Source organism: Aquarana catesbeiana, linkage group LG03, assembly GCF_042186555.1.
Source record: "Aquarana catesbeiana isolate 2022-GZ linkage group LG03, ASM4218655v1, whole genome shotgun sequence".
Classification (NCBI taxonomy): Eukaryota; Metazoa; Chordata; class Amphibia; order Anura; family Ranidae; genus Aquarana; species Aquarana catesbeiana.
This window is the reverse complement of record NC_133326.1, coordinates 700,255,058-700,327,146: the sequence shown is the minus strand read 5'-3', so window position 1 is coordinate 700,327,146 and position 72,089 is coordinate 700,255,058. Positions and strand designations below refer to the sequence as shown.

General features: G+C 42.9%; 4 protein-coding genes across 4 annotated transcripts; all 4 read left to right on the top strand.

Annotated features, from left to right (window-relative positions):
• Positions 1–14,034: 14,034 nt before the first annotated feature.
• Positions 14,035–14,976, top strand: LOC141134872 (olfactory receptor 5AR1-like). The gene has a single exon (XM_073624305.1). The coding sequence runs from the start codon at positions 14,035–14,037 to the stop codon at positions 14,974–14,976; it is 942 nt and encodes a 313-aa protein (XP_073480406.1).
• Positions 14,977–33,530: 18,554 nt separating this feature from the next.
• On the top strand, positions 33,531–34,472 carry LOC141134871 (olfactory receptor 5AR1-like). Its single transcript, XM_073624303.1, has one exon. It carries the CDS (start codon positions 33,531–33,533, stop codon positions 34,470–34,472), a length of 942 nt encoding a protein of 313 aa, XP_073480404.1.
• Positions 34,473–52,505: 18,033 nt separating this feature from the next.
• LOC141134336 (olfactory receptor 8D1-like) lies at positions 52,506–53,435 on the top strand. The gene has a single exon (XM_073623909.1). The coding sequence runs from the start codon at positions 52,506–52,508 to the stop codon at positions 53,433–53,435; it is 930 nt and encodes a 309-aa protein (XP_073480010.1).
• A 15,822-nt stretch (positions 53,436–69,257) lies between these two features.
• Positions 69,258–70,187, top strand: LOC141134335 (olfactory receptor 5A1-like). The gene has a single exon (XM_073623908.1). It carries the CDS (start codon positions 69,258–69,260, stop codon positions 70,185–70,187), a length of 930 nt encoding a protein of 309 aa, XP_073480009.1.
• Positions 70,188–72,089: the final 1,902 nt, after the last annotated feature.

Genomic DNA, 72,089 nt, shown 5'->3' with positions numbered 1-72,089 from the left:
GCCCCAACTGCATTCAATAATGTTTGACGTACGTGGTCTCTTTAACACCTCTTGTAAACCCTTCGTCTAAATATACATCTCACAGTCCTCAAAAGAGTGTCCCTTTTCCTTAAGGTGTAGAAAAACTGCTGTTTCCAATGATGAGATTATGCAACTTGAAAAGTGTGGCTAAATTACTAATAACAAAGTAACCTGCTTGAGATGTGATGGAGCAGCATATATGAATAAACCCACTAAGGGCCAGTTCACACCACATGCAATCCAGTGTGTTTTTTTTTTATGCATCAAAAATGCATGGAAAGTAGGTTATATGGTTTCCAATGGCATAGTTCACACCAGTGCTTGCAGTTCCAGTGCGTTCCAGTTCCAGAAAAAAAAGTAGAACATGCTGCATTTTTCCTGCACTGGACTGTACTGGAACGCTCTAAAAGGATTACACTATAATCTTGCTTCAATATTCTCTACACTCTTTTCCCCTCTTAGCAGCACAACCACTGTGATATCAAGTTAGGTAGGGACAGGGCTGGATTAACGTAGGGGCTATTGGAGCTGCAGCTCCAGACCCCTACCTTAATATAGGCCCAGCCACCCATAAAGAACACACTGCTCATGAAAAGCAATGGGCCAACAGAGTTCTCCCCTGATGGGCCCTGCATTCCGGATGCACCGCCTGGGCAGGGTGGTGGGATTGATAATGGGCGCTGCATGAGCAGTCCTAGTGGAAGCCTGGGGCATGCCAATGCAGGGCTCTTGCAGAAATCTGGGGCTTCCATAGTGTTAGGCCTGCTCGGCTGCACTCTTTCAGCTCAGAGTACACTGCAGTGCACGGCCCTTACGGCAACCTGGCAAATCAAATGCCAGGCTTCCCTAGTTGGCATGCGCCCTTTGGAGTTTGGGTGCATGCCAACACAGGCTCTTAGAAACACAGAAGGGTGCCCAGTAAACAGTCATCCAAAATCCTCAGCACCAAGCACATGATGCTCTTAATCTGGCCCTGGGTAGGGAGAGAATTCAAGTTTCAGCTTCCATTTTCTCTATCCAGCCACTGGTTTCCAATGACATACAGTACATACAGTACATACAGTACGTCATCACAAAATGTCTCTAAAGGTTGTAAAAATCCCTTCAAATAAACAGAAATAAGTCTTATTCCTCTGATCATGTAGTATCAAATTGCTGATAGAAAAGTATCCAACAATAAACCTTGTCCAAAACTAGTAAGTTCAACTTTTCATAAAAACTTACCCAAAATAGCCTGGCCACCCCTCCGGACCCTGCTGCACCAATACACTGTACACCACAATCCACATCCCAGGAGTGGCCCACCACAATGTTCCATCGTAATGCATACAAGGGTAAGTGCTCATTGGTCAGTGCAGCTATGCGACCATGCTGACCAATGAGAAGTGCATCTGAAAATGTCCGATGGAGCCCACACATGCCACACACGGTCGGAATTTCCGACAACAAGCTCCCATCGAACATTTTCTGTTGGAAAATCCGACCGTGTGTACGGGGCATTAGATGTGCTAATTGTCTAGGATAATGTGATCAAGCTCTTAGCTGATCTTGCATGGTATACTGTATATGTTCTGGGTGAATTTACAATAAAGTCAGTTCCAGTTTGCACCTAAGCTAATGTTGTCTAGATCTTGGGTGCAATATTCCGCTATAATACCTGTTTCCTGGTTCTAGAGTGGAGGAATCTATATCTTGACTGAAGCACCCAAAAGGGGTGCCAAGCGGTCCGTCACAGTAGCCAATCAGATTCTAACTTCAGCTTGTTCAATTAAGCTTTGACAAAAAAAAAAAAAAAAAAAAATGGAAGCCGATTGGTTTCTATGAAGAGCTGCGCCAGATTTTGCACTCTCCAGTTTTGGTAAATCAACCCCCATAGTGTCACACTTCGATCCACATTAGCTATTAGTGGGGATCACAGAATTAAGGGAAGATTTTAAATATATTATCACCAGCCAGTTTCTTAGGACTAAAAGTTATAATAGCATATTATTTTTTTAAACATAAAACACACATTACAAAACATGGCTGAAATCACATATCCAGGAATGTTCCCTTTTTTGTACAAACGTTATATAAAATGCAGTTCAGTGAACCTTTATAAGTAGTGGAACCACACCAATAGCTGCCTCAATGTTTGTACTCCACGTACTTGGTTATAATACAGTGCCTTGAAAAAGTATTCACACCCCTTGAAGATTTTCACATTTTGTCATGTTACAGTCAAAAATGTAAATGTATTTTATTGGGATTTTATGTGATCGACTAACGCAAAGTGACAAATAATTGTGACGTAAATGGTTTTCAATTTTTTTTTACAAATAAATATGTGAAAAGTGTGGTGTGCATTTTTATTCAGCCCCCTTTACTCTGATACCCCTAACTAAAATCTAGTGAAACCAATTGCCTTCAGAAGTCACCTAATTAGTAAATAGAGTCCACCTGTGTGTAATTTAATCTCAGTATAAATAAAGCTGATCTATGAAGCCCTCAGAGTTTTTTTTAGAGAACCTTAGTGAACAAACAGCATCATGAAGGCCAAGGAACACACCAGACAGGTCAGGGGTAAAGTTGGAGAAGTTTAAAGCAGGGTTAGGTTTAAAAAAATATCCCAAGCTTTGAACATCTCACGGAGCTCTGTTCAATCCATCATCTGAAAATGGAAAGAGTATGGCACAACTGCAAACCTACCAAGACATGGCTGTCCACCTAAACTGACAGGACGGGCAAGGAGAGCATTAATCAGAGAAGAGCCAAGAGGTTCATGGTAACTCTGGAGGAGCTGCAGAGATCCACAGCTCAGGTGGGAGAATCTGTCCACAGGACAACTATTAGTCGTGTTCTCCACAAATCTGGTCTTTATGGAAGAGTGACAAGAAGAAAGACATTGTTGAAAGAAAGCCATAAGAAGTTTTGTTTGCAGTTTGGGGGACACACCAAACATGTGGAAGAAGGTGCTCTGGTCATATGAAACCAAAATTTAACTTTTTGGCCTAAAAGCAAAACACTATGGGGGTTATTTACGAAAGGCAAATCCACTTTGCACTGCAAGTGCACTTGGAAGTGCAGTCGCTCTAAATCTAAGAGGTAGATCTGAAATCAGTGGAAGTTCTGCTGATTTTATCATCCAATCATGTGCAAGCTAAAATGCTGTTTTTTATTTTCCTTGCATGTCCCCCTCGGATCTACAGCGACTTTACTTCCAAGTGCACTCGCAGTGCAAAGTAGATTTTCCTTTAGTAAATAACCCCCTATGTGTGGCAGAAAACTAACACTGCACATCACTCTGAACACACCATCCCCACCGTGAAACATGGTGGTGGCAGCATAATGTTGTGGGGGATTCTTTTCTTTAACAGGGACAGAGAAGCTTGTCAGAGTTGATGGGAAGATGGATGGTGCCAAATACAGGGCCATCTTAGAAGAAAACCTGTTATGCCGCGTACACATGGTCGGACTTTTCGGCTACAAAAGTCCGACAGCCCGTCCAACGGACTTTCGACTGACGTTTGGTGGACTTTTGGCGGACTTGCGGCGGACTTTCTAACGAACAGACTTGCCTACATACGATCACACAAAAGTCCGATGGATTCGTACGTGATGACGTACATCGGACTAAAATAAGGAAGTTGATAGCCAGTAGCCAATAGCTGCCCTAGCGTGGGTTTTTGTCCGTCGGACTAGCATACAGACGAGAGGATTTCTGGGTCCGGCGTAGTTACGAGGTAAAGATTTGAAGCATGTTCCAAATCTAAAGTCCGTCAGATTTGTGGCTAGAAAAGTCAGCTGAAAGTCCGGGGAAGCCCACGCACCATCGGATTGTCCGCCGTATTTGGTCCGTCGGCGTCCGTCGGACTTTTGTAGACGAAAAGTCCGACCGTGTGTATGCAGCATTAGAGTCTGCAAAAGACTTGAGACTGGGGCGGAGGTTCACCTTCCAGCAGGACAACGACCCTAAACATACAGCCAGAGCTACAATGGAATGGTTTAGATCAAAGCATATTCATGTGTTAGAATAGCATACCTCCCAACTGTCCTGCATTCCTGCGGGACCATCCTGGGATATTAAGTAAGTCCCGGTGTCCCACAGATCTGGCCTGGAGTCCTGGAGGCCACTGCTGGTTCACTCAGAGGAAGTGAGCATCAATGGATGCAAGGCATGCTCTCACACTGCCCCCATTGAGCATTCCTGCATGCCTGCGCTCTCTGCCTCTCCTGCTCGCCCTCTACTTCAATCCTTACTTGCAGTCATTTGTTGCTAGGACCGCCGGCGTCCTAGTAACTGATCACGTGCTTTGCAGGCACACACTAGGAAGAAACTACTTTCCTCCAAACTGTTTGCTCCACCCCCTGACTCCAGCTCCCGCTTCGTGCCCTTCTAGAGGGGCAACACTCGGCCGGCTCTTCGCTTCCCAGTCACCCTTTCAGACGTTTAAGAACTGTAGGTCAACCTTATTGATCTACATGTAACTCCATCAGTAACTTTTAATGGCAGTGTATGGCAGTACTGTAGCCTGCGGGGCGGTGGTGACAGTCTGTGAGGCATCAGCGAGGTGGAGGGACTGGCACAGGGATCCAGGCAGCGGGTAAGGGGTACAGGCAGGCAGTACAGGCTGGTAAGGGGGTACAGGTTATACAGTAAGCCACTACACTGCAGCCATGCACATGATGAACAGCCAGGAGCCAGCCCACAACACCTGTACTTTGTGATCATCATTGTGATAATGATGATGACCACTGTTTGTCATCATTATCATGATGAGGATCATACAGTACAGGTGCCATGGCTGTATCATTCATGGACATGGGTGCAGTATTTGTACTTGTTGTGTCTTATGCCCTGTACACACGACCTGTTTTGCCATCGGGATAAACTCCGAAGGTTTCTCCGACGGAATTCCATTCAAGCCGTCTTGCATACACAATGTTCAAACCAAAGTGCGACCGTCCAGAACGCGGTGATGTACAACACGTACGACGGGACTAGAAAAAGGAAGTTCAGTAACCAGTAGCCAATAGCTTCCGTCTCGTACTTGCTTCAGAGCATGCGTCGTTTTTGGTCCGTCGGAACAGCATACAGACGAGCGGTTTTCCCGATAGGAATTGGTTCCGTCGGAAATATTTAGAACATGTTCCATTTCTAGGTCCGTCAGAATTTTCTAAAAAAAAAGTCAGATGAGGCCTACACACGATCGGAATAGACGATGAAAAGCTTCCGTCTGACTTTTTCTGTCGGACATTCCGCTCGCGTGTACGCGGCATAACTGTGCTGATCATTTTTAGGCCTCCTTTACACTTGTGGTTTTTTTTGGTGGTGGGGGGGGGGGTGTGTGTGATAAAAATGCTGTGTGTTTTTACCACCTCCCGACCTCTCTACCTTATGCCACAAGCACAATGCTTTTTATCTTTTTACGCATCAACAATTATCCACACTGTTGTGTTTAATGCTGCCTGCTGAACACAACCCATGATTTTGTGGGGGAAGAGGATTTGTACTAAAAGGGGAGTAGTTGGAAGGATTTGGTGAGGAGGGGTAGTTGTAATGGAAGGGGGAGAGGATTTGTGCTGGGAATGTGAATTTGGAGGGGGGGGGGGGATATGTGCTGGGAGGAAAAATTGGAGGGCAGGGTAGATTTGGGGGAAGGGGGCTGGGGGGAGGGAGAATTAGAGAGGAAGGGTATTTGTACTAGAAGGGGAATTTGAAGGGGTGTTCGCCACAGTTCCTGGTTGCTATGCAGTCCTTGACTATTTTAGTGAAGTTCTTTTTTAAGGTCGGCTCAGACAAAGTGTTAGCCCATTTTAGTCTATTTTCAGTGTGAGCAAAACCACATGTAGTGGAGGCTTTTTAAAATGATTTTGCTGAGGTTTATGTGTCTGTGAGGTTCTTGCTTATGGTACAGCAACCAAAGTATATTTTGTAGGTACAAGGAAGTCTGGGTTTTGTTTTACCGTCCCCTTAAGCCCCTCCCACTGTTAACAGTGTGGCCACACCCACTTTCTGGCACGGGAGCTCGCCGCAGGTTAACTTCACCATCAAGTGTCCCTCATTCTCAAGTTCTAAAGTTGGGAGGTATGTCGTTAATGACAGGAATGGTACCACTGGATTGGCATAGGGCTAATGTGGTGCCTATATTTAACCACTTCAATACAGGGCACTTATACACCTTCCTGTCCAGAGCAATTTTCAGCTTTCAGCGCTGTCGCACTTTGAATGACAATTGCGTGGTCATACAACACTGTACCCAAACAAATTTTTATCATTTGTGCCCACAAATAGAGATTTCTTTTGGTGGAAATTGATCACCTCTGGGATTTTATTTTCTGCTAAACAAATAAAAAAATGACCGAAATTTTTTTTTGTTTCAGTTACAAAACCTTGTAAATAAGTTTTCTCCTTCATTGATGGGCACTGATAAGGCGGCACTGATGGGCACCGATAAGGTGGCACCAATGAGGTGGCACTGATGAGGTGGCATTGATGGGCACTTATGATGGGCACTAATATGCGACACTGATGGGACACTGATAGGCGGCACTGATAGGCGGCACTGATATGCGGCATGGATGGGCACTGATAGGCAGCACAGATGGGCACGGATAGGTGGCACAGATGGGCACTGATAGGTGGCACAGATGGGCATGGATGGGCACTGATAGGTGGCACTGATGTACTGTAACGTATGGTACTGATGGATTGCAATCAGTGCCAAACAATAATGCCTGCCAATCAGTGATGCCCATTGTGGGCACTTATTGGCATCCATTGTGGGCACTGATTGGCATCCATTGTGGGCACTGATTGGCATCCCTGGTGGTCTAGGGTGGTGAAGTCTGGTCAGTATATTGAAACCACTTTGCTGCCGTCATTTTGCTATAACTGGCCGGCGGCAAGTGGTTAAAAAGGGATCAAAGTCTTTACCAAGTAACTATAGACCTGTTAATTTAACTTCTATAGTCGGGAAGATACTGGTGGAGAGTTTAATAAAAGACCACATAGACGAGTTCTTGTTTAAAAAAAATATTTTAAGCAACAGACAGCATGGATTCTTGAAAGAGAGAAGTTGTCAAAAAAACCTGATTTCTTTTTATGAGAAGGTAAGTAAAACCTTGGACAGAGGGGTTGCTGTGGACATGGTATACTTGGGTTTTGCAAAAGCGTTTCACACAGTTCCCCACACACGGCTCATGTGTAAGGTAAAGTCTACAGGCTTGGAAAAATCAGTTTGTAAATGGATAGAAAAACTGGCTAAAAGACAGAATTCAGAGAGTAGTGGTTAATGATTCTTACTCTGAATGGTCTAAGGTTATCAGTGGTGTACCCCAAGGTTCAGTGCTGGAACCCTTACTTTTTAATAGCTTTATAAATGATATTGGGTCTGGGATTAAAAGTAACATTTCTGTCTTTGCAGATGACACCAAGCTATGCAGGGGAATAACGTCCTTACAGGATGTCTCCAATTTACAAACCGACCTCAATGCTCTGTCTAATTCTGTGACTATGTGGCAAATGAGGTTTAATGTTGATAAATGTAAAGTTATGCACTTGGGGGCATCATACATACTAGGAGGAGTACAACTGGGGGAATCAATGGTGGAGAAGGATCTGGGGGTTTTGGTAGATCATGAGCTCAATAATAGCATGCAATGCCAAGCTGCGGTTTCCAAAGCGAGCAAAGTCCTTACTTGTATTAGGAGAGGTATGGACTCCAGAGAGAGATATCATTTTCCCCCTGTACATATCATTAGTGAGACCTCATCTGGAATATGCAGTTCAGTTTTGGGAACCAGTTCTCAAAAAGGATATCGGGGAACTGGAGAAAGTGCAGAGAAGGGCAACCAAACTGATAAGAGGCATGGAGGAGCTCAGCTATGAGGAAAGATTAGAGGAACTGAATTTATTCTCTCTTGAGAAGAGGAGATTAAGGGGGAATATGATCACCATGTATAAATATATAAGGGGTCTATATAGTGAACTTGGTGTTGAGTTATTCACTTTAAGGTCAACACATTGGACAAGGGGGCCCTCTTCCCTCTAGAGGAAAATAGATTTCATCTCCAAATACGGAAAGGTTTCTTCACAGTAAGAGCTGTGAAAATGTAGAATAGACTCCCTCCAGAGGTGGTTCTGGCCAGCTCAGTAGATTGCTTTAAAAAAGGTCTGGATTCTTTCCTAAATGTACATAATATAACTGGGTACTAACATCTATAGGTAAAAGTTGATTCAGGGAAAATCCATTTGCCTCTCCGGGGATCAGGAAGGAATTTTTTTCCCCTGCTGTAGCAAATTGGATCATGCTTTGCTGGGGTTTTTTGCCTTCCTTTGGATCAACTGTGGGTGTAGGTTTGTGTATATGGGATTGTTTTTAATTTTTAATTTTTTGGGTTAAACTGGATGGACTTGTGTCTTTTTTTCAACCTGACTATGTAAGAACAGGAGTGAACCCTAAGATCACTGTGCCCATATAGATCCGGCTTCCCCCTTAGATTGCCCAGAGCAGCAGTGACTCCTTCAGTGTCCAGAACAGGCAATACCAACCTTATAATGTTCAAAGCAAGAGTGCCCCCTCAAAGTGCCCAGGGCAGGAGAATACCCCCTCTGAGTGACCCAGAGCAGGAGTGTCCCCTTAGAGTGCCCCCTCAGAGTGTCCAGAACAGGAGAGTGCCACCTTAGAATGCCCAGAGCCGGAGTGCCCCCCCCTTTATACTGCCCAGAGCAGCAGTGACCCCTTACAGTGCCCTGATTAGGAGAGCCTCTTTAGAGTGTGCAGAGCAGCAGTGACCCATACGATTATAGTGTCCATATCATTCAGGCTTTCTTCTTAGAGTGCCTAGATCACAGGATTCCCCTTATCCAGATCAGGCACACCCCTAGATCAGTGCCTCAGTGCCTGCCACCACCATAGAGGAGGACTGGAGTTTCAAAATTGTCTGCCTTTTTTTGTTTATAACGCAAAAAATAAAAACCGCAGAGGTGATCCAATACCACCAAAAGAAAGCTCTATTTGTGGGGAAAAAAGGAACATCCATTTTATTTGGGTAAAGCGTTGCACGACCGCGCAATTGTCAGTTAAAGTAACGCAGTGCCGTATCGCCAAAAAATGGCCTGGTCATGAAGGGGGTAAAACCTTCCATAGCTGAAGTGGTTAAAATATAAATGAAAGTCAAACCATTTAAAAAAAACATTATAAACACCTTTTTTTCCCCACTTTTTTTAAAGGTGATCACATTCCCCTTGTTCTCAGCCGCATGAGAGCTGGGGGAGGAGAAGCAGCAGCACACTGATCTTCCCAGTGAGTGTCTGTGTGTGTGTGGGGGGGCAGGTTAGGTTAAGTCTGATGTTTGGAGAAGATCACACTGAGTTCCCAGCATATCAAGAATATGAAATGTTGGGTATACATATACTTTACCTGGATCCAGTGGTTTACCAATAGCCATCAAAGCCCACACAGCTGCTACGGGTCATGGAGGTGGAGAGGGCTCCATTAGGGGTCATTTAACAACTTGAGTCCTAGGGCTTTTACCCTCTAAATCCTCTTCAGTCGCAGAGTCTTTCCCATTCAGGAGATGTTGTGGCACCGAACATTTTACCTTATAGCATTTGCGTAACATATTATACATGCCAAAGGTATTGGGACGCCTGCCTTTACACACACATGAACTTTAATGGCGTCCCAGTCTTAGTCCGTAGGGTTCGATATTGAGTTGTCAAACAAATACAAAATGATTTCCAAGCTCAAACTTACCAACTAGTTAGTGACCAACTGAATTGACCAGTCTAACAGCATGCATTAAGAACAGGGGCTAGTCTGCACACATTTGCAGATACATGCGTAAGCTACAGGCCCCGTCAAGGCACCCTGTTTTCTGTAGTCCCTAACCCTGACTTCTGGGTCTCCACGATGAGAGCCCATGCATTTTAATGGATAGGCCGAGGACAGGTGGACCTGTAGACTTGTGCACAATGGAAAATTTTGTTTAGTTTCGGTTCATCGTCATTTGTAAAATACATCATTTCGTTCTGTTATATTCGTTATATTACGTTAATACGTTTTCAGATAATTCGTTATTTCTGTAGAGTGTCAATATTCGTTATACGGAATCTCGAATCATGTCGGATTCATTCATTATATGCACTATAATTTCATTCATATTCGTTGAAATTCGATATTTATGTATGTATATTGATTCCTGATAATCATTCATAGTTTGGAAAGTCGTTTGTTTATTGAATTTATTAAGACAATGACAATATCTCTTCTCCTCTGCTCAAATACAATACAACACCCTTCTCACTCAGTTCTCAGGAATGCACTTTGCCAGTAATCCAACCTCCAGCACAAAATTAATCAGCTGTTCGGACTGTAAGATTTACTTTGATTTGACCTTTTGTTTCATTAGATGTTTAACGAATTATCGAATCATGTTGAGTTAACGTTATATCCGCTATAATTTCTTTCGTATTAGTTGAAATTCGTTATTTTTTTATTCGGACATTCGGATGCATCCGAATGTCCAAAAGATGCAAAATTCGGCCGAACAAATTGCACAAGCCTATGGACCTGTTATAGCTGCAAAGGGTGGGCCAACTCAATCTAGAACCCTACGGACTAATGCCCCGTACACACGGTCGGATTTTCCGACGGAAAATGTGTGATAGGACCTTGTTGTCGGAAATTCCGACCGTGTGTAGGCTCCATCACACATTTTCCGACACACAAAGTTTGAGAGCTTGCTATAAAATTTTCCGACAACAAAATCCGTTGTCAGAAATTCCGACCGTGTGTACACAAATCCGACGGACAAAGTGCCACGCATGCTCAGAATAAATAAAGAGATGAAAGCTATTGGCCACTACCCCGTTTATAGTCCCGACGTACGTGTTTTATGTCATCGCGTTTAGAATGATCGGATTTTCCGACAACTTTGTGTGACCGTGTGTACGCAAGACAAGTTTGACCCAACATCCGTCGGAAAAAATCCTAGGATTTTGTTGTCGGAATGTCCGAACAAAGTCTGACCGTGTGTACGGGGCATTAGACTGGGATGCCATTAAAGTTCATGTGCGTGTAAAGGCAGGCGTCCCAATACTTATGGTAATATAGGGTCGTTTTTTTCAGGACAGATAGGGATTTAATTTGGTAGCAAATGATTTCCTTGGTTTTTAATTAGAATAAATAGTAAAAAATGGAAGAAAAAGCATTTTCCTACAATTTTTCTTAACACAGTGCTTACATAAGTCATGCACCCCTATATGTTTACCACAAAAGATAATTCAATTCTTTATTAAGATTTTTGAAAGGTTCGGGGTTACAAGGAATATATTGCACATCTTTTGGCAACGAAGATTAACATACTGTAGGTAGGCAAACAGTCCATTATTACAGATAGAAAAAAGTGAAATTGTTTACAAGCTTAGATATTACATCTTGGATTACATAACCATGTAAACCACATAGACCAAGAACAGGGGTCTCCAAACTTTCTAAACAAAGGGCCAGGTTACTGTCCTTCAAACTTTAGGGTGGGGGGGCCGGACTGTGGGAGTAGATAATGATCCAGCATCAGTGGGAGTAAAAAATGCCTCATCTTTAGTGTCAGTGTGAGGAATTGTGAAAAAAGGAAAATGGCCCCTTTTTTTGGAGATCCTGGCGTGCTGGTGACATTTCCTTTTTTCATGATTGCATTTGGTTCCAGCCGATGGTCATTTCAAGCACCCAATTCAAAATACAGCCGTTTGTGCAGGAACGTGTGCGTTGGGAATATTGCATTGGAGTGTGAGGAATAGAGCCCCATTGTTTGTGTCATTGGAAGAATTGTGCCTTATCATTGGTATCATTGGTAGGAATTGTGCCCCATCATTGGTGTCATTAGGCTCCATTGTTGGTGCCGTTTATAGAGATTGTGCCCCACCAGTGGTGTCATTGGCGGGGATTGTGCCCCATCAATGGTGTAATTGGGAGGAATTAAGTCTCATCATTTGTGTCATTGGTAGGAATTGTGCCCCTTCATTGGTGTCAGTGAATGATATAGTGCTGCATGGCCTGGATAAAAGCAAGCAGGAGGCCACATTTGACCCCTGGGCTGCAGTTTGAGACCCAAGAGGAATGACATTTCTTGTAAGATGTAATCGCTTCCCCAGTTTACTTTTAGACTTGTGATAATGTAATGTCTGCCCCCCAGAATTAGAAACCATAGATTATAACTGGTAGTATAGCTTCACGTAGAGCAGCCTCTATTCCCTAGCAGGCAGTTGCCCTCAGGACTTAATACACAATGCTATATTTGCTGGCCAAGTGGCGTAAGAGGCTGGAAAAAGTTATAACAAAAGAAGTACCCAGTAGTCCTCAGGGGTTGTCAAGCATGGACCAAGACAGGCTAGTGGGATCAGAAATGAAGAACAGAGCTATAGAATGCAGCGCTCATGTAGTAGGACCTATTACAGCCCTGGGCTTTTAATGTTTGAATAGAGTGCAACAGCACCACTAAACAATCAGGGCAGAGCAGGCAAGGCAGCATTTCTGAATCTTCTGGAGTCCAAACTGTGCTCTTGACCATTAAAACCAATGGCCATTGAGAAGAAACATTGGGGTCTCGGTGAGTAGCCAACTGGATTGATCTGTTTGTAAGAGGGGGGTTCGGTAGTACCTTTTTATCAGTGTAGATGGGTCTAGCCTACTATATTGTTATTCATTTGAGTCATGTCATTAATATTCATCGCCTTTTCAATTATGTTTCAGGTTGTAGGCCCCCCCAGTAAATCTAGTTTGGTGAATGCCCACAACCTGTGATTGGGATGAAGAATTTGGTAATAAGGGGACAGTTGACTTTTATTAGGAATGGCGATTCAGGCCACAATAGTCAATGCAAGGCCATAAGGTTTTATCATATTTTCCACAAACCCCCCCCCCCCGCCCTTGCAGGGAAGGAGGAGGAGTAGATGAAGCCATTCTCATGGTTCTCTTGCATATATGATTTAATTGCTAGGATCTCAGGTTTAAAAAAAAAAAGAACATTAAGTGCGTTGCATAAACATAATGTGCTTCAAAAAAAGTCCCAAAGTGTCTTGTGCTATGCTTTCAGGAATAAAACCAAGTGCTCACTGTCCTTAATCCTTAATTCCATGCGTTATGAAGAAATCTCTAATGTGTGATCACCTCCATATAAGAAACTCACCAGACGATCCTGAACTTTTTTTCTATTTATGGGTCATAGAGTGCTTCTCCCCTTTTAAGGGAGGGGATCCCCCCCAGACCGCTGCTGCTGTCTCTCCTCTCAATATACTCCACACATAGGGATGGATACCACCATATAAAAAGAGAAAGGCCTTATAGTGTAAACCCTTCTTTTTTATTAAAATCAATCCACTAAAAACAATAAATTTGCCACTCATATTATATTGTGCATGACCTTCCACCAGGATTGTACCAGCTCTGCCGTTACAGGTCTCCTAACAACCCAAGCTCTGCTTACTCCCTCAGACTTCCAGGTGTACGTAGCAGGATGACGTCACTTTCTGCATGCCCTCCCCAACACAGCGTTTCGTCATGCTGACGTCTTCAGGGGGCGTGCCCTGAAGCAATACAATCCTGGTGCAAGGACATGCATAATATAAATGTGAGAACCAAATTTGTTGTTCAAGTTGGTAAGAATTTTTTAGGGCTCTGCTGTGGTGTCTCATACCTTTTAGCTTGTAATAGTTCCCATCTGTCAGTGTTTCACATAATAACAGTCCTGTTCAGAGTCCCACCAATGGGGGACCCTCTTCAGTGTAACGCTACATATCTCTGTGGTCTCTCTCCTTCGCATGACTAATCTCCCAAGAAGAGCTCTAAGAACGAACCCTTTACACTTAAATACCCCAACTATGGAACCCACAACAGGCCAAATGGCAGACACACCACAGCAAGCTAACCCGTTACATTGCCACACAGTAACTTTGAATGAAAAGCATATATGACAGTATTTTCACCTGCCTACAATTATGTTTGTTTCAATCATCACAGAGGCAAAAAGCCCATGAACAACGCCAACAAGACGCAAGTAATTGTCTTTGAACTTTCTGGTCTAACTGATGACAGAGAATTTGCACCTTTCCTCTTCATCTTCTTTTTGCTTGTTTACATAATAACCATATGCGGAAATATTGGAATAATTGCTGTTGTTCAAATCTCGCCCAGCCTTCACACCCCGATGTACTACTTCTTGAGCTACCTCTCTGTGGTGGACCTACTCTATTCCTCAGTTGTTACCCCCAAAATGTTGTCCGATCTTCTGTCTGACAAGAAAATCATCACATTCATTGGTTGCGCCCTTCAGTTCTACTTCTATGTTGCTCTAGCCACTGTGGAGGTCTTTGTCCTTTCAATCATGGCGTATGACCGATATGTTGCCATTTGCCACCCTCTACACTATGTCCTAATAATAACCATGAAGAAATGTCTTGGTCTTGTCCTTCCCACCTTTTTTGTTGGGTTTTTGCAGTCATCGGCACAGACCAGTTGCATCTTCAGTCTCAAATACTGTCAATCAAACATTGTAGACCATTTTTTCTGCGATCTCTCTCCAGTGGTTAACTTGTCCTGTTCGGAAACCCATACCTGCACCATCATCAGCCTTTTCTTTGTGTGTTTTTGTACCTTAACTTCAATGACAACCATCCTGGTCTCCTACACCCTCATCATTTCTTCTATCATACGGATAAAATCTACAGCTGGCAGGAGGAAAGCGTTCAGCACCTGCTCCTCCCATCTCATGTGTGTTACCATCTTCTATGTTACAGTTTTCTTCACCTATCTTCATCCATCCTCCGCTGCCCTCAAGAAACAAGACTTGGTGGCTTCTGTCTTCTACGCGGTGGTGACCCCAATGTTGAATCCTCTTATCTACAGCCTGAGGAACCAAGAGGTGAAAAAGGTCATCAAAAGACTGGTGAAGGAAAGTCCTAAAGAACCTATATGATAGTGTGATTCCTATCCATCTTAAGTGTACCTAGTTTAAGATGTGGACAATGGAAACCTGTGTTGAGAGACTTCTGACTTCACTGGCTGTATGCTTGTGGGTCAATGACTGAAGCCAGAGAAAGATGGTCTAGAATTAGACCGTCAATGTATTTAGCCAGTGTATTTTTATACAGGATAGGTTTCCTGGAAAATAAAATATAAAGTTGTATAGATATTTAAAGAAATAGGATCAGCTTATATTAGGTAATTTTGTGAGTGCACATTAAAGCTAATTTCCAAGCAATGTTTAAAAATGTAATCCCCTCTAATTAACCCCCCCCAATCCCATCCCTCCATCGCCCGTCCAGTTTTTTTTTAAAAAGAAATACCTTTTGAAACTCTTTTATAGTCATCGACATGCACTAGCAATATCAGTTACCACCGCCACTTCTGGAAGTCATGACCAGTGGAATTAGTGCTGCAGTACATAAATCCTTCTTTATGATGTTATCAGCTGCTGTGGTCTTCAGAGGACCTCATGGATTGACAGCCAACACTAAGGCCCAGTTCACACTGGTGTGACAAGCGCTCCGACTTTGAGAGCACAAGTTGCATGACATGTAAAATAAATGTTTCCCTATGAGAGCCGTCTTAACTGGTCCGACTTTTGAAAAGGTTGCTGCACTACTTTGGTCCAACTTGGGTGCGATTTCAGCTCATAGAATATAATGGAAGTCGCACCCAAGTCGGATCAGCATCTTAACTGATCCGACTTGTGACATGCGACATGTGCTCAGAGGCAATGTTAGCAAAGCAAAATTGATTGAAAAAAAAAAATCGGTGTGAGGTCCCACCAATATCCATACCAGGCCCCTTGGGTCTGGTATGGATCTTGAGGGGAACCCCATGCCAAAAAAAAAAAACTGCTTGGGACCCCCCCCCCAAATCCATACTAGACCCTTTATCCAAAAATGCAGTCTGACAGGCCAGGAAAGTGGGGCACGAGTGAGAGCCCCCACCCCCCCTCCTGAACCATACCAGGCCACATGCCTTCAACATGGGGGGCGGGTGCTTTGGGGCAGTGGGGACCCCTACCCATTCACCCAAAAAAAACAGTGGAAAAAAAAGTGGAAGTGGAAAAAAAAACAGGAGGCAGTTTTTGACAAGTCTTTTATTAAAAATGAATAATGTCCACGTGGTAGCTCCAACGTCAATCACGATGGCCATCGCTGCTGCCGCCAACCTGATAAAAGGCTCCCGCCGGTGTCTGACAGTTCTTATGACTATGGGGCGTGGCAGCACAGTGACATCACCCGAAGAACGCATCCCTTTTTTACGTCACCGCCCTGGGCATTATGGGTCCGTATTTTGGCGTGGGGTTTCCCCTCAAGATCAAAAATGGGTCAATTTTCCATGTCTATTATGTTTATTAGCTCCATCTAGTGGCCATAATGCGGTATTCTCCTGATTGAGGTTTTTCAGGAAAATAGTACATTATGGCCACTGGCTTTCAGATCTTCTTCAATATTTATATATACTGTATGTAAAAAAAGAGAAAATTAGGTTATCATACCTCTGAAACATAAAAGCATTTCCTTTGGAGTCTTTCAGCGTTGCCTACTTAAATGGAGTACATTTCTGCAACACGGGGTCAGATTCAAGCTGACGTTTTTGGACTTGGTTTGTTACGTTTCAGATTTCCATGCACAGAACCAAAGTGAAAGAAAATTGGAATACCATATATACTCGAGTATAGGTCAATCCGAGTGTAAGTCGAGGCCCTAATTTACCACAAAAAAATGGGAAAAAATTATTGACCCGAGTATAAGACGAGGGTGAGAAATGCACAGCTACTGTAAGTGGAAAAAGAGGGTCAACAATGCCCATTTGCAGCCCCACTGTGCCCATTTGCATCTATAGGTCCCCCGAACTTCAAGCTCGGTAGTTAAGGGTTCCTAGATGCCCCCTAGCTGCAGCCAAAATTTGGGGCCTCTGAACCCAAAGGGTCCCGAAATGACATTGCTTCAGATGGACACAGTTGACCGACTTTGGGTCCCCGTGTCTCGGGGCCACTTAGGGCTAGGAACCCCAAATTTGGTGTGCAAAGCCAGAGGAACTAGCACCATAAAATATCCAAAGCTGGGATTTCTAGCACTAACTGGCCCCGAGATACAGGGCCCCCAAAATCGGTTCAGAAAATTTCTGCAGCAGACAATGACATTTTCCGAACCTATTTTGGGGCCCCGTATCTCAGCGCCACTTAGTGCTAGGAACCCCAGCTTTGGATATGTTATGGCACCAGTTCCACTGGGTTTGCACACCAAATTTGGGGTTCCTAGCACCAAGTGGCCCTGAGATACGGGGCCCCAAATTCGATTCGGAAAATGAAATTTTTTGCTGCAGAAAAGTGCTTGACTCCAGTATAAGTAGAGGGGGGCACTTTCAGCACAAAAAAATGTGCTGAAAAACTCGACTTATACTCGAGTATATACGGTATGTGACATGTGGTCACCCTGTATCCTATTTTGGGACATTTCTATGCATAGTACTGGAGGTAGATACATGAGATCACTGTGTTCCCCTTCCTTGGAGGGATTGTACCTACCTACCTCTGGAGGTTGCGTTGAGATTTTAAGGAGACCTCTAAGGAACTCTAAAGAACATATTTAGAGGGACTTCCTTTTTTTGTTCGGTTCTGGAGCTGCTGGAGTTTCTTTTTTTTTAATAATTGGCCAATTATGATTTTAATTGTGGCTTTGCATTGAGGTAGTTGTTGGTTTTCTATTTTGGATATGGATAAAGGATATGTTTACATAAGAATACAGGGCCAAGTTGTCTCCCAGGTCCAACATATTATATGATTCCTTAATTATTAGAGCCTTAAAGAGGAGTTCCAGTCAAAAAAAAAAAAATTAAAAGTCAGCAGCTACAAATACTGCAGCTGCTGACTTTTAATTGGACACTTACCTGTCCCGGGGTCCAGCAATGCGAGGGATCGAAGCCCCGCTCGTCTCCCCCTCTGTTCAGCGGTGCCAGCATTGCAACTGTGGGCGCCGGGCTGTGGCTTCACAGCCTGGCACCCACTGCGCATGCGCGAGCGGCGCCGTGCGCCGTGATTGGCCGCTCAGTCACCTGGGACCTGTAATGGGTTCCAGATTGACAGGAGGGAGGGAGCAGAGCTGAGCCCTTCCTGTGCCGAGGGGGAAGTGATGTCACCAGCCCAGGCACTGGAAGAGGCAGACTACGAGGGACCCCCTAGCAACAGGCATTTAGAGGTAAGTAAAAAAAAAAAAAATTTTCAAATGTTTTTTTGTATTTTCTTTTAGGATTTTTCATGTAGTTTTTTTTTTTTTTTGAGTGGAACCCCACTTTAATCGAGTTTTTATCTTTTCCCTTTTTTACATTATGGCCACTAGATGATAGAGCTGATGATCATAAAAAATAAACCTAATAGACACATTACTGTCATTATTAGTAGGCATTTACATAGCGATTGTTTTTTTATAAATTGACTCCTAAGTGTCCACATCACCCAGGCAGCGACATGGACACAATACCAATACAAGGTTTGTGATTTTTTTTGCTGGAATGCCCACATGGCAAACAGTATATAGCAGAACAACGAGAAAATTGAAGGAGAGAATCAAAGACCAAGTAAGAAATATATATAAAATCAGACCATGATTTATCTGCTCATTTCGCTAAATATCTTTAAGGGGACCCCAGATAGTTTAATCTGGTCAGTAAGTAAACTTACTGGAAACTGAAAATAAATAAACATGGAAAAAAGGAATATCCAGGAAAGAAATTGAACTGATTTATATATGTAATACATAGACACCCAAGGGTCTAAATACTAAAATCAATTTAAACTGTTTATCTCTCAAAAAGTGAAAAAAATGGGACTAAGAAGAAGGTGAGTGAGGGTTAATAGAAGGAATTTAAGGTTTAAGAGCAGTGATTAGGGATAGAGTATTAGAGGAAGGAAACATATATAAAGACTAGGGATGGGCCAAAAACCTGCCTGCTCCGTTCGCAGCAAAACTCCTGAACAAGGGAAAAGTTCTAACCCGAACGGCGAATCCCGTTGAAATCTATGGGAGCCAAACAGGAAAAATCAAAAGTGCCCATTTTGAAGGCTTATATGTCCCCTTCTGACATCACGGGAGGGGAGGGAAGGGAAGGTGTAATGATGAATTGGGGAGGAATGAAGAAGGGATATTGTGGGGGGAGGAGGAATAAGGGAAAAGGGAGCAAGAAAGCCAGCAGGCAACGGGGATGGGCCATGTCATGGACCAGGGGTTTATCCACTTGATATAAAGTTTACAGTGCCATGAGCAAAGTGGGGTCCATGGAACCCAATTCCCACCAGAACTCCAGCAATTGCACTTAAAACCCTACTCTTAACTCCGTTTTCCATAGTCTTCTGGCCAGTCAACTTGATATTCTGAGTTCCATTTCCTCTTCTCCTGGCATCAGTTGTGGGCAGTGTTTAATATTGCAGAAAGCTGCACCAGGTTGAGGCCAATGCCACTTTTTTAAAGTATAACTAAAGGCAAAACTTTTTATATTTATTTTGGATAGAGTGGAGAGGGGTTAAAATGCCTATCAGGTTTTATTGCTGTCTGTTCCCCCACTAGGGAGATTCACCATCTCTATATGTTCTGTTTACCATTATCATTGAAAGTGAAATTTAAAGAAAATCCTACATTTTGGGTTGTTCCCAGAAAAGTAATAGAGGGGAAATCTTCCAATGGGGACACTAGTTCTAGTGACTTTGGGGTTCCCAAGGGATTTCTAATTTGCAGTGATTTCCTCCCACTTGGCTATGGGACAGGAACTGAAACTGAAGGGAAATCTCCGCAATGAAAGATGGTGAAAAAAAATCTGACAGGGGTTATAACCCTCCCTTACTCTATCCAAAAAAAAAAAAAATTTGCTTATAGTTCTACTTTAACTGCTTCTCACCAGCTTCATTGTAAAATGACGGATGGGCGGGAACCCTATTGTTCTGGGAGGACATCATATGACGCCTTCCCGAGAATGTGCCTCACTCATTTGGTAGAGCGGGGATTATGGTGTGGGGTTGTTTTTCAGGGGTTGGGCTTTGCCCCTTAGTTCCAGTGAAGGGAACACTTAAGGCGTCAGCATACCAAGACATTCTGGACAATTTCATGCTCAAAACTTTGTGGGAACAGTTTGGGGGTGGCCCCTTCCTGTTCCAACATGACTGCGCACCAGTGCACAAAGCAAGGTCCATAAAGACATGGATGAGGGAGTTTGGGGTGGAGGAACTTGACTGGCCTGCACAGAGTCCTGACCTCCACCCAATAGAACACCTTTGAGATAAATTAGAGTTGAGACTGCAAGCCAGGCCTTCTTGTTCAAAATCAGTGCCTGATCTCACAAATGCACTTCTGGAAGAATGGTCAAACATTCCCATAGATACACTCCTAAACCTTGTGGACAGCCTTCCCAGAAGAGTTGAAGCTGTTATAGCTGCAAAGGGTGGACCAACTCAATATTGAACCCTACGGACTAATGCCCCGTACACACGGTCGGACTTTGTTCGGACATTCCGACAACAAAATCCTAGGATTTTTTCCGACGGATGTTGGCTCAAACTTGTTTTGTGTACACACGATCGCACAAAGTTGTCGGAATTTCCAATCGCCAAGAACGCGGTGACGTACACCACGTACGACGAGACTAGAAAAGGCCGGTTCAGAACCAAGCGCGGCACCCTTTGGGCTCCTTTTGCTAATCTCGTGTTAGTAAAAGTTTGGTGAGAGACGATTTGCGCTTTTTCAGACTCATGGCTTTCAGATCGTTTTCTGACGTTCAGTTTGTGCTTGTGGGTTTGTATCTGCTCTTCAGTGCGTGCAGTCAGTTCGTATCGGAGTTTTCTGTGCGATCTTGCCCGCTCGTTGCTGTTTTTCAGGTCGCTCTTCACAGGCCTTGCTGTTCTTCAGTGCGTTCTGTTACTTCGTTCTGAGCAGCCGACCGTTTTCTAGCCATGTTTCGTATGCGTACTCCTCGTAGAGTTCGTGCTGTGCGGGGGCTTGGTGTTGGGGTCCTGATCTTGACACAAGTCCAGTCCATGAACAGGGTGGGGAGGAGTTCATGGACCAAGAATTGGTTGCTTCAGCGTGACCAGTTCTCTCATATGCCTTTGCTCCGTGAGATCCGTGAGAATAATCCTGATGATTTCAGGAACTTTCTCAGGATGACGGACCCCGTGTTTCACCGTTTGTTGGCTTCGCTGACCCCCTATATTAGCAGGCAGGATACCTGCATGAGGCAAGCCATCACTCCGGAGCAGAGGTTGGTCGCTACCTTGCGGTATTTGGCCACAGGGAGAAGTCTGCAGGACTTGAAGTTCTCGACAGGCATCTCCCCCCAGGCTCTGGGGATCATTATCCCAGAGACCTGTTCTGCCATCATACAGGTCCTGCAGAAGGAGTATATGAAGGTAAGATTTTTATCCTTTTATATCACATTTTATTGTCTTTAATGTTTGATAATATATTGTATTTCTTTCCTCATTCCCTAATTACCATGCTTGTAATATGCTGTGAATGTCCCCTTTGTCCTCATGCATGCTGGATTTTTATGTAATTATTATTTAAGGTCCTTCATACATATTTGCCCTTCAATAACCTCCCCAGCATGGTGTCTCCTGCCCTATATTCACCTCATGTAGTCACTTAACAATGTATTTTATCAGCTCCATAGTAGTGCTTTATACCAAACAACCCCTAAAATGTTTGGTAATGTTATTTTTGATTTAAATTCAGGCAGAGTGCCAGAGGCTTTTTTTTGTGGTGTCCCCAAATAATTTTTAGTAACCCTCCCTCCCCCAACTGCTAAGTCAGCTGATCCCAATTCTCTATCTTCAATCATCTATCTGCTGACTTTGCCAAACCCATACACACTATACCCATCTCTTTTGTGGTCAGATTTATGGCTGAATTACCCAAAGCATGTAGTGCAAGGGCCTGCCTGTATACTTTCCAATGGTACTGTTTAAAGTTTTTGTATCCTATTATTATCTTGATAGGTAATAGCAGAATGTCCAAATGTCCTCAAATGTGTACAGTGTGTATTTATATCTTTGTATTATTACCTGTCCAGTGGGCTGCCAATAGTGTAACTAAGGAGGGGCTGTTCCAAGTAAGACCCATTATTTAGGCATTCATCTCTCAATGAAGTGAAGAGGGTTACCTGTCCAAGAGTTCCCCCCCCCTATAATGTTAGAAATGGCCCATGAGAGGGGGGGAGGGGGAATATGATAGGTGTACCTTATACTTTGTTGTTGTTAAATTCCCCTTAGTAAATGCTATCTGGAGGTTGCCCCATAATGTTTGTGTATAATCTGCTTGCCATGTTTCTGTGAAAAAATAGTAATGTTTATTTTTTTTTCCTCAACAGTTTCCTTCAACGCCACAGGAATGGCAGACTGTGGCCTCCCACTTTGCCCAGCGGTGGGACTTTCCTAACTGCGGAGGGGCAATTGATGGGAAACACGTCCACATCGTCCCACCACCCAACTCGGGGTCGTACTATTATAATTACAAGGGGTTTAATAGTATAGTGATGTTGGCGGTGGTGACGGCTAATTACGAGTTCTTGTATGTGGACGTGGGGAAGAATGGCCGGATGTCTGATGGTGGAGTGATCGCCCAGATGGAGTTCTACAGGCGTCTCCAGAATGGCAGCTTGGACTTGCCACCTCCAGAGGACAATGTTGAAGGTCTCCCATTTGTGTTTGTTGCTGATGAAGCATTTGCGCTGGGGGACCACCTGATGCGGCCATTCCCGATGAGGACCCTCACCCCGGAACAGAGGGTTTTTAATTACCGGCTGGCCAGAGCCCGAAGAGTGGTGGAGAACACATTTGGAATCCTGGCCAGCCGGTTCCGATTATTTCTGACACCCATCCATATGGCGGAGTATAAACTGAACCATATAATACTTGCCTGCTGTGTTCTCCATAATTTTTTAAGAAAACATTCAGCCAACTATGCTGGCTCAGTTGGGCCTGAGGCCGGAATCCCTAATCCATCAACACTGACGGCACTTGAAAGTGGCCGTCCTAGCTTGCCCTCCCTGAATGCCCGTGATGTCCGGTTACGCTACCTGGAGTTCTTTGTGGGTAGGGGGGCTATCAATATGCCAGACAATCTGTGACACCTTTTTCAAATAAAAAACAACCAAAAGAAATTCTTTGTGGACATTTACTGCTTGTGTTTGTTTTAGCTGACCCTGACAGAAATGTGTTGAGTGCAGAAAATGTCGTGATTGGGTAACCTTATAAAAAACAGTGTTGGCTGGTACTTCCTAAATGCAAAAACACATTTCACTACAAGTGCACTTGCAACTGCACTGAACCTGCACTTGTAGTGCAAAGAGGATTTGCCCTTAGGAAATAACCCCAATTTTTGCATAAAACAGCAATTACATCACCCCAAAAGTGTTGTAGTGTTGAGACAATAATCCACACATTCTTGAGTAAGGCACTTTTTTATACCTGCACAATAACATGTGCATTTCCCAAAGGTTTTTAAAACAAACCAACATGTTTGTTGTATAACAATGTTTGCAGTAGCATTATCAAAAATCGAAATATCCATTTCAGATAAAACAGGCCTGTGTAAAACCAACAAGAAAGCCAAAAAACTTGAACTTACAAAGTTCACATATGGTAAAACCTGAAGGCTATATCAGACATGAGTATTTAGGAACTGTGTTTGATATAGCGTTCAGATGGGGGGAAATCACCCCTGGAAAAGCCAAATTTGGAAGATGTACACCAATTTACGAATGTCAACATGTGCTATCTGCCATCAGGGGGGATCAAGGGACGTGTTTTGGGGGAGCAAGCCCTTCCTCAACGCTACTTTATAATTGAGGAAGGGGTTGCACCCCCAAAACGCGTCCATTGATCTCCCGTGATGGCAGATAGCACATGTTGGCACATTGTGTGCATCCTCCAAATTTGGCTTTTCTAAACATTGAAAAAATTTTGGTACGATAAAACAGGTGATTTTGTGGGGTTTAAATTCGCCCCAAAACATCAATGATGTTATTATTTTTTTTAATAACATCACTGATTTGTTGCTGGATGTTTTGCAATTGGAGATTACACCCCATGATCTCCCCGATCAGTATCTGGGCACTTATAGATGGTAAAGCGTTCTGGATCACGATCACCTAAAAACAGATAAAGAACAAAAAAAAAAGGTCTCAAAAATCTGCCACCATCCATCTCTTTTACCTGAGCCTGTGGTCGCAGACACTCACCTGTTGTGGTGCCAATCTCCACCACGTCTTCTTCTTCCTCCTGCTCTTCTTCTTGTGTTGGTATTTCCCCTTCTTCCAGAGGGGGGGGGGGTCTCTGGTCTCCTGGGATGAGGGGTGTCCGAGTCTTTTCTCCCCTATGTAAAACAAAAATGGTATACTTAGCACACAGATATTTGATGGCAGAACTAGAAATAGGAAACATTGCTCGGAAGTGGGGTACAATTGTCTATTTTAGCAGAGTTCCAAGATGTATATTTTTTATTGCCCTTTGTCAAGCTGTAATACTTTACCTGTTTGGTACAAGCTTCACAGATGTAGCCCCCCCTATAGTATACACTGGAGCACCTGTGTGGCCCCCTAATAAAAATGGTGTTCTGGGGTCCCACACTAGTGCTCCAGTGTCCAGATGTGAAAACAGCTGCTCAGTGTCCTCTCCTTACACACAATCTAGTTTGCATTTCATTCTAGTAACAAACCCATCTACACAAACAAATATTTGGCATCCAAGTAGGCCCCCAAAAATGTGTGAAAATGCATATGGCCTAAACAATGGTGTTCTAGAGGCCGAAAGAAAAATGTTTGATACGAACGAATAATGTGCCCATGAACATTAAAGTTGACCTTTTGAAACGTTACAACTAATAAAAGCATATGGAGCAGAACGAACGTAATAAAGACAGAAAGAATAGGAACACAGCACAACTACTTACTTTTTTGCAGCACTCTCCGGATCTTTCGGTACTGCTCTGGCTCTCTCAACTTCAGGTCCGACCACCGCTTCCTGAGCTGATCTTTAGACCTTCGTACCCCGAAATTCCGCTGTAGACTCCTGACCACTTTCGCCATGATCTTGGCCTTTCGGATGTTCGGGTTGGGGTAAGGCCCATATTTTCCATCATAGTCGGACTTCCTCATGATGTCGACCATCTCCAACATCTCCCCAAACGACATATTTGTGGCCTTAAAACGTCTCCTTCTGGATCGGGACGTGCCTGGATCCGCCCTTTCCTCCTCCTCCTCCTCGTTGCTACAATTAGCCCGCATCTGCTGTATGTCCGCCATCATGCTCTTCCCCCACTGCGCCAAACGAAAAGGGGCGGGGAATACACTAGAAAGAACGTCAGGGGTGGGCGGAGTTACACGCATGCGCAGTGTATATAAAGCGTAACACGCGTGCGTATTACGTTTGATCTGTGAGCGGAGGAAGGAGCATTGGATGCGCCGATCGTAAGAACGAAGGTAAGAGACAAACTTGTGCCTATACTGCTTCTAGATTGAGGCCTATATTGTAACAAGATTAGGAGAGTTTAGTGTGACATTAGGCTTTGTCTTGTGTTGTGTCTTGCAGTGAACATGGATATGGTACTCAAAGATAAGGACTTCATTTCAGTATTCATAGAGATGCTAAGGGAGCTGCCCTGTCTGTGGGAGATTAAACACCCCCATTACAAGAACCAAGCAAAGAGGAAGGCAGCACTGGAGCAATTGTGTGAAATTGTGAAGCAGGTGATCCCCACGGCAGACATCACTTATTTAAAGATTTTCATTGGTGGCCTGAGGAGCACATATCTGAGGGAGCGCAATAAAGTCCTGGATTCACAGAGATCCGGAGCAGCAGGTGACATCTATGTCCCCAGGATGTTGTACTACAACAGGCTGCACTTTCTGGCAGGCCAGACTGAACCCAGGCCATCCCTCTCCAGTCTTCCTTCCACACTTCCTTCCCCCCCGGCTGAGGCTTCGGACGCCCAACCTGGGCCTTCCAGGCCGCATGTGGAGGAGCCCAGATTGAGCCAGGTATAGCATTCCTCTAAATATTTCTGCTTGTCCAATCAATGATGTGAACTATTTGTTAGTTGGGAGTACTAATTAAGGATTGTGATTGATGATGCAAAACATTACAACTATGTCCCTTTTTCATACACAGGGAAGTCTCAGCCAGGAGGTGGCCGGGCCGAGCCGGCTGGCTGATATCAAGGTCCCTCCCCTACACCTGAAAACAGAAAGTGGCAGTAGGACGAGTGGCCTAGAGGAGGCGGCTATCAGATTCTTTTGGAGGGCTACAGAGGTCCTGGGAGCACCACACACCAGGCAGGAGAACATTGCTGCATTCATAGCCTATAAAATGCAGAGGATGGAGGAGGGCCAAAAAGCCATGTGTGAGGCCCTCATATCGGAGGCTCTGGCGAAAGGTATGAGGGGCCAAATTACACCTCACACACAGCTTTGGGATGGTCCTCCTCCTCCTCCTGCAGGTCCTACTCCTCCTCCAGGTCCTACTCCTCCTCCTGCCACATCTCCAACTGCACAGCCACAGCCGGGAATGAAGCGTGAAAGGAAGACCAGACAGTGAGGACCCTGGATCCAGTCTGTTGGGCCAAAAAATGCAGCCTCTTGTGGTACCACAGCCTGGGGACACAGATGTCATCTGCTGCTATCCAAGTCTCTGTGAATCCCGGACCAGACTGCCCTCCCTTACATATGGACTCCTCAGGCCACCAATTTTGATGTTGAAGAATTGATGTCTGCCGTGGGGGTCCCAGGCTTCGCTAATTTCTCTTGTTGATCCAGTGTTGCCTTCCTCTTTGTTTGGTTCTGATCCCTTAATAAAGGATTTTTGTTTTGAATTATACTCTCCTATGTGTTTTACTTCAAAAAGGACAGTTTGTTTGTGAGGATTCAGGTACATTTCAAATATACAATGTGAAATGAACAAGGGACACCAACAACAAACAATCTCCTTGAGATTAAATAATAAAAGATATCAATGGTGTTGGGGTAACTTGACACACAAAACACACCCAAAAATATTCTGGAGTAAAAATAAAAATGACATTGAACAAAGATCAGCCTTGGAAAAAATACAAACATTAAATAAAAAAAAAGGCTTAAAATCCAAAATATAAAAAAATTAAAAAATATCAAACTGTCAGATGTGACAACTAATAACAATATATTCAGGGAATCCCACTAAAAAAACACAAATAAAAGTTTGTGAGAAGTGTGTGTGAATACGAGCAGCAAAACGACTTAATTCTTGTCACATTATAAAGAAGAACAGAGTGCGCTGTATTAAACCATTTTTAACATTGCAGCGTGACGAAAGTGCTGTATCCATTGCGAACGCTAAGTTTACCAGAACGAGCTGTCCCGTGTTGGAATTTCTTCTGAGCATGCGTGGCACTTTGTGCGTCGGAACAGGCCACACACGGTCGGAATTGATGCGATCGGATTTTGTTGTCGGAAAATTTTATCTCCTGCTGTCCAACTTTGTATGTCGGAAAATCCGATGGAAAATGTTCGATGGCGCCCACACACGGTCGGAATTTCCGACAACACGCTCCGATCGGACATTGCCCATCGGAAAATCCGACCGTGTGTACGGGGCATAAGACTGGGATGCCATTAACCTCCCTGGCAGTTTTCCCGAGTGTGGCTCGGGGTTAAAATTCAGGACCATTAGCGGTAACCCCGAGCCACACTCGGGATTACATCGCAGGATCCTGGTGTGGCCTTACTTACCTTGTCCCCGGGATCCTGCGATGTCCCCGCTGTGTCTGCGGGCTCCGTCCTCCTCCGAAGCCTCTCCGTGCCAGGCTCTGTTCCCTGCGAGCGGCGCGACGCACGGGGGCGGAGCCTGGCAGCAAATTCAAAAAAGTGTAAAATCATAACACATACAGTACTGTAACCTTACAGATTACAGTACTGTATGAAATTATTTCACATCCCTTTTGTCCCCAGTGCTTTGTCCAATGCCCTGCATGCAGTTTTATGTTACATATACTGTTCTTTCTGCCTGGAAACTGGAGATTGTCCATAGCAACCAAAAAGTGTCCTTTTACATCAAAAGTGGCTTTAGACCAGCTAGAAAACAGCGATAGTAAATTAGAACACTTGCAGAATTGAGCGATAGTGAATCGTGGGGAAATTTATTTTATTATTAATTTTTTTTTTAATTATTTATTTTTATTTATTATATTATAATTTATGTTTTTGTGTTTCAAACTTTATCATACCCGGGATATCTACTAGACTCTTGTTTGGACAGATTTAAGTGTGTTATTGTTAAGAATTACAGACCTACAATATAAAACGCCAAATTTCCATGCAAAATAATTGTACCGCTTTCAGCACCTAAAATCCGAAATAATCATAAGGCCAGGGAGGTTAAAGGTCATGTGCATGTAAAGACAGGCGTCCCAATACTTTTGACAATAAACTGTATATTAGATCAGCTAATTGGCAGGGCCTTTTTCCAATTAAAGTGTAAAACTAAGGACATAAATATAATATATTGCAGACTGCCCATTCTTGGATTTGGTGGTGGCATTAGTTTTATTTAGGCTTTTCTTTTTGATTCTGCCAGTAACACACTTCCTCTCCTAGCGTATCTATGTGGAGGAGCAGCATTCTCACCCCAGGACAGTACTACAGAACACCACCACTCTTTTGTTATATCCATAACGTGGTGAGAGTTTTCTGAAGTCCACAGAAACCACAGGAAACAATGTAATTGATAAAAGCCAGCACAGGCGTGGGGCACAGGAAGTTATCAGCTGGCATGGTTTCTGGCAGGATCAATGGCTCTTTTTCACATTTCTGGAACAGATATAACAAAGAGCTTTCTATGGTATATTTAACAGACCCAAAGGGAGAAAATAAGGGAAATTCAGCGTTGGGGTTTGCATACATTATAACATCACCCGTGACATAATGATACCAAGGGACGTATGTAGTAATTGGTTTCTTTGTGAATAATAATAATGATGGTCCCTGAAGAAGAAGGCAATTATTTTCTCGGATAATTGGGTTTATTATATAAACAGCTCCATGCAGACAGAAATTGGAAGATACATAGATCCTACATGTCAATGATATCTCAGTCAGGTAAGAGACCAAAACAGAACCCCCACCCCGATTCCTTATGTAGATTAATGTAATGGAGGGCATTCATATAAACTCATTTTACAGTTGAGATACTATATACTAAAAAGGTGCTTTATTATTAAACATCAAAGAATTTGTTGTGAATGATATAACTTGATAACAAAATAATAACATACTCATATATTTTTAATCTGAGCTTCATTACCAATTATCCCAAGGAACAACCAGCTATTACCTCCAAATGGGTGAAGCCCAACCTGGTAAAAGTCACTTCATAGATCAACTAGGGTTCCTCCTGAGGTTTCTAGGGATTCCTTGAGCAATGAGCAACCTCTGCCTCTCAGATAGGTAACTACTTTCAACAATTCTCTTTTTAGCTATCTGTAAGGGGGTGATCTTTCCAATGCCCACAAAAGTGAAAAGTATTCCTTTTGATATCAAGTCAGTGAAATTACTGCAAGATCTAAAGTGTACACTTAAACACAAAAAAGGGTAAATAACAATAAAAGTGATCTGTGCAGACTTCGAACACATTAGTACTGAGGTGAAATAATCCAAATCATTAGTAAAAAAGTAAACACAGTAATTGAAATCGAAAATGAGTGTGTATACATCAAAAAAAGTCCAAATCAAAGTGATAAATTAGTGACAATAATCATAAGTGTCCATAATCCTGGTGAATCTTCTAAACAATTATGTTGTGAAATTGATGTTAATCTTTGTGACTAGATAGTCACGTAATGCGCCCAGAGCTCTTACCTCCAGATGGAGAACAATTAGCTTTAGATCGGTATCCTGAGATGGAATCGCCTATATATCGTCCGTGTTTTCAATCGATGTCCGTGTGGATGGTTATGGACGTGGTTCACGATCTGTTGAATATACTTTCTCCCTGCTGACAGCTTGGTTAGCCTCAGGATCTCGTGGTTCCGTTATGGACGTTCAATATTCGCCATTAAAAGAAATAAAAGAAAACAGGCCTCCCATAATGTAATATGTAAAGATAATACAGTTTATTAGAAATGCCAAGTTGCCTCTTACATTTAAAAAGATAAAAACAAGCTTATCTGTGTGTATCCATGTATCAAACACGCTCCTTGCATCACTTCCTGTCTCCTGACTTCCGGCCAATCCCTACGCACGTTTCATCACAACATGTGACTTCATCAATGGCGAATATTGAACGTCCATAACGGAACCAAGAGATCCTGAGGCTAACCTATCCCTAGCTTGGCACTTCGGATAACTTCAAGCTTCACCCCTGTTGACTGGCTGGGTCCCTAGCTTGGCACACAAGGCTGCTCTGCAAGCGTCACCTCCACTGGTTGGGTCCCTGACTTGATCATCGTCTGAAGTTTCCAGATTCCCCACCGTGCCCGTTCGGTGAGAATACTGCTCCAGTACTTGCTTCAGTTACTCACTGTGGTCCCTGGTAAGGGTGATTGGTCCCTTAGTGGCGACAGCTTCCCTTCTACCTCTGACCACGGCAGGTTCTCCAGTCAGCAGAACCGTCATTTTTGGTTGGACTGCAAGCTGCAGTCCCAACCCTGCGCTGCCCTCTTACTCTGGATAGGCCCTCACACAGCCTAGCAGCCTGATGCCTCTGGGATAGGTCCAATCTCTGGCCTAGCTGCCCGGGGCAGATGACACCCATCCACCCAGACAGTGGTCTGGGTGGCACACCAGAACCTGAATCACCTGACCTCACCCGAAGATATAGGCTCTCAGAGCAGGCCAAAGGATTCAACAAAATCCCTGCCAATTGGCTGAGATACCCCATATACCCATAACCTGATCTTGAGTTGTCCTTCTCAATCTAATACCTCCAAGTGCCCGGCCACCTGGTGGTAGAAGAGGAAAGTACAACCAGGCCAACTTACGGAGAAGTCAATGGATCCCTAATAATTAACTACAGTAGCTACTTCTGACAAGGAATGCGGCGAGGAGCTCCCTGACTAAACCCCAGAGCGCTACAACAGATTTGTGAAGTGCACGACTAATAGTTGTCCTGTGGACAGATTCTCTCACCTGAGCTGTGGATCTCTGCAGCTCCTCCAGAGTTACCATGGGCCTCTTGGCTGCTTCTCTGATTAATGCTCTCCTTGCCCGGCCTGTCAGTTTAGGTGGACAACCATGTCTTGGTAGGTTTGCAGTTGTGCCATACTCTTTCGATTTTTGGATGATGGATTGAACAGTGCTCTGTGAGATGTCCAAAGCTAGTGATATTTTTTATAACCTAACCCTGGTTTAAATTTCTCGAAAACTTTATCCCTAAACTGTCTGGTGTGTTCTTTGGCCTTCACAATGCTGTTTGTTCAATAAGGTTCTCTAACAAACCTTGTAGGGCTTCACAGAACAGCTGTATTTATACTGAGATTAAATTACACACAGGTGGACTCTATTTACTTATTAGGTGACTTGGTGAAGGCAATTGGTTCCACTAGATTTTAGTTAAGGTTATCAGATTAAAGGGGGCTGAATAAAAATGCACGCCACACTTTTCAGATTTTTTTTGTAAAACAATTTGAAAGCCATTTATCATTTTCCTTCCACTTCACAATGATGTGCCACTTTGTGTTGGTCTATCACATAAAAATCCCAATAAAATACATTTATGTTTTTGGTTGTAACATGATAAAATGTGGGAAATTTCAAGGGGTATGAATACCTTTTAAAGGCACTGTATTTTGAGCTTTCTTCAGCTATTAAAAATGTTTGTTCTTGGGTTTAGGTACGCTTTATGGTAACAAATTGTTTCCCTCATTGTATGCATTGATGATTTGAGGAGGTGAAATTTTCCCAGTGGTTCTCGGGTTGGAAGAATATGTGCAATTAAGATGAATTTTATCGCCAGAATTCTTTACTTCTTTTGAGTTCCCCCAATTCCTGTGCCATGGACTGAAGCATCAGATTTTTGGTGTAGGTAAGTGTTAGCTCCTGAGGATTTTTCAAGGAGTTCTATTTCTTCAATAAAGCAAAGATCAGGGAGCAGGGGGCAGGAGAGGTGGGTATGACCTGTCTCCTTTGCAGGGAGCACTAACAATTTTACAGGGGCTCAGAAAAATAAAAACTGTTGTGTTTATGCTACTACTGAGCGGCTGCATATTTTATACATCAGATGACTGGATGAAGCTTTGAAGGAACGGAGGAGGCATGGGGGAGCAAAGAAGGCATTGTGGGAACTAATAAGACAATTAAGTCTTTAATAAAGAAGACAAATGACAGTGAAAGACAGACAGTGGAAGGGCATGCATACCCATACTTTTTATGAATGGCAGCATTTGGTGGCCTGTCAGCCACTGATAATGGCCATTTATGGATTGGCAGAGTCTCTGCTATAGCTGTAGCCTAATGCTGGTCATACACAAAAAACTTTAAAGATTCCTCCATCCAAACAAACAAACAAGGTTGACGAGGGATAAGGAACCCCCCACCCCCCCCTGAATGGGGACATTGTATGTGGCCATATTTAGGCAATGATGTAAGACCCCATTCCCTGCCAATTTGCTTATGTGTCCAGGGATTCTGAGCCATGTCAGTGAAAGAGCCAGGGGACGACAGTGGTTTGTTAGGAAGTAACAGGTGCAAGCAGCCTCTGCTTTTACAACTATTGACAGCTGGATAAGTGAGGACATCATTGCCCAAATATGGCCATGTGGCCATATTTAGGCAATGCTGTAAGGCTGCATTCCCCGCTCATTTGCTTAACTGGGCAGGGATTCCCAGCCATGTAAGTGAATTGGCCGGTTGACATCAGTGGTAGGTAAGGACACAGCGGATGCTGCTTCCTTAGCAACCATTGACAGCTGTAAGCTATCACACTAGTCAAGGCCAGACCCGTAAACGAACATCCTAGCAGCCAGTGTCTGGTCCAAACTGATGTTCGGACTGAACACTAAGCTCATTCATATTCATGACACTGGCCCTATACTCCCGAGCTGACGTCAGATGTAGAAAAGGAGGCTTCAGAACAGTTGTTGCTAACCACATACCTTTTTCAGACCATGTAGTAAGAGGAGATTGTTTGGTTGCCATAGCATGGCAGATTTCTTGCCCTCAGAGCTTCTGGTTATCCTGGCCAGCACTGAAATTACCCTGTATACCTAAAACAGTCCCCAGGCTGTGAAGTCTCAGTGGTCCCAAGTAATGTACTGACTTTTTTGACAGCTCTTCTGCTCCCTTTCCTGGACTTAGACATACTAAGGATAAATAACAGTAGGGAGTTTGCTGAGGGGGCCCCACCAAGATTTTGGTAAAGGATCCTATGATCTGTAGCTATGCCCTTGACTAGATGTCCTGTAAGACAAACATATCCAGTTTGTGTAACTTGTCAGTAGATCACAACTAATATGTTTATTTCAGTCGTCACAGAGCAAAAAGCCTATGAACAACGCCAACAAGACACAAGTGATGGTGTTTGAATTTTCTGGTCTAACTGACGACAGAGAATTTGCCCCGTACCTCTTCATCTTTTTTTTGCTTGTCTACATGATTACCATATGCGGAAACATTGGAATGGTTGCAGTTGTACAAATTTCGCCCAGCCTTCACACCCCGATGTACTACTTCTTGAGCTATCTCTCTATGGTGGACCTCTTCTACTCCTCAGTTGTAACTCCCAAAATGTTTTTTGATCTCCTGTCTGACAAGAAATTAATTTCATTCATTGGTTGTGCCCTTCAATTCTACTTTTATGTTGCTCTGGCTAGTATAGAGGTCTTTGTCCTTTCAATCATGGCGTATGACCGATATGTCGCTATCTGCCACCCTTTACACTACATCCTAATAATGACAATGAAGAAATGTCTTGGTCTTGTCCTTCTTACTGTTTCTGTTGGCTTTGGGCACTCATCAGCACAGACCGGTTGCCTCTTCAGTCTTGAATACTGTCAATCAAACCTTGTAGACCATTTTTACTGTGATATCTCTCCAGTGGTCAGGTTGTCCTGTTCTGAACCCCAAACCTGCACCTACATTACCCTATTCTTTGTGTGTTTTTTTACCTTAAGTTCTCTTACAACCATTCTGGTCTCTTACACTCTCATTATATCTTCCATCTTACGGATAAAGTCTTCGGCTGGCAGGAAGAAAGCATTTAGCACCTGCTCCTCACATCTTATGTGTGCTACCATCTTCTATGTTACAGTTTTCTGTACTTATCTTCATCCATCCTCCAGTGGCCAGGAGAAACAAGACAAAGTGGCTTCTGTCTTCTATGCGGTGGTCACACCAATGCTGAATCCTCTTATTTACAGCTTAAGGAATCAAGAGGTGAAAAGGGTCATCATAAGATTGGTGCAGAAAAGTCCCAATAAACGTATCTGACAGCATGACTCCTATCCAGCTTCAACGTACCTAGTTCAAGATGTGGTCAACAGAAACCTGTGTTGTAAGAAAGTTGTGACTTCACCGGCTGCATGCTTGTTGGTCAGTGACTCAAAGTTTTGAAGTCCTAGAAAACCAGAAAACTAGAATGAGCTGGACAGACAATGTATTTTTCTTAACATAAGTTTCCTGGAATACAAAATAAAAAATTGTATAGATATTCATATGTAGCAATAACTCTCGGTGGAGCTACTGGTTTAAAGCGGGCTTGTTACCTTCACTCTCGATACCTCTGTTTCACCGGCATCGGGTCTAGGGTTCCGTTGAGTTTACCTCTGGACGATATAAGCACCAAACACTTGAGTAGGTTTTCTAATGCTTTAATGAACAAATAAAGGAAGTAGCAGGAAAGAGGCAGAAGGAAAGCTGCAGGGAAGCTCAAATACCTTTCTTTATTATTCTTTAGAGCGCTCTTTGGAATTGTACACTTGTAGTTGAATAGTCACCCCCTTGTGGGACTGAATCTTTGCCCGCCTGGATAGGCCTCTCTCACTTGCCTAGCAGCCAGTATGTAGCATGAACAAAAGTCTCTGCCACAGACTTGTTTGAAATGAAACCCGTACGATCCTCTGCCACAGGATGTATTGGTTTGTGACGAATGTCAGACACAGTACTGTACTTGAACCTTTAAGCCAACCCGGCAGTACTATGCAGTAGGATTACTTCAGGTTACGTCCTCCACTCGAGTTACCAGGCCCCTCTCCAGACCAGCACTCTGCATGATCCTTCCATGACGGGTCCTCCCCTGGGATCTTCTCGGCTGTCCAGCTTCTTCACTCAGGATAGACAGCTCAGGACCATTCCTCTGCTGCTGTGGTAGGCCCCAGACAGGCTTCTGGGCCCACCCACATGCCGCAGCGACGTGGGCCTCCGGAACGGAGGACCACAAGGTCGTACTTTTAACACATACCTGTCGGACAGGAGGGCCAACAGGTGGCTGAAAACGAACCCTAGAACATGGCGTCTGTCCCATAAATACCCTCTCCTAGAATGCAACTCGGAGGACCACCTCCACCGAGTTATCTCCGGGACAGAGGCGCACTCATACACTTCAACACGTTGCTTTTCCAACACTGGCCCATGGCGACAACGACACCCACCGGCACAGTGTAAAAACTACACGCAACGTCAGCCAAGCTGGAACAGAGGCAAATATAACTTCCTTTAATAAGTGACCCACTAGATTTACCTATCTACCTAGATTAAAATCTACCAGCGCTATACATATGAATGGGATCAGCTTATTTTGGGCAATCCTATGAGTGCGCATTAAAGCCTATCTTCTAGCAAACCCAAAAAGGGTAATGAGCTTTGCCTCTAGCCTCATTATTTTATGGGGGGGGGGGCGGTTCACAGAAAGAAATAGAACAGACAGAACACAAAGTGAAAAGTAAAATAAAAGATCTACAAAACAGTACATCCAAGTCATTTTTTCAGCAGGAATGCAGAGAAACGCAGTTCCAGCACCACCAGCAAAGATGTACTGGTAAAGGGGGCTGGGGTATGCTGGAGGGTCTATTGATGCTGACTGCTGGGGATATATTGTAGCTGGGAGTTGTACTGTTGCTGGGGGAGTCAATTGTTGCTGGAGAGATCTACCATTGCAGGGTATCTATTGTTGCCGATGTGGGATCTTTTGTTTTGGGGTCCTTCTGTTGTTGGGGGGATCCACTGTTGAGGAGGGATGGTCTATTGATGCTGGCTGCTGGGGATCCATTGTAGCTGGGGTTGCAGTGTTGCTGAGGAAGTCGATTGTTGCTGGGGGGATCTACTGTTGCAGGTGATCTATTGTTCCCAGTGGGGAAACGTTTGTTCTGGGGTTGGTATGTTGTTAGGGGAATCCGCTGTTGAGGGGGGAAGGATCTATTAATGCTGTATGCTGGGGATCTGTTGTAGCTGGGAAGTGGAGTGTTGCAGGGGGTCTATGGATCTATGGTTTCAGATGGGGGGTCATTTCTTCTTGGGTTTCTTGTATTGTTGGGGGGGGGGTCTATTGATGATGCCTGCTGGGGGATCTATTATTGCCAGCAGGGGTCTTATGTCGCTGGGGCAGATCTATTGTTGCTGGGGGGATGTATTGTTGCTGGGGGGTGTATTTTGTTCCTGGGGGGAGGGTCTATTGTTGCTGGGGGGATCTATTATTATTAACCAATTTCATACAAATGATTTAACACCACAAAATGATACCTGGCTCTGTATTCTCTAAAATGAGTGGTACTAAGAGGTGAATGGGGGCGGAGACAAGGGACGATGCTCAGAGGTAAGTCGGTGGAAGAGAGTACCTGCACCTGTTCTAGGTGCACCAATAGTGTCCAAATACACACAAAAAAAGGGAAAAAATACAAAGAATGAAATCAAGTAAACTACCATCAATACGCCTCCACAAAAAAAATATAAATTAATAAAAAAATGTAAAATTTTTTTTGTTTGGAAAATTTCACCTACAGAATGGAGCTAAAGAAAAAATTGTGAATGGTGGTAGACCTTAAGCTAAGTAACAGTCTTATGGGGTTTATTTACTAAAGCTAAAGAGTGCAAAATCAGTCACACCTCTGCATAGAAACCAATCAGCTTCCAGGTTTTATTATCAAAACTTACTTGAACAAGCTGAGGTTAGAAGCTGATTGGTTTCTCTGCAAAAGTGTGACTAATCCTGCACTTTAGTAAATAAACCCCTATGGTATAAAAGTGCTCAAAGCCAAGTGGCAGCTGCAAAGCAATATATAGTGCATCCGGAAAGTATTCACAGTGCTTCACTTTTTCCACATTTTGTTATGTTACAGTCTTATTCCAAAATGTATTAAATTAATTAAGGTTTAGGAGTGTGTCTATGTGAATGTTTTGACCATTCTTCCAGAAGAACATTTGTGAGGTCAGGCACTGATGTTGGAAGAGAAGGCCTGGCACGCAGTCTCCGCTCTAATTCATCCCAAAGGTGTTTGATCGGGTTGAGGTCAGGACTTTGTGCAGGCCAGTCAAGTTCCTCCACCCCAAACTCGCTCATCCATGTCTTCATGAACCTTGCTTTGTGCACTGGTGCGCAGTCATGTTGGAACAGGAAGGGGCCATCCCCAAACAAACCACAAAGTTGGGAGCATGAAATTGTAAAACATGTCTTGGTATGCTGAAACCTTAGGAGTTCCCTTCACTGGAACTAAGGGGCCAAGCCCAACCCCTGAAAAAGAAGCCCACACCATAATCCCCCCTCCACCAAATAATTTGGACCAGTGCACTGACAACACCCAGTCTGTGATCACCACCATTTTCTTAGATCAGAAGGAATATGTTTTATCCCTCATATGATAGAAAATATTTGTTCCTGAGAGATACCGTAATTTATCGGCGTATAACACGCACTTTTTTCCCCTTAAAATCAGGGGAAATTCGTGGGTGCATGTTATACGCCGATCACCGCTAATTTTGATCGATCGGGGTGATCGCCGCGATCGCCGCCGACATACACATAGCGTGTAGATTTAAAAATGGCACCACAAAGTTCGCAGGGACTCGGCGGAGCAGAACGAGCGCCGCCGAGATCACAGTGACTGGGCGGAGCCAAGATACACATAGCCGAGTGTACTCGACTCTTCTCGGCGCCGCTCACAGTCACGCCCAGTCCTGCCATTGGACCTGTGTTATGTCCATCATAGAGCGGGACTGGGCGTGACTGTGAGCAGTGCTGAGAAGAGTCGAGCACACTTGGCTATGTGTATCTCGGCTCCGCCCAGTCACTGTGATCTCAGCAGCGCCATATTTAAATCTGTAATGGACACTGGGGGCAAGGCTGAAATGACCACTGGGGCAAGACTGCACTGACAAGGCTGCACTGGGGCAAAGCTGCACTGACAAGGCTGCACTGGGGCAAAGCTGCACTGACAAGGCTGCACTGGGGCAAGACTGCACTGACAAGGCTGCACTGGGGCAAAGCTGCACTGACAAGGCTGCACTGGGGCAAGACTGCACTGACAAGGCTGCACTGGGGCAAAGCTGCACTGACAAGGCTGCACTGGGGCAAAGCTGCACTGACAAGGCTGCACTGGGGCAAAGCTGCACTGACAAGGCTGCACTGGGGCAAAGCTGCACTGACAAGGCTGCAATGGACACTGATAACTCTGCATTGATGGGCATTTTAATGTAAGTTTTTTTTCCTTAAACTTCCCTCCTAAAAGTTTTTTTCATTAAAATTCCCTCCTAAACTTGGGGTGCGTGTTATACGCCGGCGCGTGTTATACGCTGATAAATACAGTAATTGTTTCTGATAGTAAGAGCAATTAACTGCATGCTGATATAAAATTGCATGCCCTGGCCCTATAGAACCACAGACAAAGGGGTTATATAGCCCCTGTCCAAACACCACTGTCATGTAGTATTTGGACACGCTGTATTGGGATGATGAGCTGGTGTCAGAAATCCTGACCCTACTTTCAGAACTGGCTGATTCATATATAGTGGCCTACAGCCACTTTAGAGGCAAAATATCTTCCCCACACCCAACAGGATACCACCTTGGTGACCGAGAGGCCTTCTCTCATTGCTACCACTAAAAATTAGGTAGCATGACATTGAACAGTGTAATTGGCCTGAATGAAATGAAATAAAAAAATCAGGGACATTACTTACAGCTAGGGATGAGCTTCAAGTTCGAGTCGAACTCATGTTCGACTCGAACATCGGCTGTTCGCCAGTTCGCTGAACAGCAAACAATTTGGGGTGTTCGCGGCAAATTCGAAAGCCGCAGAACACACTTTAAAAGTCTGTGGGAGAAATCAAAAGTGTTAATTTTAAAGGCTTATATTCATGGTATTGTCATAAAAAGTGTTTGGGGACCTGGGTCCTGCCCCAGGGGACATGGATCAATGCAAAAAAAAGTTTTAAAAACGGACGTTTTTCGGGAGCAGTGATTTTAATAATGCTTAAAGTCAAACAATAAAAGTGTAATATTCCTTTAAATTTTGTACCTGGGGGGTGTCTATAGTATGCCTGTAAAGGGGCGCATGTTTCCCGTGTTTAGAACAGTCTGACAGCAAAATGACATTTCAAAGGAAAAAAGTAATTTAAAACTACTCGCGGCTATTAATGAATTGTTGGTCTGACAATATACATAAAAGTTCCCCACAGGGGAACCCCGAACCAAAATTAAAAAAAAAAAATGACGTGGGGGGTCCCCCTAAACTCCATACCAGGCCCTTCAGGTCTGGTATGTCTATTAAGGGGAACCCTGGCCAAAATGTTAAAAAAAAATGGCGTGGGGTCCCACCAAAAATCCATACCAGACCCTTATCCGAGCACGCAACCTGGCAGGAAAAGAGGGGGAGACGAGAGAGCGCCCCCCCTCCTGAACCGTACCAGGCCACATGCCCTCAAAATTGGGAGGGTGCTTTGGGGTAGCCCCCCACAACACCTTGTCCCTATGTTGATGGGGACAAGGGCCTCATCCCCACAACCCTTGCCCGTGGTTGTGGGGATCTGTGGGCGGGGGGCTAATCGGAATCTGGAAGCCCCCTTTAACAAGGGGACTCCCAGATCCCGGCCCTCCCCTGTGTGAAATGGCCTACCATTTCACAAAAAAAGTGTCAAAAATGTTAAAAATGACAAGAGACAGTTTTTGACAATTCTTTGTCCTTAAGGGTCTGGTATAGATTTTGAGGGGGACCCCATGCCATTTTTTTTAACATTTTGGCCGGGGTTCCCCTTAATATCCATACCAGACCTGAAGGGCCTGGTATGGAATTTAGGGGGACTCCCACGTCATTTTTTTTTAACTTTGGTTCGGGGTTCCCCTGTGGGGAATTCCCATGCCGTTTTTATCAATGAACTTTTATGTGTATTGTCGGACCAGCAATTCATTAATAGCCGCGAGTAGTTTTAAATTATTTTTTTTCCTTTGAAATGTCATTTTGCTGTCAGACTGTTCTAAACACGGGAAACATGCGCCACTTTACAGGCATACTATAGATACCCTCCCAGGTACGAAATTTAAAGGGATATTACACTTTTATTGTTTCACTTTAAGCATTATTAAAATCACTGCTCCTGAAAAAACGGCCGTTTTTAAAACTTTTTTTTTTGCATTGATCCATGTCCCCTGGGGCAGGACCCAGGTCCCCAAACACTTTTTATGACAATAACTTGCATATAAGCCTTTAAAATTAGCACTTTAGATTATTCATGTTTGTGTTCCATAGACTTTAACGGTGTTCGCGTGTTCGAACAAATTTTTTGCCTGTTCGCAAGTTCTGCTGCGAACCGAACTGGGGGGTGTTCGGCTCATCCCTACTTACAGCCAGTAGGATGTGCCCCTTGTGTGCTGCTGGTTTCTCTATCAGTGGTAATCCTCCTCCATTGACCCCTCATCCTCTGATGCAGTAATATTCTGGTGCTTGGGGGTTAATAGCAACGCAAAAGTAAAAAATTGACTTTTGAGGCAATATATTAATTTGTTAAAGGGGTTGTAAAGGTTCGTGCTTTTTCACCTTAATGCATCCTATCTAGGCATGGCCTGGGTCAAGCCTACAGTGCTAGCTAGTCCAGGAAACACAGCAAGTGATGTGCTGGAGGAGTGTGGAGTGATAATCTGCAAGCAAGTGATGTGCAGGAGGAGAACAGGGGATTGTATATACAGAGGTGTATAAAGTTGGTCCCAATATTGACTTTTGATTACCTGGGCATCTCATAAGTTCCCCATCCCTATCCAAGTTTAATTCCCCTCAATAGAACATAAAAAACAAGTGCAAGGACTGCTTTATTGTCCCCGAGCGACTGAAAAGTGTGTGCCTGGCTGGTCAGGGTGACAGACAGACCACTACACTCAGCAGCCCCTACGGGGGTACCGCTACCTAAGCATGTACTATACCAATGATCTCCAATCTGTGGCCCGGGGGACAGATGTGGGCCTTTGCTTGCCTTTATCTGGCCCATATCTGGACACTATGCTTCCCATTGATAAACAATGAGGCACTATTCCTCCCATTAAAACCAATGATGGGGCACTAATGCTAGGGCATTTTCTACTCCCACTGGCCACAGTCCGGCCCCCCTAAAGCCTGTAAACTGGCCCTTTCCTTTCCTTTGCTTGGAAAGTTTGGAGACCCCTGTACTATACCATGCTTACTAAGTGTGCTATAACATTATCTGTGCATTTGTCTGTGCCTAACCTGTGTATAAAAGATGTGTATACTTACCTACCTTTAGCCTCCTGCGGTCTGGTCATGTTATCCCCTGTGTCAGTGAACAGCGGCTGCAGGGGAGAGGAGGGAGCATTCAACAATGGCTCGGGATTCTGGGAGCGTTGACATCACCCATAGTCTCCCATGTCCCAGCCGTTGTCGGCGCTCTCTCCTCTCCCCTGCAGCCACGGCTCACTGACAAAGGAGAGCTGGAGCTGCAAATCACGTGACTGCACTAAAAATAGGTAAGTACACACACCCTTTTTACACAGGTTAGGCAGCGTACACAGCATAACGGGGAGAGAGAATTTTCAAACATAGTGCTAGGCAGGAATTCCACTTTAACCAGTTTGTGCCCAGCCTATAGTCAAATGACGGCTGGGCGGGACCACTCTAGATCCAGGTGGACGTTGTGATAGACTCACCCGGGACAGAGGCTTTTGGAGGGGACTGAGTGCTAGCCTCTTGCCTACTATGGGCCCTGGCATTTAAGGGAACACTACTCTTTGTGAGGCGTATGCCTGGTGACACTTGGAGTGATGTTACTTTGGATTCAAGTCCATGTCTCCCCAAGACACACAGACTCTGGAATCCATGTTAAGGACCTCTATGCCACATTTAATGTGACAGAACGTCCCACACTCCGTTTGAGTGCTTCCGTCAGTATATCGCTTCCTAAAGCTCTGGAACAGGAGACCAGTGGATCTGGCTATAGTTACCCCAAGAACTAGGCAACACCAGTTTTAGAGTAAACCAGAATAAGAACTGCTTATTTGAACAAGAATACGGGCTTTTATACACTTGAGAAGGAGGTCACTCACCACATTAACAATGTGCAAATATTTGCCCAAAACATCACACAATGGTTTGGCTAAGGAGGCACAGCTGACTCATGGTGAGTCCCGTCACAGAGGATCCTTAATTAACCACCTGGATGACTCAGATGTCTCATTGCAGGTCAGACTTGCCGACTCCAAGCTCAGAAGGTACAATACACATTATCATGAGTATAAACACAGAACACCTTCAGACAATAGCTGAGTTAATTAGCACAAATAACAATGGGTGAAAGACCCTTAGGAGGCACACTAGATCTACTTGCAATAAACACATTATAGCAGACAACCCCAGACAGGTGGCTTCCTGATGACATTAGCATCTGCTATGAGTCCCACACTGTGAAGAAGACCTTGCTGGAAATGTGCCATATAGGCCCTTAACATGGATCCCAGAGTCTGTGTGTCTTGGGAAGACATGGACTTGAATCCAAAGTAACATTACTCCAAGGGCCCCCAGGCATACGCCTCACAAGGAGTAGTGTTCCCTTAAAAGTCAGGGCCCATAGTCAGTAGGCAAGAGGCTAGCATTCAGTCCCCTCAAAAAGCCTCTGTCCTGGGTGAGTCTGTCACAGACGTCATATGACATCCTCCCCAGAATTCACCTTGCCCGCGCCCTATTGGCCACATGGTGGCACGATCTGTCACCCGCTGGCTCACCAGACACATCGGATGGCAGATTAGTATACTGACCCGCTGCCTATTCCATGTGATCGCTGTGACCAATCACAGCAGATCACTTGACAACTGTACACAATGGATGGCTTCTATTCATTGTGTACGATTCTGTTGATCTTTGTGATTGGTCACAGTGATTACATAGTACAGACAGGGCCTGGGCAGGAAGGGGGTAAAAGTGCCAGTAGTTAATAATGACTGTTTTATTAATGCTAATGTCTTTACAATGTATACAATTTAGAATCACATGTACATTAGATCAGTCACACTATATGCAGTGGGCAGGGGAATAAAGAATTTAAAATACAAAATACCTAAAGGGTATGTAAACCCTAACCCTGAGAAAGAATTTATTGTATTTTGTCTCTTCTGGTCTGTTCAATATACCTTTGAAAGTTTTTTGTGATATTTGATTAGTGAAAAAAATATATGTTGATATAACTTTGGTCAACTTATATACTCCTGTGTTCTCTGCCTGCATTGCATTCTTATCAGTTACATTGTTACCAGTTTTCTGAAGTGAAGAGGAGAGGTGGAGATATCTGTCCTAGAGTGACAACACTGCTCCTCCATAGATACAGTATGGTGAGTGGACGACGTCCAGTGACAAAACGCACAAGGCGGGACTTGGTACACGTCAACATAATTTCCGGTTACTTCCGGTTCTCTGGTTACGGTCTGTGGAACGCACGCTGCCCAGACCTAGGAACTTGTCCACAAGATTTTTACTAAATCGGGGCAATTGGAGCCCTACATTTTTATGCTTATGGAAAGTCCTCTTTTATATTCTATAATTTGTGTCAAATAAATTAATATTTTTATCGATTATTTGTTTTTTTGGCAGCACTTTGTGGCGTCTTTGTTTGGGGAGGCTGCAGCTATACTTATACCTAAGCACAGAATTTTTTGTTTAACCACTTGAGGTCTGCGCTATAGCCGAATCAATTTCCGGGAGGCCATCATAGGACATCTTCCCCTTTGCGTGCGCTGTGATCACTGAGACTCGGGTGATCACCGATCCGAGTAAGGGGCCGATCCCGGCCCCTTACCACGTGATCAGCTGTCAGCCAATGACAGTTAATCATGTGTGTAAACAAAAGCTCGGTAATTGTTTTTTTTTTCTCCTCTCGCTGACAGTGTGAGGAGAGAAAAAAGCCGATCCCCGGCTTATGCTCAAGGGACATCAGTCCCAAAGAGGAAGGAGGCACATCTGTCTCATCCTCTGTGCCTGCCAGTGCCACCTGTCATTGCCACCTGCCGGTGCCCACAGTGCCCACCAGTGCCACCTAATACCCATGAGTGCCACCTATCAATGCCCACAAGTGCCACCTATCAATGCCCACCAGTGGTGCCAATCAGTGCCTCTTCAGTGCCACCTAGCAGTGCTGCCTTTCAGTGTAACCCATCAGTGCCCATCACTGCCACCCATCAGTGCTCATCACTGCCACCTATCATTGCCCATCGCTGCCACCTATCAGTGCCACCTATTAGTGCCACTTCTTAATGCCCACCAATGCCAACTATCAATGCCCTTCACTGCCACCCATCAGTGCCACCTCTCAGTGCCCACCAGTGCCGCCTATCAGTGCCCACCAGTGCAGCCCTATCGGTGCCCATCAGTGCAGCCCATCGGTGCCCATCAGTGCTGCCTCATCAGCGTAGATCAATGAAGGAGAAAAATTACCTGTTTGCAAAATTTTATAACAAAATATAAAATAAAATAATTTTTTTTTTTTTAATTCTGTCTTTTTAAATTTTTTTAACAAACAATAAAAACCACAGAGGTGATCAAATACCACCAAAAGAAAGCTCTATTTGTGGGAAAAAAATGATAAAAATTTCATTTGGGTACAGTGTTGTATGACTGCGTAATTGTCATTAAAAGTGCGACAGCGCTGAAAGCTGAAAATTGGTCTGGACAGGAGGGGGGTTTAAGTGCCCAGTAAGCAAGTGGTTAAATATAAATATATTGCTGACTGTTGCTAAATTCTGTGTATTAGTAATCACTAATAATATAATACTATATAACTAATATAATATAACTATAATATAAATCAAATTATTAAATAATATATATAATTAAAATAATAAAATAATAATAATAATAAAATATAATATGACTGTAATATAATATAACTAATATATAATATAATATAATAATGTATAATGTAATAACTGTGTATTGGCGTCTTCAAAAATTAGAATTTCAAAAAGAATAGAGTAGAATAAAACAGAATAGAATATAAATTAGTATAATATAAAATAAAGGAAGAGAAAAGATTTAAATAGAATAGAAAAAAATAGAATAGATTTGAATTGAATAGAATAAAATAGAAAGAATATAGCCATCTACTAAAATTTGAAATTCGAAAAGAATAGAAGAGTATAAAACAGAACAGAATAGAAAAGAAAAGGACAGAAAAGAAAAAAAAATCAGAATAGATAATATAGGAATAGAATATAATAGAATGGAAAAAGTAGACTAGATTAGAATAGAATAGAATAAAATAGAAAGAATATAGCCATCTACCAAAATTTGAATTTCGAAAAGAATAGAAGAGAATAAAACAGACTAGAATAGAAAAGAATAGGACAGAAAAGAAAAAAAGTAGAATAGATAATATAGGAATAGAATATAATAGAATGGAAAAAATAGAAAGAATATAGTCATCTACCAAAATTTGAATTTCAAAAAGAATAGAAGAGAATAAAACAGAATAGAATAGAAAAGAATAGGACAGAAAAGAAAAAAAATAGAATGGATAATATAGGAATAGAATATAAAAAAAATAGAATAGATTAGAATAGAATAAAATAGAAAAAATATAGCTGTCTTCCAACTGTTCGAATTTCGAAAAGAATAGAATAAAACAGAATAGAATAGAAAATAATGGGGTAAAACAGAATACAATAGAAAATAAAAGAATAGAATAAAATAGACTAGAAAATAAAGAAATAGAATATATTTGAATAGAATAGTAAATAAAAGATTAGAATAGATTTGAATAGAATAGAAAATAAAAGAATAGACTATAAAAGAATAGAATAGATTCAAATAGAATAGAATAAAACAGAATATAACCATCTTCCAAAAAAAATAAAAAATAATAATAATTAATTGCAGCTCATAGCGTTTTAGCATATGAATATTTGCAATCTGCAATTGAGATTTTTTATTTTTATTTTTTAATTCTACTTTAATGGATACAATTGTATTGCTTAATCATGTTTTGACAAATGTTATATTTATCTTATTTTTCATTCATAGGAATGAATCATTAATCCTCTGTGGTATCCCACAGAGGATTCATCTTGTTTGTATCTTGTTCCCCCAAGTAATAGAGTTTAGTATAAATCTGGGTCCTCGTGGAGATGAAATGCTTTGAAGATAATTTGATATATCAGACAGGAAGGAGAGGAACAAAACTGCATCTCTCAGCTGCCCACAGAATATGCTAAAATAAGGTACAGAATCATCATATACTTGGAACATTTTTACAAAACATTTCATTAAAACAAAGTCAATGCACTACTTCTAAGATAGAGATGTTCACTTTTTGTATTTTATTCTTTCTATAAAAAGTCCTGTGTTTTTTTTATTGTTATTTTTTTTTTTTTTTTTTTATTGTACCGTGTTGGCTATCAATGGAAGCAAAAGATTTAGAATTGCAGTGATAACATTTATTGGCTGATTTAATAGCCAGAAAATAGCAAAAAACTTTGAAAACGCATTTAATTTTAACAGGAATTGACTGGTGAATGGTATCATTTGAACTTCCCAGCGCGCGTGTTTATTATTTTTTTTAACCAATGAGGGTGTATATATTTATACGAGGGCTCTACCGATAGTAACACAAAAGTGGGCATACCGTTTTTTTTATTAACTTACGTAGGTCATTTACATTTCAGTTTGGAAGAGTAACCTTTCTTCTGTTGTAATTCTTCTTCTTTTTCATTGCAGGTAAATGATGGATTCCCAGCAGAAGCAATATGTTGTCACTGAGTTATTGATGAAGGAGGGGAGCAGGCTTTCTGACATCCAGAGAAGGCTACAGAATTTTATACCTCGCCTAGGTCATTTACATTTCACATATTTATAATGTAACTCTTCCTCTATGAAGTTTTTTTTTTTTTTCACTGCGGGTAAATAATGGATTTGAAGTGGAATGTCGTCATTGAGGGGGTGCAGGCTGTCGGGGGGTGTCACCTCTGTAAACATTCTGTAGCCTCCTGTGGGTGTCTTCAGTGGACAGACTGCACCCCTCCTTCATCAAGAACTCAATGACAGCATGTGGCTTCTGCTTGGAATCCAATTACCTGCAATGAAAGAGATAAAGAAGAAGAAAAAGAGTTACTATAAAGCAGGGGTCTCCAAACTGTGGCCTAGGGGCCGGATGCGGCACTTTGCTTGCCTTTATCTGTCCCCTGGGGCACTATTTCTCTCACTGATACAAGACACTATTCCCCCTACTCACACCAATGATGGGGCACTATTCCTCCCACTGATACCAATGATGGGGGCACTATTCCCCCACTGATACCAATGATGGGGCACTATTCCTCCCACTGATACTAATGATGGGACGCTATTCCTCCCACTGATACCAATGATGGGACACTATTCCTCCCACTGATACCAATGATGGAGCACTATTCCTCCCACTGATACCAATGATGGGGCACTATTCCTCCCACTGATACTAATGATGGGACGCTATTCCTCCCACTGATACCAATGATGGGACACTATTCCTCCCACTGATACCAATGATGGAGCACTATTCCTCCCACTGATACCAATGATGGGGCACTATTCCTCCCACTGATACCAATGATGGGGCACTATTCCTCCCACTGATACTAATGATGGGACACTATTCCTCCCACTGATACCAATGATGGAGCACTATTCCTCCCACTGACACTAGTGATGGGGCACTATTCCTCCCACTGATACCCATGATGGGGCACTATTCCTCCCACTGATACCAATGATGGGTCACTATTTCTCCCACTGATACCAATGATGGGGGCACTATTCCCCCACTGATACCAATGATGGGACACTATTCCTCCCACTGATACCAATGATGGAGCACTATTCCTCCCACTGACACCAATGATGGAACACTATTCCTCCCACTGATACCAATGATGGGGCACTATTCCTCCCACTGACACCAATGAAGGGGGCACTATTCCCCCACTGATACCCATGATGGGGCACTATTCCTCCCACTGATACCAATGATGGGTCACTATTTCTCCCACTGATACCAATGATGGGGGCACTATTCCCCCACTGATACCAATGATGGGACACTATTCCTCCCACTGATACCAATGATGGAGCACTATTCCTCCCACTGATACCAATGATGGGGCACTATTCCTCCCACTGATACCAATGATGGGGCACTATTCCTCCCACTGACACCAATGATGGGGCACTATTCCTCCCACTGATACCGATGATGGGGGCACTATTCCTCCCAATAATACCAACACTGGGGCACTATTCCTCCCACTGATACCAACGCTGGGACACTATTCCTCCCACTGATACCGATGTTGGGGCACTATTCCTCCCACTCACACCAATAATGGGACACTATTCCTCCTACTACACCAATGATGGGGCACTATTCCTCCCACTGAGACCAGTGATGGGGCACTATTCCTCTCATTGATACCAATGATGGGGCACTATTCCTCCCACTGAGACCAATGATGGGGCACTATTCCTCCCAATAATACCAACACTGGTATTTAGCTGTTAGTGATTGTAACAAATACAAATTTATCCAATGTTACGAATTATCAGAAATAATGAATGCTGCATCTAAGCGAATGGAATGTAAAAAAATAATAATAAATACCGTATTTATCGGCGTATAACACGCACTTTTTTCCCCTTAAAATCAGGGGAAAATCGCGGGTGCGTGTTATACGCCGATCCCCTGCGATCCTGACCTGTCAGAATGAAAAAATCGCTGACCGCGATTTGAAAATGGCGCCGGCGGCGCCGAAATACACAGTGCCGGTCCTCGGCTCTTCTCGGCCGCTTTCGGTTTCACTCGAGCGCCGCCCGAACCTAGCCGAGTATACTCGGCTAGTTTCGGATAGCTCCGCTCACCGTCTGAGTGGAGCCGAAAGTGAACGAGAGCCGCCGAGAAGAGCCGAGGACCGGCTCTGTGTATTTCGGCGCCGGCGGCGCCATTTTCAAATCGCGGTCGGCGATTTTGAAGCTCAGAGGCTTCAGCAAGACTGCACTGGGGCAAGGCTGGACTGGGGCAATGCTGGACTGGGGCAAGGCTGCACTGGACACTGGGGAAGGCTGCACTGACATGGCTGCACTGGCAAGGCTGCACTGGCAAGGCTGCACTGGCAAGGCTGCACTGGCATGGCTGCACTAGCAAGGCTGCACTGAGAAGGCTGCACTGAGAAGGCTGCAATGATGGGCATTTAAATGTAAGTTTTTTTCCCTTCAAGTTCCCTCCTAAAAGTTTTTTTTCCTTAAAATTCCCTCCTAAATTGAGGTGCGTGTTATACGCTGGTGCGTGTTATACGCCGATAAATACGGTAATAATAATAAAAACTTTTCATTATTATTATTTATTATTAATTAATTCCGTTCCATTTGTTTCGATGCGGCATTCGTTATTGCGGATAATTCGTAAACTTCAGATAAATTCGTATTCGTTACGATTACTAACAGCCTAATTTGAAAGGAAATTCCAATACCTATAATTTAATAGTTAGTTATTATTAGTTATTTAATTACCTATTAATTAGAATTTTCGTTCTTTTGAATTTTCTGATTTTCTTTCTTATTTTCGGATTTTCGAATTTACGAGTTTTTGAATTTGCAAATTCACGAATTTTCTAATTTACGAATTTACGAATTTTCTAATTTATGAATTTACGAGTTTCCGAATTTACAAATTGCGATCATAACGAATGACCCAAAAAACTAAAAAAAACTCATGAAATGAAAACTAACACATTTTTCGGCAGTGCACATGTCTAATATGGCGCTATATAAGCATCAAATAGACCGTCAAATGTCAAAAATTTTCATAAAATTGAAAAGAAAGAGAAAGGTAGATTGTTGATTGTCAGTCTAGTTTAAAAAGAAGGTGATTAATACATCAGTAAAGCAAAAGTACATTTTAATGCATCTGGAGAACAACCCTGTAAGTACCACATAAGAACTCATAAATGGTAAAGGGTCATGAAAAATTGTAAGAGGATAGAAGAAGTAAAGAACAGGGAAAAATACAGCGGGAGTAAAGGGTAAATTTGATAGCGATAGTGCGGCTTCAACTGAATGAAGGGTGATGAAAGGGTAAATGAAGTATTATTACCATTTCAATAGTAAAGTGTCATCAAAATCTGGGGGGAAACAATGTTTAACCCAAAGTAATCAAAGTTTTTCAAATTTGCAGATCCGATCTCTCTCAATTGCTTCCATTTTAGCATGGACAAGGGCTCCATTGGTTCTGTGAATGGTTTCGGCTACAATCAGATTTTAAGTTTTCCATGCCTTAGCTATAGTTTGTTTTGCGGCTGTTAAGAGCTGTAAAAGAAGGCGAAATTGATTTTGCGTAATTCCATTTTTGGTTTTAGATTCAAAAGAGCTATAGCAGGATTAGGTTGCATGGAAGTTTCAAACATTTTAGAAGCTAAATCAAAAACTGCCTTCCAAAATTGTTGGCGTGTCCTGGAATTATCAACAGGAAGGTCTCCCACTATAATTCCAGATTGTTCAGTGATTCGGAATTCTGTGTTGCCTTCTCTATAATATATAAAACATTAAAAGAATCCAACAGGGAATGAAGGAACCCATCATAATTGGCGCAGAACATGTGCAGACCAAGGAACTCAGCACGAAGATCTCACCAACAGAGTCCCTGAGATACTGTACATAAGAAGCTGTCAGATGATTTAACTCCCTAGCATCTACCAAACATGGAAATATCACTGTTGGGTGTACTAATGCCCCGTACACACGAGCGGAATTTCCGTCGGAAAAATCTTGGATGGTTTTTCAGACGGAATGCCGCTCAAGCTTGGCCTGCATACACACGGTCACACAAAAGTTCTCTGAACTTTCGACTGCCGAGGACGCGGTGACGTACAACACTACGACGAGCCAGGAAAATGAAGTTCAATGCTTCCGAGCATGCGTCGAATTGTTTCTTGGTTTTTTGCGTGTCGGAATTGCATACAGACGAACACATTTTCGGTTAGGAACTTTTTCCGACTGAAAAATAGAGAACCTGCTCTCAATTTTTTGCTGGCGGGAATTCCATTAGCAAAAGTCCGATGGAGTATACACACGGTCGCAATTTCTGACCAAAAGCTCTCATCAGAGTTTTGCTGGCGGGGCATTAGAATTAAAAGTCAGCTCCCCAAAAGTGTGACCCCTTCCACAGGATATAGTCAATTGTAAAGTCTGATTCAACAGACAAAGGCCTGCTATAGAGCCTACTAATAAAAAAGCCTTACCTATAATCTAAAAAACATAAAATAAATCAAATAGTTCAAAATTAGAAAAAGTTGTTAAAAAAATCAAACCAGAATTTGTAACTCTAGGTAAGTTCTGCTCTCCTACATTCTCTGTATCTGTTTCCAAATGATCTTTCCTAATGGGTAACATGACCTAATTTCATAGCAAAACAAGGGTTTAGATGCTAAGATCTGCCAAAACCCAATAAGAAGTTGAGATTTGAGGTTGAGATTTTTTTTCAGTCTGACATTTATTTTTGGACATGATGCCAAGTAAAACCTAGATTGGACCTACAGAGGCTTATAAAATCAGACTGACGATTGCTTGTGACTGTAGGATCATACAAAATGTGGTATATATAGCTTTTCCAGCCATTAGAAGTGAATGATTCTGTATGAAAGATGTTACCAACATTCTGTAAAACCTTTGTTAACAGTAACTAATATTTTCCTTCCTGTAGAGAAAAGCTAAAGACTTCACAGTCTATCCACCATCCATGTTTGGTAAAAGATTGTGTTACATTCCAGTGGTCCATGCATCTACAACCAGCGTTAACCTATCCAAACTATTCTCTACACGGGACCTGTTCACTTTGTTACAGACTGGCTCTGCATTTGGTGCCAGTGGATGGATAGATACTAGTTGGTCCTAGCCATAAAGGAAAGTTTTGCCTGTTAATAAACTATTCCTTGAATCCTTTGCATCTGGAAACACCAACATTTGTCACCTTAGCTAACCACATTAGATAACCTTTGTGTAAAAAGAAGGACAGAAGGACCCAATGAGCCACCTAAACAAAACAAAAGTGATCATGTTTGTGTTCTCTGGACTAACACATAATGAACAGCTTGCCCCATTTCTTTTTACTTTTTTCTTGAATGTTTACCTTGTTTGCGTGGTGTTTAACTTTGGCATGATGTTCATAGTCCTTAAAGCCTCCAACCTCCACACTCCAATGTACTATTTCCTTAGTTACCTCTCTTTGGTGGACCTTTTCTACTCCTCAGTTATAGCTCCTAAAATGTTGGCTGACCTTATGTCCAAGATAAAGTTAATATCCTTTTATGGCTGTGCGGTCCAGTTCTTTTGCTTTGATGTTCTGGTCGTCACAGAAGCACTTTTACTTTCGTGCATGGCCTATGACCGATATGTTGCTATCTGCTGCCCACTGCTTTATGTGTCAGTTATGACCAACAAAAAGTGCTGGAGTCTCGTTTTTCTTAGTTTTTCTATTGGTTTCTTGCCAGCCGTAGTACAAACCAGCTGTGTGTTCAGTCTTGAGTTCTGTGGCCCAAACCTCATAGACCATTTCTACTGTGACGCACCACCACTGCTTAAACTGGCCTGCTCCAGCACTCTGTGGTGTGATTCAATAACGTTCTTCTTTGTAGTTGTTTGTGGTGTAGGCTCATTGATGCCCATCTTGGTGTCATACACTTTTATTGTTTCTTCCATTCTACAGATTAAATCCAGCAAGGGGAAACAGAAGGCATTTGGTACTTGTTCCTCACATCTCATGTGCGTCTCTATTTTCTACGTGGCTGTTTTTTTCATTTACCTACATCCTCCTAACAGTGCCCTTCAGATTCAAGATAAGTTGGCTTCTGTGTTTTACACAGTCATGATACCAATGCTGAACCCTCTTATATATAGCATGAGAAACCAAGAGGTGAAAAGGGTTATCAAGAAATCACTTCACATACATCACTGATATAGAGTGTTTGTGGTTGTAAGTTTTTAGAGTCTCTTAAGGTGGCCAAATCCAACCAAATCCCAAACCTTATTTGAAAAGACAATATAATGTTTAAGAATGGATGTGGCCAGTTTATTATATGCTCATTTTGCCACGCTGGGGATCTGCAAATGTGTGGCAGGCCCAATCCCGACTTCTTCTCCTTGAGAAGAGGGAGGAAGTTGCCGGTCAAGAGGGACAGAGGTCTATCCTGCCATCATTCTTATGAAGACATCTTTCCATACATGGCTAGCCTTTGTCTTCAAGAAAGTCAAAATTTTAAAAAAGAACCCTGGGGATAACACAACTTACAGTGTAGTGGCTAAGTGCAATTCCTTGTTTATGGGTGGAGTTTCCACCAGGGATACTATCTGTATGTTGGTTTTATGTTCTATGTGTTTTTATGGGTTACATCCCAAATTCCTAATAGTATGTTAATTAGCCTCCATCAAATTGCCCCTACTAGTGTAGCTATATAAATGCAGGAACATTACAGTGTAAGACAGTGGCGGCCCGTAATGCAGGGTGCATGGATTCCAATGGGGTCTTTTTTTTTGTTTTTTTGAAGCACGTGAGTAGAGCCGGAGGCTCACTTTTGTTGCCAGTGGTTTAGTGTACTCACTTTTGTTGCCAGCGGTTTAGACATTAATGGCTGTGTGTTGAGTTATTTTGAGGGGACAGCAAATTTACAGTTTCAAGATACAAGCTGTACACTCACTACTTTACATTGTAGCAAAGTGTCATTTCTTCAGCGTTGTCAGATGAAAAGATATAATAAAATTATTACAAAAATGTGAGGGGTGTATTCACTTTTGTGAGATACTGTATATATTTGACTTGTGTTGAGTGTCATTTAAAGGTGCCTGCAAAAAGATGTCTGATCCCAGAGTGCCAGGTGGGTTGGAGTATTCACAGGGTCAGGGCGATGCAGATGAACAGGTAAATCAAAGCAGCCCTCTAGGGGGCTGTGCTACATAAAAAAGTTCATCCAGTTCCTCAGCTGATTAAACCGTACCGACTCATCCATCAAGGTGCACTATAGTGGAACCAGTATTTTAACATAGATATTGTCTTCGAGAAGTGATTGGAGTGCAAGGTATGAATACAATTGGAGACTCAGTTAGCTTGGTTAGAGCATCCATTGAGCCTAATCCATTCCAGTGGCTCATGCTTCAAAGCGATGTGAGGAGAGATGCCAGTCCTCCGCTCTCCGAGACACGCTGCTGCTAACACTTTTTTCATCCACCTCTACTCCGACTCAATGGTTCACACATGCATAGTTGATGTTCCGCTGTCATACACATTTGACAGGATCGGCATTTATTAAACCTCACTGTGTGTTTTTAAGGTGACTTGGGTAACCCGCGTGGTGGACCCCATGGTTAACGCGTTTTGCATGCTCCTAATTGTGGTGGGCTTCATCAGAACCTGTAGGGGGGCGCAATCGGTGGCTCAATTTATAGATACCCAACGCGTAATACCATCATCAGCCACAGAGGGCACCTCATCAAGGGAACACATTAACCATTAAAATGAACAAAGATAAAGGCTGGCGACTGTATTCTCTGCAATCAAATCCCTCAAAAATGTATGTGTGTAACTATACATACTCCTACCGGTTCCCTATTATATGGGGAAAGGGAAAAGAGAAAGACAGAGAGAAGGGAAGGAAAGGAAAAAGAGGAAAAGAAAAAACAGGAGAGAGAAGAGAAGAAAGGGAAAAGGAAGGAAAAGAAAAGGGGGGAGAAGGACTGGGAAGGGGAAGAGGAAGGGAGAGGATTTAAACTTCTTCAAACATATTGTGGAAGGACAAGGAAAAAGGAAAAAAGGGAAAAAGAAGTACAAGGTCAGTATTAGACCAAGGTACACTATAAACAGATAGGGTCATCATTTTTTCACTTTGACATACCATTTGGGGTCGCTTTATACCTACTTTATTTTGGGGTACTTTCCCCCTACTTTTTTGTTGTGCTTGGTCTGGGTATGCTGACCCACACCTTACAATGGTGCAATAATGGATGCTCAATTTGTCTTCCCTCTCCAGGTGCCATTTGATTTTAGTGGCACCAACACACCTCTATATTTTTGTTTCTATTGTTGGGTTTTTTCACCCTTTCTTTGCTGGGAGTAGACAACTGTGGACAGTATAACGAAACCTCCACCTCTCATTTTTTGTTTTTATAGTGTTTGTGGTTACAGACTGGCGACTATATATCATGGCATTTAAACTTGGGGAGGAGATTGAAGCTGAAATTAAAATGGTCTTTTCAAGTGAAAATAAACAACCTCCCAAGTGAGATAGTGGACACTATTAGAGAAAAATGTAAAAACCATAAAAAACTCACTATCAGATATTTGAATGTTAACATTACATTGAACATCAGATGATACAAAGAGGTCTTAGAGAGAGAGTTGTCCCATCTGAGCACTTGCATACAGATAGGTTCCCAGAAAAATGGAAGGCGGCATGTCTCAGGAGAGAAACTGAGGTCATGCAACTAATTATTGAGGAGGAGAAAGTACAACTAGGAGAGATCAACAAATTGACTGAGGAAAGTGTAAGCCAACTTGACCCCTTCAAAGATGAACCAGAATTCAATAGACTAAATGAATTGCTAAGGAAAGTGGATAAAACTAAAAAAAGGGCCACAAAACAGACCAAATTCAGGAGGGATCTAGAGGATTGGAGTCAGGGCACATTTTTTGATTTAAATGTAAATAGAGGAAGGAGAAGATCCCGTCGGAGACACTTTACTCTAGCTAGGGACAAGGCCTCTTCCTTGGGGAGTAAGGAAGGCACATCCTTTAAAATAGTCTCTTTTTAGAGAAATAGGGAGCCAGTGCCAAGGACTGCACTATGAAAAGGAAGCCCCCCACCCAAGTAGACCAGGTAGGAAAAGAACAAGGAGAAGGAAAAAACACACAAAAAGGGAGAACAACAAGATCAACCAGAAACAGGAGGAAATAATGATAGACTTTAGTCATAGGAGAGAAATAGGGAAAAGTGACCTAAAGTTGATCAACCTCTCCAACTTTGACCTACAAGAGAGGCATATTAGCCTCTTCAAAAAAGGGTTGTCTTTTTCTCCCACAAGTGCAATGACTGAATTTGAGGTCTTTAAGGACTTAAATCTTTTCTAAGAAAGGTAACTTACAGAACCTTTTTTGAGAAGTCTGATACTAGTGAGGCAATTGTTAGCAACCATGCTAAAAAGCAGGAGCAATTGACCTTAGAAAATCTAGTGAGTCTACTGGAGGAAAATATGGACAGACAAGTCAGGAAGAAATAAGTCAGAAGTGGAAAAGGCAGGCTAATCTTAGGATTAGATCAACGAAAATGCCTACCATAGGTAGCAATAAGTGGATAAGCCTTTTTCTTGATCTAGTGCGGGCTGATCTGAAAGAGATTGATTGGGATAAACAACTAAGTGACAATCTGACCAAAGAGGAATGTAGAGCCCTTAAAGAACTAAAAAATGCCCCAAATATAGTGATCAAGAGTAGCGACAAAGGGGGCAACGTGGTTGTTATGGACGATGATGATTACATTGCTGAAGTAGAGCAGCAATTAAGAGATGTGTCAACTTATCTAAGTTGACGAATAACCCCTTTCCCAATTCGACATTTCAAATTAACTGCAAGCTATCCTTGGCGATGGAAGCAGGACTGTCAAAAAAGGAACTGGACTATCTGAAAGCAGAGATCTATAACATTCCAGTGTTCTACATAGTACCTAAGATTCACAAGAACCCCCTAAAACCACCTGGAAGGCCCATAGTGTCAATGGTTGGAGGTCCACTGGAAAAAGTGGGCAAATACCTCGACTTGTTGATTAAAGAAATTATGTATCTACTCCCCTTGTACGTAAAGGACATGGCAGATATACTCAGGAAGTTACAAAATCTGGTGATTCCTGAGGGGGCCTTACTTGTGGGAATTTTTGTTGAATTGTTATATACGTCAATACCCACGAGTGGGACTACAAGGCCATCTCTCACTTTTTAGAACAGCACCATCCCACAATGGGGGCTCAAAACTAATTTCTTTGTGAACTCTTGGACTTGGTTTTAAGGCATAATTTCTTTACATTTTTGGTAAATTGTTTCCAACAAATTAGGGGGACATCGATGGGTTTACCATGGGCACCGGCATATGTTTGTTTACATCTGGAGCTTTGGGAAGAGCAAGTGGTGTACCACTAGCCACTGTATTGTGCCCATTCTGCTACCTGAGCACACTACATTGATGATGTGCTGGTGGTCCGGATGGGGACAGTTGAGGAACTTGACGAGTTCATGCTGAAACTTAATGGCAATGATAGGAATATTTGCCTCACCTATAACTTCCATTACTCTAAGATCTCGTTCCTTGAACTGTCTATTTCAATTGATCAGGGACGACTCAGTACATGTACTTTTAGAAAGAAAATGCAGCCGACACTCTCTTGTATGCAACAAATCACCACCCTGAGTCCCTTGTTCGAGGGATACCGACTGGTCAATTCCTCAGAATAAGAAGGAACTGTTCAGATTTTGACCAGTTCGAGAAGGAATCCTCCTCTCTCTATAAGCGTGTTAGATAGAGAGGATATTCACATAAGGTGCTCACAAAGGCCACAAAAAGAGCTCCAACTATGGAAAGACGAGAGTTACTTTCAGTAGTTGACCTGGGTGACACTGGGACGAAGGAGGAAATGGATTAGGTGTATCACAAAATTTGGAGCTCTATGGGAGAAAGCCAAGAAAGTCCTTTATCGTCATTGGCATAGTCTTACTTCTAATCCCCAGTTGGCACGGATAGTGGGACCTCATCCCCAGGTGGTAGCCAGATGGGCCAACAATCTAAGGGACCTTTTGGTCCATTCTGAGTTTTCTAGAGCCCACCTAAAAGCCGGTTACCAAGGACAACTGGGATGTACCCTAGTAGGCACTGCAACATATTCCCCCTCATGGAGAAAACAAAGGTGTTTACCAATGTGGAAAGATCAAAGAGTTATCAGAAAAAAAGTTTAATCAACTGCTCCACGAGTAGGGTTATCTATATGTTGGAGTGCCCATGCCAGAAGTTTTACATCGGTAAAACAAAGAGACCCCTTCAAGTAAGAATTGGGGAACATTTACGCATGATTAAAAAGAAAAAGCTAACATCAGAGAATGAACACGAGAAACTGAACCCCATGGTGCAACATTTCAGAGAAATACATGGTGGTAGAGTTGACGGCCTACGAGTAAAGGGTATAGTGGCTCTTATGTTAACGTAAAGAAAGGGTGATTTTGATAGGGTTCTTGAAAAGGTTGAAAAAATAAGTGGATACAGTATATAACCTTGGTACACTATTTCCGGCTGGTATAAATCGCAAACTGAACTTTGGGGTATTTTTGGATAAATGATGACCCTATCTGTTTATAGTGTACCTTGGTCTAACACTGACCTTGCACTTCTTTTTCCCTTTTTTCCTCCTTTTTTTCCTTTTTTCCTTGTCCTTCCATAATATGTTTGTTGTGTTAGTAAACCCAGGAGTCTGCATTCACTATATCTGGTCTCCCACAGTACACAGAACATGTAAATTATTTTAGTAAATAAAAACTGCTAAATACCTTTTCTCATCAGCAGTATATAGCAGTCTTGTGACTTCTATCAGTGTCTGGATAAAGCTTGTAGGAGGAGTTTTCACTCTCATGTGACTGTCCTATAAGGCTGCTTTCTGGACAGTGCTGATTGGCCCTGTGCTGATCACATGCACTCTCCCAAGAAAAAAAAAAACTCACTAGAAATACACACCAAACTGAGCATGTGCAGCTTGTCCCCTAGCCTCCCCTAGCCTGTTCTATCAGAAGATGAATTGGGGACAGTGGAAGAAGGGGAGGATCAGAGAAGACATAATCAAACAGCCTTTTTTACACAATGCAGAGGATTAACCCCTTAGGTTCCACAGTGGGTATAACAAGCTTGCTTTACTGCATATACAGACTGATTTTACTGTTGTGGGTTTAGTAACACTTTAATTCCTCTTCCTTCCCCTTCCCAGTCCTTCTCCCCCCTTTTCTTTACCTTAATTTTCCCTTTCCTCTCTTTTCTCTCCCTTTTTTTGTTCCTCTTTTTCCTTTCCTCCCCTTCTCTCTGTTTTTCAATTGTATTCCTACCTTGCACTTCAATCACTTCTCGAGTCACTCTATATTACAATACTGGTTCCACTATAGTGCACCCTGACGGATGAGTCGGTATGGCTTAACCAGCTGAGGAACTGGATGAACTTTTTTACATAGCGGGCATGATCCCAAGTTAAAATTGAAAAAAATATATACTAAATATATATACTCGCGCTAATGGTGTGACAAAAATAAATCAGTGAAAATAGAAAAATTGTAGCTGCTATACACAAAGTGCTAATCACTTGGAAAACATGAAAAATATAAACATAGCGCTCGCAAACACAATATATAAGTGAAATAGAAACTGAGTATTAAAAAACACAAAGTCCAAAAAAAGGTGACTCAAGGTGCTCCAAACCAAAGTGAAGGGAAGAAAGGTGCTTCAGAAGATGCACAACACCCCCTTATGTGTCCCCACTCACCAGATCCACATGACCCCCAGCTTTTCAGTCTGGTGGGTCACTTAAGGCTTGGTATGGATGTCTTTTAAGATGGTGAATAAGACATCAGGTCATCAAATTCAGGGTTCCTTGGTGAAGGTCCATGATGATGCCCCATGGGAGGGCGAAACGTTGACGCTATTTCCGGGATTACTGACGTCACTTCCGGTAGTTTGGAACGCACGTTTGGAACGCATGCCAGAAACGGACGTTTTATACAATCTACTCCATGCTTGATGCTTGTTTTAATCCTATGTTTTGTTTAATCCTATCCTTTGTTTAAATAAACCCTTTTTCTACGGTACTTCACTATTAGTTCCATTTTTTAACTTCTGGGTACGTGTTTGTCAGGCTGAAACCCTTCACCAAGGAACCCTGAATCTGATGACCTCAGATCTTATTCACCATCTCAAACACATCCATACCAAGCCTTAAGTGACCCACCAGACTGAAAAGCTGGGGGTCATGTGGATCTAGTGAGTGGGGACACATAAGGGGGTGCACCTGAATCTTCTGAAGCACCTTTCTTCCCTTCACTTTGGATTAGAGCACCTTGAGTCACCCTTTTTTGGACTTTGTGTTGTTTTAATATTCAGTTTCTATTTCACTTATATATTGTGTTTGCGAGCGCTATATTTATATTTTTCATAATCCCAAGTTATCCCAACTCAAAACCTGCGCTTGGAAAACCGTGGATGACAGTGAAAAATATGAATAATGCAAACCAAAAATTTGAATATTGAGATATTTTCACAGATTGAAACCAATAAATTAAGAAAAAGAGCAGCGCTATAATCAAGTGATTAAATATATATAATCAAAACATTCTAAATCTCAGTATCGACATAAATAACTTGTGAACAATTGTATAACACCTGTGTGCATCAAAGTCCAAGTCCAAGTACATAACACCCATGTGCATCAAAGTCCAAGTCCAAGTACATAACACCCCTGTGCATCAAAGTCCAAGTCCAAGTACATAACACCCGTGTGCATCAAAGTCCAAGTCCAAGTACATAACACCCATGTGCATCAAAGTCCAAGTCCAAGTACATAACACCCGTGTGCATCAAAGTCCAAGTCCAAGTACATAACACCCATGTGCATCAAAGTCCAAGTCCAAGTACATAACACCCGTGTGCATCAAAGTCCAAGTACATAACACCCGTGTGCATCAAAGTCCAAGTACATAACACCAGTGTGCATCAAAGTCCAAGTACAAATACACTGGTATTCTGTAGAACTTCTCAAAAGAATGGAGAGTTCATGAAAAACTGAAACAAATCCTTCTCATAGGTATTCAGATGGAGATAGAGTGCATCACATCACCAAAAGGGTCTCTAGATCGTGACACCACCACCTTAATCAAGTGCGGGCTTACCAGATTTATTGGACCTTCTAATTAAAGAGAGGTCAGATGAGCGTGTGGCCAAAACACCCTGGCCAGGGTATTCCTAGGACTCTCCCACAAGATCACCTTATAATCCCTTCTTTGGGGTTAAAAGCGCCCGCTAGCGGTTGAAAAGCACCACTTAAACAGCGGTAAAGTGCTGCTAAAAAAAGCGACGCTTTGCCGCGAATATGCCCGTGGCTCCAGTATGAAAGGGGTCTTACAAGTGTTTATTTTGGGTCAGTTGTGATTGATTGAATGGCTTCCTGACTCCTTATATTAGAAGCCCCAGTTTGTGTCTCTGCCACTCCCACAAAGCTATAGTAAAAGTGTATAGCTCTTTCTTTCTCACCCTTCTGGCTGGAAATTGTAAAAAATAAATATTAATATGCAATATTTCATAAATAAGATTTTTTTTTTGTAAAATATAACATCCCATGACTGATATGTGATACTGCAGATACAATTGAAGTATAGATATTGGACACTCTTTTTTTAATGTGTAATTTACTTGTTTGTTTATGTAAATTAATGAAATGTTTGCAAAAAAGAATAAAAAATATATATATTTTTTTTGATCTGAACATAATAAATATATGTAAATAAATATTAAGACACTATACATTGCCATTAAACTGAGTTTTTTTTTTCCTTTTTTTAAATTTCTATTTTAAAGGATACAATTAGATTGCCTAATCACATTTTGATGAATTGATTTATTTTTAATTCGCAGGAATGAATTATTAATCCTCTCCGGTTTTGATGATAATTGTTCCCCCAAGTAATTGGGTTTAGTATAAATATGGGACCATGCAGAGAAATGTTATAATTTAAAGACAATTTTACATACAGGCAACAGAGAGCAAACTCCATCACTGTATCAGCTCAGCTACCAACAGAATACGCAAGAAGATACAAAATAATCATATCCTTGGAACATAAATGACATTTTACAAAACACTTTGATGAAACAAAGTCAATGTATTACTTCAAAGATATAGAAGTTCACATTGAGTTTTATTTTAATTAAAAAAAGGCAATTTTTTTTTTCTTTTATTGTAACGTCTTGGCCATCAATGGAAGGAAAAGATTTAGCGTTACATTGATAACATTCATTGGCTCACCTAGTTACATTAAAATTCAAACTTCAAAAACACATTAAATCATAACACGAATGGACAAGTTTAATTCCTCTGTGTTGCTTTTCTAACATTGAGTATGTATATTTTATAGTGCTAGATAATTATATATGGAAAGTGGGGTGATATACACATTCATTTTAGATTGAAGAAAAACGTTAAAGCTGTATATAAAGCCAACAGTGTTTTCTTTTCTAGTTATGGAATATGGAAAGGTTGGAACCTCCATCAGGTTCTATTGCTGTCTATGTCCACGCCGGGGAGATTTACCCTTCACTATCACTTCTGCTGACCGTTGTCTCTGGTTTAGAATGTAATGGGAAGTCATTTGAACAGGAGGTGAAGGGAAATCTCCCAATGGGGAAAAAAAGTCTAAATGAGGGGATTCCTTTTACTTCCTGCTGTGTATCTGAGAGAGGAAGCGTAGGACAATCTCCCCAACAGGACACAGACAGAAAAAAACCTAACCAAGGTCTTATCCATTACCTAATATATAAATATAATTAAAAAAAAACAAAAAAACATACATTTAATTTATTATTCATGGCAATAAAAACTTTATACATTAAAATCTATGAAAATGCACTGCAGATTCTCTTTAACCCCTTAATGCCTGAAAGTAAAACATATCAAAGTTTTTCAACGTTGACATGTAAAACCGTGCATATCATCATAACTCCTTAAGCCTCGTACACACGATCGGATTGTTGGCCAACAAAACCGTGGAATTTTGTCCGAAGGGCGTTGGTCCAAATTGTCTTGCATACACACGGCCACACAATTGTTGGCCAACAATTAGGAACGTAGTGACGTACTACGTTGTTTTTCAGGCTCTTTAGCGCCACCCTTTGGGCTCCTTCTGCTAATTTCGTGTTAGTAGAAGTTTGGTGAGTGTTGATTCGCGCTTTTCATTTCGCACTTTTCATTTTGCGCTTTTCAGTTCGTTTCTGAACGGCCATTCGCCATCCAGACATGTTGCGGAATCGGAGGAGATAACGTGTTATTTATTATTGGCCTTGGAGTTATCGCTTTGACATTATTTTTTGGTTGAATAATAATGATTTGATTTGGTATATTTTCTATATTTTTGGATGCATAGAATGTGCTTTTTGGTTACGTTCTATTGGCAGATAGCGTGTCTAATCTTTTTTTTTTATAATGCACAATAAAAGAATTGTGTAGAATAATACTTGGCTATGTGTTTTACTTCAAATGACAGTTTGGGAGTAGGCAGTTACATTTAAAAAAATACAATGTAAAATTGACAAGGGACACCAACATAGTTGTATCTTTGATCTTAAAAATTACAGGATAATGGTGTTGTGGTAACTTGCCCAAATAAAAAAAAAAAAAAAAAAAAAAAAAAGCATAATAATATTATTTTTGATATCACTAGAAAAAAAAAGCCCTTGAATATTCATTTACAATAACTCCATCAGTATCACCAGCAAAGCAGCTTCATTATTATCCCATTAAAGAAGAAGAGAATTGTGCACTGCATTTGGAGATTTCATAATTTGCCGCGTCACGAATGTTAATCCTCCATTACGAACGCTAGTTTACAAGACCGACTGCTTCTGGCTCGTCCTTGCTTCTGAGCATGCGTGTTTGTACTTTGGACTTTTGTCTGACAGACTTGTGTACACACGCTCGGAAAATCCGATAACACACATTTGTCCGCGGAAAATTTTAAAACCTGTCATCCAACGTTTGTCCGCGGAAAGTTCGACAACAATTGTCCGATGGAGCATACAAACGGTCTGACTTTCCGCCAACAGCCTGACATCCAACATTTCCCGTCGGAAAGTGCGATCGTGTGTACGAGGCTTTAGTGTGCCCAGTGGAATTATACCTTGTTTTTTTTTTTTTTTTCCAGGACAAATTGGGACTTCATTTTGTGGTAAATGGTAACGGTAATAGCAAAGCTTAGTTGTGAAAATTGTATTCATACTTCAAAACATACTCCCCGTGACCTATGACCCAGCTTTGACCTTTGACCCTCACACTGACCATGACACTAACCAACATCAAGCCCTAGTTAGTTTTATTGCTATTATTATTATTATTATTATATTTATTTATTTTTTACACTAATTGTTTTTGCTTACATTCTTCTTCTCTGACTAGGAAATAAAAAAATTCAACGTGTCTTTTTCTCCTTTTAGAGAAGAAAGAAAATGGTCCTTTTTACTGATTGACCACTGCGATAGCCAATCACAGGGGTTGATTTACTAAAACTGGAGAGTGTAAAATCTGGTGCAGCCAATCAGCTTCTAACTTCATGTTGTTCAATTAAAGTAATACTAAAGTCTTGTTTTTTTTTTTTTTTTAGTAAAAAATAAGAAACCTGTTATACCTAACTTCTCTGTGTAATGGTTTTGCACAGAGCAGACCAGATCCTCTCCTTCTCGGGTCCTTTTCGGAGCTCCTGGCCCATTACTCAGGTTGAATGCCGAAACAGCAAGCAACTTGCTATGGGGCCACCCGAGCCAAGCCGCAGCTCCGTGTATCCGTTCAGACATGGAGCCATGGTTCGGCTCCGCCCCCTCTCTCTCCTCATTGGCTTACTGATTTTGATTGACAATAGCGGGAGCCAATGGTGCCTCGCTGCTGTCCCAGCCAATGAGGAAGGGAGTCCTGGGCAGTCAAGACACACCTGCAACATCAATGGATCTAGATTGGGCTTCCTTTACAAAAACTTTAAGCTTTGACAAAAAAAAACTGGAAGCCAATTGGTTTCTCTGCAGAGATGCACCAGATTTTGCACTCCCCAGCTTTAGTAAATCAACCCCTTACACCAGAGGTCTCCAAACTACGGCCCTCCAGTTGTTCAGGAACTACAATTCCCATCATGCCTAGTCATGTCTGTGAAGGTTAGAGTTTTACAATGCTTCATGGGACATATAGTTCCGCAACAGCTGGAGAGCCGTAGTTTGCCCTAAACTATCACAGTAATCACAAGATAGAGCACAAGTCGGTGACAGCTCGGTCTCCTCACTCTGAGCGTGCAATGGATGACACTTGCAGCACAAGTGCTGGTGCTTGTATATGGGGTGCCTTAGAAGAATGTCCACTTACAGGACACCGCATATAAACTAGATTACCAAAAGTATTGGGACGCCTGCCTTTACACACACATGAACTTTAATGGCATCCCAGTCTTAGTCCGTAGGGTTCAATATTGAGCTGGCCCACCCTTTGCAGCTATAACAGCTTCAACTCTCCTGGGAAGGCTGTACACAAGGTTTAGGAGTGTGTCTATGGGAATGTTTGACCATTCTTCCAGAAGAGCATTTGTGAGGTCAGGCACTCATGTTGGATGAGAAGGCCTGGCTTGCAGTCTCCGCTCTAATTCATCCCAAAGGTGTTTTATCGGGTTGAGGTCAGGACAGTCAAGTTCCTCCACCCCAAACTCGCTCATCCATGCCTTTATGGACCTTGCTTTGTGCACTGGTCCAAATCATTTGAAGGATGGGTGGATTATGGTGTAGGGTGGTTTATCAGGGGTTGGGCTTGGCCCCTTAGTTCCAGTGAAGGGAACTCTTAAGGCATCAGCATACCAAGGCCATTTTGGACAATTTCATGCTCCCAACTTTATGGGAACAGTTTGGGGATGGCCCCTTCCTGTTCCAACATGACTGTGACACCAGTACACAAAGCAAGGTCCATAAAGACATGGATGAGAGAGTTTGTGGTGGAGGAACTTGAATGGCCTGCACAGAGTCCTGACCTCCACCCGATAGAACACAACTGTTCCTATAAAGTTGGGAGCATGAAATTGTCCAAAATGGCCTTGGTATGCTGATGCCTTAAGAGTTCCCTTCACTGGAACTAAGGGGCCAAGCCCAACCCCTGATAAACAACCTCACACCATAATCCACCCATCCTTCAAATGATTTGGACCAGTGCACAAAGCAAGGTCCATAAAGACATAGATGAGTGAGTTTGGGGTGGGGGAACTTGACTGGCTTGCACAGAGTCCTGACCTCAACCCGATAAAACACCTTTGGGATGAATTGGAGCGGAGACTGTGAGCCAGGCCTTCTTGTCCAACATCAGTGCCTGACCTCACAAATGAGCTTCTGGAAGAATGGTCAAACATTCCCATAGACACAAGAAAAAGAAAAGCCGCTCTCAAAGCACAGGTTCCAAATGATACACACCCTTGATAGGCACTCAGGGATCAGAGAACAAACCAATAAGCCTGGACGGCAGCACTCCGATACAACACCTTTATTGGGTTAAAATCCAGTGAACAGCAGTCAATCTATACGGTACAAAAAATTCCCATAGACACACTTCTAAACCTTGTGGGAGCGCATGCTAACACAACCACCAAGTCACTATGCATGTCCGGTGGCGTCTAATGCTGAGAGCTATGGGCAGCAGTATGCACATGCGCATACACTGAAGCACATCCATCCTACCTTACAGTTGCATCATTTCACAAAACTCGGCTAACTGTAAAGTCTGGTCGAACAGACCAAGGCCTGCTGTAAACCCGTCACAGTAAGTACGTCACAGCAAGTCATAAAATAAACCAAAAAGTTCAACATTAGAAAAAGTTGCTAAACAAATCAACCAAGAAATTTGTCACTCTAGATATAATCTGCTCTTCTACATTTTCTCACCTGCTTCTGCTTCTGAACGACCTTCACACATGGGTGACATGACCTCACTACAAGGCAAACATGGCTTTAGATGTGGAAGTAGCTGCCAAAATCTGCAGAAACCCAGTAAGGCCCCTTTCACACTTATACGACTTCAAAGTCGAGCGATTTTACCGCAATTTCGCGGCCGCGATTTTGTTGCGATTTTACCGCGATTTTGCCGCGATTTGGAAGAAGTACTACTTTGTACGACTTTGCCACATTTTTGGCATTAACAAATTAAAACATACAGTAGTTGGTATGAATCATAAGGGGGAACTCCACGCCAAGTTTTAAATAAAAAAACTGGCGTGGGTTCCCCCCCAGGGGCATACCAGGCCCTTAGGTCTGGTATGGATTGTAAGGGGAACCCCCTACGCTGAAAAATCGGCGTGGGGGTCCCCCCAAAATCCATACCAGACCCTTATCCGAGCACACAGCCCGGCCGGTCAGGAATGGGTGTGGGGACGAGCGAGCGCCCCCCCCCTCCTGGACCGTACCAGGCCGCATGCCCTCAACATGGGGGGTGGATGCTTTGGGGCATGGGGGGGGGGGCGCCCTGCGGCCCCCCCACCCCAAAGCACCTTGTCCCCATGTTGATGAGGACAAGGGCCTCTTCCCGACAACCCTGGCCGTTGGTTGTCGGAGTCTGCGGCGGGGGGCTTATCGGAATCCGGGAGCCCCCTTTAATAAGGGGGCCCCCAGATCCCGGCCCCCCACCCTATGTGAATGAGTATGGGGTACATGGTACCCCTACCCATTCACCTACGGAAAAAAGTGTCAATAAAAAACAGTACACAGGTTTTAAAGTAATTTATTAGGCAGCTCCGGGGTCTTCTTCCGACTTCGGGGGTCTTAGTGGTTGAAGTTTTTTTCAGGCTGGCATTTAATTTAGGACATGGTTCTAAGTAGGTGCTAGGTTGGACCTACAGAGCCTGATAAAAATAACATTTGAGCATTGCTTGTGACTGTGTAACCGTACAAAGGTGCGGTATTGATTTTGTTTTTCAAGTTGTTATTTTATTTACAGGTACTTATATAGCGCCGTTAATTCATGCAGCACTTTACATATATATACATTGTACATTCATATCAGTCCCTGCCCTCATGGAGCTTACAATATCAGGTCCCTGACTCACATTCATATATACTTATTCAAGGGCCAATTTAGACAGGAGCCAATTCACCTATCAGCATGTCTTTGGAGTGTGGTAGGAGTACCTAGAGGAAACCCACAGAGGCACAAGGAGAATATACAAACTCCAAGCAGGTAATCTCGTGGTTGGGATTCGAACCGACGACCCTAGTGCTGCTAGGCGAAAGTGCTAACCACGTAGAAGTGATTGATTCTGTGTGAAACCAACCAACAATCTGGAAAATCTTTGTAAACAGTAGCCTAACCAATGTTTTCCTTCCTCTAGAGCAAGGGTCTCCAAACTGCGGCCCGGGGGCCAGATGCGGCCTTTTGTCTGCCTTTATCTGGCCCTTGTGGCACTATTCATGCCACTAATATGAGACACTATTCTGCCTTCTGACACCAAAAATGGGGCATAATTTAGTACACTGGCACTATTCATCCCCCTGATATCATGGGGCACTGTTTACTCCCACTGATGCCTGGAAATTTTCTATTCTGGCCAAAGTCTGCCCTCCCCCTAAAGTCTGAAGGACAGTAAACTGGCCCTTTGTTTAGAAAGTTTGGAGACCCCTGCTCTAGAGAGAAGATAAAGACTTCACCATCTATCCACCATTCATGTTTGCTAAAAGAATGCGTTACATCCCAATGGGCCATGCATCTACAACCAACTTTAGTCTAACCAACCTTTTCTCTTCATAGGTTCCATTCCCCTTATTACAGACTGGCTCTGCATTTGGTGTCTATGGAAGTATAGAATACTAGTTGGTCCGATCCATAATGGAAAGTTCTGTACCTTCATAAACTATCCCTGGAATTCCTTGTATCTGTAAACACCGTTTATCACCTAAGCCACATTACACAACTTTTAAGTAAAAGGAGTACAGAAGGACCCAATGGGCCACCTAAACAAAACAAAAGTGACCGTGTTTGTGTTCTCTGGACTAACACATAATGAACAGCTGGCCGCATTTCTCTTTACTTTTTTCTTGAATGTTTACCTTGTTTGTGTTGTGTTTAACTTTGGCATGATGTTCATAGTCCTTAAAGCCCCAAACCTTCACACACCAATGTACTACTTTCTTAGTTACCTCTCTTTGGTGGACCTTTTCTACTCCTCAGTTATAGCTCCTAAAATGTTGGCTGACCTTATGTCCAACATAAAGTTAATATCCTTTTATGGCTGTGCGTTCCAGTTCTTTTTCTTTGATGCTTTGGCCGTCACAGAAGCACTTTTACTCTCAACTATGTCCTATGATCGATATGTTGCTATCTGTCACCCTCTCCGTTATGTTTCCATTATGACCAACAAAAAGTGCTTGAGTCTTGCTTTCCTTAGTTTTTCTATTGGTTTCTTGCAATCTATAGTACAAACAAGCTGTGTGTTCAGTCTTGAGTTCTGTGGCCCAAACCTCATAGACCATTTCTACTGTGACGTACCACCACTGCTTAAACTGGCCTGCTCCAGCACTCTGTGGTGTGATTCAATAACGTTCTTCTTTGTTTTTGCTTGTGGTGTAGGCTCATTGATGCCCATCTTGGTGTCATACAATTTCATAGTTTCTTCCATTCTAAAGATAAAGTCCAGTCATGGGAGACAGAAGGCATTTGGTACTTGTTCCTCACATCTCATGTGCATCTCTATTTTGTACGGGACAGTTTTTTTCATTTATCTACGTCCTCCTAACAGTGCCCTTAGGATTCAAGATAAGTCGGCGTCTGTGTTTTACACAGTCATGATACCAATGCTGAACCCTCTTATATATAGCATGAGAAACCAAGAGGTGAAACAGGTTCTCAAGAAAGTACTTCACATACATCACTGATATAGACAGACTTGCATGAGTTTGTGGTTGTAAATTTTTGATGCTCAAGTCAATCTGTGCAAATAACATTCAGAACATCTATCATGCTCTCTGAAACCAAGCGGGTGAATGGGAAGCATGGGTATTTTTAAATTCTTTTTTATTCTTATTAAATGTTTTTTACTTTCTTTTCAGGATGTAGAGCAGTGGTCTCCAAACTGTGGCCCGTGAGCCAAATGCGGCCTTTTGCTTGCCTATAGGCAGTCCTTGGGGCACTGTTTCACACACTGATACAAGGCACTATTCCTTCCAAAGACACTAATGATGGGGCTCTTACCTTCCACTGACACCAAGGATGGAGCCCTATTCCTTCCACTGACACCAATTATGGGGCATTTTTCCTTCCACTGGCACCAATGATGGAGCCCTATTCCTTCCACTGACACCAATGATGGGGCAGTATTCCTTCCACTGATACCAACGATAGAGCGCTATTCCTTCCACTAACACCAATTATGGGGCATTTTCCTTCCACTGACACTAATTATGGGGCATTTTTCCTTCCACTGACACCAATGGTGGAGTCCTATTGCTTCCACTGACACCAATGATTGGGCACTATTCCTTCCACTGGCACAATGATGGGGTATTAGTCCCCCCCCCACTGACACCAAGGATGGGACACTAATCCTACCACTGACACCAATGATGGGGCACTATTCCTCCCACTGTCATAAATAATGGGGCACCATTCCTCCCACTGACACCAATGATGGGGCACTAAATCTCACACTGGCACCAATGATGGGGAACCATTCCTCCCATTGACACCATCAATGGGGTACTGAATCTCCCACTGACACCAGTGATGGGGCATCATTCCTCTCACTGACACCAATGAGGAGGCACTGATTCTCCCACTGACACCAATGTTGGGGCACTATTCCTTCTCCTACTGACCACAGGCATAATATAATTTTTTTACTCCCACTGACCTCCAAGCCTGAGACATTGTCTAATCCCACTGACATTGGGGCATTTTCTACTCCAAATGACTACAGTACACCCCCCAGTGGCGTCGCTAGGCGGGGGCGGGGGGTGCGGTCCACACAGGTTGCCACCCGCTATAGGGGTGACACCATCCCAAGGGTGATGAAAGCCTGCTCCCTTTGGCAGTTTTTTTTTTCATCAGCTGGGACACACCTCCAGCGCTGCGGCCGTGCCTGCCATGTGTTCTCCTCCTCTGTCTCTCAATCCTGCTTAAGCCTGTCTCGATCTGCTCTCCACCCGGCGGCGTGGCTGCGCACTGTCCTCTCCTCCCCAGCTGCCGCCTGGGTGTTCTGTGTACCTGATCCGCCCAAGCTGGTGCGGTAACGGGCGGGGGTTGTCGGCTTGAGATTGGGGGGGAGATGTCCTCCGCTGCCCGAGGTGAGGTGTTGTGAGGGGGGGGGCTTGCTGATAAGGTTGTTTTATGCCGCTGGTCACAGCTATATCATATGGAGGGGGGTGGTTTGTTTTGGGGGTCTGTACTAATGGGGGGGTTTGTTCTGGGGGGGTCTGTACTAATGGAGGGGGGTGGTTTGTTCTGGGGGGGTCTGGTTTATTCTGGGGGGGTTCTGTACTAATGGAGGGTGTGTGGTTTGTTCTGGGGGGGTCTGTACTAATGGAGGGGGGCGGTTTGTTCTGAGGGGGTGTGGTTTGTTCTGGGGGTCTGTGCTAATGGAGGGGGGTCTACAGTATACTGAGGGAGGGGGAGGTCTATACTGAGGGAGGGGGGGTCTGTACCGAGGGGGGTGGTCTATATTGATGGAGGGGGTTTATACTTCGTGAAGGGTCTGCACTGAGGGTCTATACTTTTTGGAGGGGGGGTCTGTACTGGGGACTATAGTTGGTGGAGGGGGGTGACACCATGTTTTATCGCAC

Bases quoted from the DNA above. Each gene is read 5' to 3' on its own strand.
- LOC141134872 (XM_073624305.1), top strand. From the start codon at position 14,035: ATGAACAACGCCAACAAGACGCAAGTAATTGTCTTTGAACTTTCTGGT.
- LOC141134871 (XM_073624303.1), top strand. From the start codon at position 33,531: ATGAACAACGCCAACAAGACACAAGTGATGGTGTTTGAATTTTCTGGT.
- LOC141134336 (XM_073623909.1), top strand. From the start codon at position 52,506: ATGAGCCACCTAAACAAAACAAAAGTGATCATGTTTGTGTTCTCTGGA.
- LOC141134335 (XM_073623908.1), top strand. From the start codon at position 69,258: ATGGGCCACCTAAACAAAACAAAAGTGACCGTGTTTGTGTTCTCTGGA.